Raw genomic sequence first — 69,742 nt, forward strand, 5'->3', positions numbered from 1 at the left:
GTCTCTCTGCAATTTCCCTCAAACATAGAACATAGTTCAAACATATCATCAGTGGTGACCCCTGGCCCTGTCAGTAATGGTGACCCCTGATCCTATTGATGATGGTGACTATGGTGTGTTATTGTAGAGGCCTAGTAACCAGAGGTTGGGAGTTCCAGTCCCACTGTGGTGTATTGTGAAACTTAATAAATTTGTTAGTTTGCCGCACCTGTGGCAAATCTGGTCACATGGCAGCCAACTGCAGCACGGTTGTTTGCAAGAACTGCAAGCAGGAAGGCCATCAGACCAAGGACTGTAAGCAGACTAAGTGTTGCAACTTGTGCGGTGCGGCAGGCCATCTCTACAAGACTTGTCCCAAACGTTGTCTCAGCTATGCTCAGGCGGCAAGGTCCAAGGATAGGCCGGGAGAAGGTTCGACGAAGGCGTCCGCTGTCCGAAAGGAGACCAGCAACCTTCTCCGCAGTGAGGAACTTCAACCTGAGAAGGAAGGGGAGGCAGCTGAAACCAACAACCCAGCACCTACCCAGCGCCCGGAAACACCTCCTCCACAGACAGAATCAATGGAGGAGGAGGCAGCAGATGGACAAACAGGTCAGTGGCAAGTGGTCCAGAGGAAAACCACAAAGAAAAAACATCCCAAAGCCACCACCCAAACCAGTGGCAAGAGGAGGGTCTCTTCTGAATCAGACTGCAACAACTCCTCTTCACTGGACGGGGAAATGCTGGAACGACAGCCCCTTCAAAAGAGGCGGCAGAACTCCGAGATGGATGATAAAGCATCCCAGCCCCCGGGCACTGGAAGCTGTGATGGGCCCGGCGTGCCCCAACCCCAATGCCCCACACGTAACGACGTGGCCAACGCATCTCAGCTCCGGGACACCGGGAGCAAAGACACGTCTGGCGCACCTGAGCTCCGGGAGACCGGGAGCTGTGATGTTTTCGAGGAGGAACAGATGGAAGCAGCTGAGGACAACCCAATCCTCTCTGCCTACAAGACCCCCCCGATATCACCCGAGCGGCACAAACCCTGCATGAAAAATCAGGAGGGGTTTCTGAGCCCAACCAACGTGAAACTGCTTGCGCATACGATGGGTATGCAGGAACATCCCGAAGGGGAAGGACTGGGACTAGCGAGGACAAATGGTATGGGAAGCAACAACTAATTTTTAGTAAAAAATGGGTGTAAGAATTGCTTCCATTAATGTGCGTAGCATTAAATCGACTACGCGATGTGTTTCAACCTTGGATTACCTTGACAAGGTCAAAGCTGACCTACTGTTCCTGCAGGAGCGTGGAATACCACACCTCAGCACCTACAGGCAGTGGTCGCGATGGTGGTCCCACGGGCCATCGATCTGGTCGGGGGGTAATGACTGCCGTTCCTCCGGCCTGGGTATTCTGCTGCGGGGAGGTAACTTCACCATCTCCGAAGTTAAGGAGGTGGTGGGCGGCCGCCTCCTCGTAGCAGACGTGATGTACAACAACGCTCCGCTCCGGTTGATCAACGTGTACGCCCTGGTACAACGCAGCGAGCGGCTGACCGTCTTCCAGCAGCTCCCACTGCTGCTGGCGATGTCCAGGCCGGTCATCCTAGGCGGTGACTTCAACTGCATCATCGATGCGGCTGGACGATCCGGCAGTGACGACAGCAAACTGGACGCTACGTCCAGATTCCTGATAGAAACAGTTAAAGATGCCAAACTGCACGACGTCTTCAGCAAACCTGCAGACGGAGCGCAGCGCAGATACACATGGTCAAGATCGGACGGGTCTGCCCGTTCCAGGATTGACTTCCTGTTTGTGTCCCGTGTTGTCACGGTCGGATCCACCGACGTCAAGCCGGTGTTCTTCTCCGACCACTGCCTCTTACTGGCCGACTGTCACTTACAGGACGACCAGCGGGTTGGCAGAGGGACGTGGAAGCTCAATGCGACACTGCTGACCCCAGAGAACGTTGAGGAACTCAAAAGGGATTACAAAGGTTGGAGGACCGTGAAACCCCTCTTTGAGTCTCCAGTTCACTGGTGGGAAGCGATAAAGGAGAACATCAAGAGGTTCTTCATCCACAAAGGTGTTCAGAAGGCGAGAGAGAGACAGAGGGAACTGTCCCGACTCCAGAAAAGTATGCAAAATCTACTCCGGTTGCAGTCAATGGGGGTCGAGGTCAAGGAGGACCTCCAAGAGGCGAAGAGCCAGCAGGCCTCGTTCTTTGCCACGGAGGCCTCCAAGATCATCTTCCGGTCCAGAGTCCGCTCAATTGAGCAGGATGAGACGTGCTCGCGTTACTTCTTCCAAAAGGTACACAGAGAGAGAGCTCTGTTATCAGCAGCCTGAAGGAAGAAGATGGCTCGGTAACGTCTTCGCAGTCCGACATACTAAGGATCAGCAAATCCTTTTATGCTGGGCTGTATGACGCGAAGCCCACAGACAGCAGAGCCTCCCAGTCCTTCCTGTCATCTATCACAGAGGTCTTAGATGACAGCAGGAGGGAGGGACTGGACAAGCCGCTAATTCTGGACGAGCTGACAAAGGCCGTCGAGTCTTTCGAGACGAGTAAAACCCCCGGGAGCGACGGCTTACCGGTCGAGTTGTACTCGGCCCTGTGGGACTGGGTCGGCCCGGACCTGCTGGAAGTATACGAGAGTATGCTCCTGGCCGGCAGCATGGCAGAATCCATGAGGAAAGGCATCATCACCCTCATCTACAAGCGGAAGGGGGAGAGGGAGCAAATCAGAAATTGGCGGCCCATCTCACTGCTTAATGTTGACTACAAGATTCTGTCAAAAGTCATCGCCAGTCGAGTCAAGTCTGCTCTGGAGCTGGTGATTCACCCCGATCAGGCCTGTACTGTACCCGGCAGGAAGATCTCTGATAGTCTCGCGCTACTCAGGGATACGATCGCCGACGTACGGGACAGGAGGGTGGACACCTGCCTCATCAGCCTGGACCAGGAGAAGGCTTTTGACAGGATATCGCACACCTACATGATGGACGTGCTTTCCAAAATGGGGTTTGGGGAGGGAATCTGCAATTGGATCCAACTGCTCTACACAAACATCAGTAGCGCAGTCTCAATCAACGGGTGGGAATCTGAAAGTTTCCCGATCAAATCTGGAGTCAGACAGGGCTGTCCTCTGTCCCCGGTCTTGTTTGTTTGCTGTATTGAACCCTTTGCTGAGTCTATTAGGAAGGATGCGAGCATAAGAGGGGTGACAATCCCAGGCAGCGGAGGCACTCAGGTTAAAACCTCCCTGTACATGGATGACGTCGCCGTTTTCTGCTCGGATCCGCTGTCCGTGCGCAGACTGATGAGCATCTGGGACCAGTTCGAACTGGCCTCGGGAGCCAAAGTTAACCACGGCAAGAGTGAGGCCATGTTCTTTGGCAACTGGGCTGACCGATCCTTTGTCCCCTTCACCGTCAGGTCAGATTACCTGAAGGTGCTGGGGATATGGTTCGGAAGGGCCGGGGCGTGCACCAAAACATGGGAGGAGCGAGTAGCCAAGGTACGACAAAAGTTGGGCATGTGGGGGCAGCGATCTCTCTCCATTGTGGGTAAGAACCTGGTCATCAGGTGCGAGGCGCTCACGTTGTTGCTCTACGTGGCGCAGGTCTGGCCCATACCCCACTCCTGCGCCGTGGCAGTCACCCGAGCCATTTTCCGCTTCGTCTGGGGATCTAAAATGGACCGGGTCCGGAGGGACACGATGTTCAAATCTCTGGACATGGGCGGGAAAAATGTACCCAACGTGGCCCTCATCCTGATGACCACCTTCGTGTGCGGCTGCATCAAACTGTGTGTAGATCCCCAGTACGCAAACTCCAAGTGTCACTACGTGCTGAGGTTCGATCTGTCCCCGGTGTTGCGAAGGATGGGCCTGGTCACATTGCCGCGGAACGCTCCGTGCAGTTGGGACGTGCCGTACCACCTATCCTTCGTGGAGCAGTTTCTGCGGATAAACACCTTTGACCACCGGTCCATCAGGCAGTGGTCTGCACGGAATGTCCTCAAGGCCCTACAGGAAAAGGAAACGGTGGATCCTGTCGGATGGTTCCCCGAGCAGACCGTCAAAGTCATTTGGCGGAATGCCTCATCACCAGAACTTTCAAACAAGCACCAAGACGTAGCTTGGCTGGTGGTGAGAAGGGCCCTCCCCGTCAGATCCTTCATGCACACCCGAAGTCTCGCCCCCTCCGCCCAGTGCCCCCGCGTTGGCTGTGGTGGGGAAGAGACGGTCGCCCACCTCCTCCTGGAATGTGCCTTTGCAAAGCAGGTGTGGAAAGAGATGCAGTGGTTTTTGTCGAGGTTCATCCCAAACAGCTCTGTAACACAGGAGTCTGTGCTCTGTGGGCTGTTCCCAGGGACGCACACCAAGACAAACATCAACTGCTGCTGGAGGACTATCAATTCGGTGAAAGACGCCCTTTGGTCTGCCCGAAACTTGCTGGTCTTCCAGCGCAAAGAGTTGTCCACGACCGAATGTTGCAGACTGGCACATTCCAAGGTCCAGGACTACGTGCTGAGGGACGCACTAAAGCTTGGGGCAGCCGCAGCAAAGGCTCAATGGGGAAAGACCACAGTGTAAGGTTCCCCCACTAAGCTGGACTGAGGGGCTGGAACCATGGGAAGCCCCTCGAACTGTATCGTTAATATTCTCAATTGCTGTAAATGTAAAACTGTAATTGACATGACAATTGTGAAACGGAAGGGTTGGGAAGAAACTCATGATAGTATTGAAGGAAACTGATCTCCCTTGCAATGTTTGTATTTTTTGGGGCTGTTTGGAAACTGTTTGGCAATGTAATTTTTACAGATGTTTATGAATAAAGTATATTTTGGAAATAAAAAAAAAGTTTGAGAATTTGGTTTGTTAAATCTCTCATGGACCTTGGTCTGACCAGACCATGTTGTGACACAACTGTCAACCACTGACCAGAGTCACAGTACCGTGACCCCTTGACCCTGTCACTGCTATAAATACATTCCACAGTTCCACATCCCGAGACAAATTCTAGCAGCAACTGGAGATGTGACCAGACACGAAACTTCAGTTTAGAAATAAAGGGAGCTGGTGGATTGTATATTGAGTCAGGCTGTGGGTGAGGTTGAGGTCAGGATGACGTATATAGTGGTAGACAGAGTCAGGAAGGCAGAGTCACAGTTCCTGCAGTCAGTAAACCACACCCACTGCCGAAGGGAATGTCAAACACTGAGACTCAACACTGAGAATGACACCGAGCACTGATAGTTAAAGCAGGGCTTCACTAGAGGAATGTGAAAGAAGGAGTGGGAGTGGGGGATGGGGAATAGGGGTGTGTGTGGGGAATGGGGGAGTGTGTGAGGAATGGGGAATAGGGGTGTGTGTGGGGAATAGGGGTGTGTGTGGGGAATGGGGGAGTGTGTGCGGAATGGGGAATAGGGGTGTGTGTGGGGAATGGGGGAGTGTGTGGGGAATAGGGGTGTGTGTGGGGAATGGGGGTGTGTGTGGGGAATAGGGGTGTGTGTGGGGAATGGGGAATGGGGTGTGTGTGGGGAATGGGGGTGTGTGTGGGCAATGGAGAATGGGGTGTGTGTGGGGAATGGGGGTGTGTGTGGGGAATGGGGTGTGTGTGGGGAATGGGGGTGTGTGTGGGGAATGGGGGTGTGTGTGGGGAATGGGGGTGTGTGTGGGGAACAGAGGTGTGTGTGGGGAATGGGGGTGTGTGTGGGGAATAGAGGTGTGTGTGGGGAATGGGTGTGTGTGTGGGGAATGGGGGTGTGTGTGGGGAATAGAGGTGTGTGTGGGGAATGGGGGTGTGTGTGGGGAATGGGGGTGTGTGTGGGGAATAGAGGTGTGTGTGGGGAATGGGGGTGTGTGTGGGGAATGGGGGTGTGTGTGGGGAATAGAGGTGTGTGTGGGGAATGGGGGTGTGTGTGGGGAATGGGGGTGTGTGTGGGGAATAAAGGTGTGTGTGGGGAATAGAGGTGTGTGTGGGGAATGGGGGTGTGTGTGGGGAATAGAGGTGTGTGTGGGGAATGGGGGTGTGTGTGGGGAATGGGGGTGTGTGTGGGGAATGGGGGTGTGTGTGTGGAATAGAGGTGTGTGTGGGGAATGGGGGTGTGTGTGGGGAATAGTGGTGTGTGTGGGGAATGGGGGTGTGTGTGGGGAATGGGTGTGTGTGTGGGGAATAGAGGTGTGTGTGGGGAATGGGGGAGTGTGTGGGGTATAGAGGTGTGTGTGGGGAATGGGGGTGTGTGTGGGGAATGGGGGTGTGTGTGGGGAATAGAGGTGTGTGTGGGGAATGGGGGTGTGTGTGGGGAATAGAGGTGTGTGTGGGGAATGGGGGTGTGTGTGGGGAATGGGGGTGTGTGTGGGGAATAGAGGTGTGTGTGGGGAATGGGGGTGTGTGTGGGGAATAGAGGTGTGTGTGGGGTATAGAGGTTTGTGTGGGGAATGGGGGTGTGTGTGGGGAATAGAGGTGTGTCTGGGGTATAGAGGTTTGTGTGGGGAATGGGGGTGTGTGTGGGGAATGGGGGTGTGTGTGGGGAATGGAGGTGTGTGTGGGGAATGGGGGTGTGTGTAGGGAATAGAGGTGTGTGTGGGGAATGGGGGTGTGTGTGGGGAATGGGGGTGTGTGTGGGGAATAGAGGTGTGTGTGGGGAATGGGGGTGTGTGTGGGGAATGGGGGTGTGTGTGGGGAATGGGGGTGTGTGTGGGGAATAGAGGTGTGTGTGGGGAATGGGGGTGTGTGTGGGGAATGGGTGTGTGTGTGGGGAATAGAGGTGTGTGTGGGGAATGGGGGTGTGTGTGGGGAATAGAGGTGTGTGTGGGGAATGGGGGTGTGTGGGGGGAATAGAGGTGTGTGTGGGGTATAGAGGTTTGTGTGGGGAATGGAGGTGTGTGGGGAATAGAGGTGTGTGTGGGGAATGGGGGTGTGTGTGGGGAATAGAGGTGTGTGTGGGGTATGGAGGTGTGTGTGGGGAATGGGGGTGTGTGTGGGGAATAGAGGTGTGTGTGGGGAATAGAGATGTGTGGGGGGAATGGGGGTGTGTGTGGGGAATAGAGGTGTGTGTGGGGAATGGGGGTGTGTGTGGGGAATGGGGGTGTGTGTGGGGAATGGGGGTGTGTGTGGGGAATAGAGGTGTGTGTGGGGAATGGGGGTGTGTGTGGGGAATAGAGGTGTGTGTGGGGTATAGAGGTTTGTGTGGGGAATGGGGGTGTGTGTGGGGAATAGAGGTGTGTGTGGGGAATGGGGGTGTGTGTGGGGTATAGAGTTGTGTGTGGGGAATGGGGGTGTGTGTGGGGAATAGAGGGGTGTGTGAGGAATGGGGGTGTGTGTGGGGAATGGGGGTGTGTGTGGGGAATGGGGGTGTGTGTGGGGAATGGGGGTGTGTGTGGGGAATAGAGGTGTGTGTGGGGAATGGGGGTGTGTGTGGGGAATAGAGGTGTGTGTGGGGTATAGAGGTTTGTGTGGGGAATGGGGGTGTGTGTGGGGAATAGAGGTGTGTGTGGGGAATGGGGGTGTGTGTGGGGTATAGAGTTGTGTGTGGGGAATGGGGGTGTGTGTGGGGAATAGAGGGGTGTGTGAGGAATGGGGGTGTGTGTGGGGAATGGGGGTGTGTGTGGGGAATGGGGGTGTGTGTGGGGAATAGAGGTGTGTGTGGGGTATAGAGGTTTGTGTGGGCAATGGGGGTGTGTGTGGGGAATAGAGGTGTGTGTGGGGAATGGGGGTGTGTGTGGGGAATAGAGGTGTGTGTGGGGTATAGGGGTTTGTGTGGGGAATGGGGGTGTGTGTGTGGAATGGGGGTGTGTGTGGGGAATAGAGGTGTGTGTGGGGAATGGGGGTGTGTGTGGGGAATGGGGGTGTGTGTGGGGAATGGGGGTGTGTGTGGGGAATGGGGGTGTGTGTGGGGAACAGAGGTGTGTGTGGGGAATGGGGGTGTGTGTGGGGAATAGAGGTGTGTGTGGGGAATGGGGGTGTGTGTGGGGAATGGGGGTGTGTGTGGGGAATAGAGGTGTGTGTGGGGTATAGAGGTTTGTGTGGGCAATGGGGGTGTTTGTGGGGAATGGGGGTGTGTGTGGGGAATAGAGGTGTGTGTGGGGAATGGGGGTGTGTGTGGGGAATAGAGGTGTATGTGGGGAATGGGGGTGTGTGTGGGGAATAGAGCTGTGTGTGGGGGAATGGGGGTGTGTGTGGGGAATGGGGGTGTGTGTGGGGAATAGAGGTGTGTGTGGGGAATGGGGGTGTGTGTGGGGAATGGGGGTGTGTGTGGGGAATAGAGGTGTGTGTGGGGGAATGGGGGTGTGTGTGGGGAATGGGTGTGTGTGTGGGGAATAGAGGTGTGTGTGGGGTATAGAGGTTTGTGCGGGGAATGGGTGTGTGTGTGGGGAATGGGGGTTTGTGTGGGGAATGGGGGTGTGTGTGGGGAATGGGGGTGTGTGTGGGGAATGGGGGTTTGTGCGGGGAATGGGGGTGTGTGTGGGGAATGGGGGTGTGTGTGGGGAATGGGGGTTTGTGCGGGGAATGGGTGTGTGTGCGGTGAATGGGGGTGTGTGCGGGGAATGGGGGTGTGTGTGGGGAATGGGGGTGTGTGTGGGGAATGGGGGTTTGTGCGGGGAATGGGTGTGTGTGTGGGGAATGGGGGTGTGTGCGGGGAATGGGGGTGTGTGTGGGGAATGGGGGTGTGTGTGGGGAATGGGGGTTTGTGTGGGGAATAGAGGTGTGTGTGGGGAATGGGGGTGTGTGTGGGGAATGGGGGTGTGTGTGGGGAATGGGGGTGTGTGTGGGGAATGGGGGTGTGTGTGGGGAATGGGGGTTTGTGCGGGGAATAGAGGTGTGTGTGGGGAATGGGGGTGTGTGTGGGGAATGGGGGTGTGTGTGGGGAATGGGGGTGTGTGTGGGGAATGGGGGTTTGTGCGGGGAATGGGTGTGTGTGCGGTGAATGGGGGTGTGTGCGGGGAATGGGGGTGTGTGTGGGGAATAGAGGTGTGTGTGGGGAATAGAGGTGTGTGGGGGGAATGGGGGTGTGTGTGGGGAATAGAGGTGTGTGTGGGGTATAGAGGTTTGTGTGGGGAATGGGGGTGTGTGTGGGGAATAGAGGTGTGTGTGGGGAATGGGGGTGTGTGTGGGGAATGGGGGTGTGTGTGGGGAATGGGGGTGTGTGTGGGGAATAGAGGTGTGTGTGGGGAATGGGGGTGTGTGTGGGGAATAGAGGTGTGTGTGGGGTATAGAGGTTTGTGTGGGGAATGGGGGTGTGTGTGGGGAATAGAGGTGTGTGTGGGGAATGGGGGTGTGTGTGGGGAATAGAGGGGTGTGTGAGGAATGGGGGTGTGTGTGGGGAATGGGGGTGTGTGTGGGGAATGGGGGTGTGTGTGGGGAATAGAGGTGTGTGTGGGGAATGGGGGTGTGTGTGGGGAATGGGGGTGTGTGTGGGGAATGGAGGTCTGTGTGGGGAATGGGGGTGTGTGTGGGGAATAGAGGTGTGTGTGGGGAATGGGGGTGTGTGTGGGGAATGGGGGTGTGTGTGGGGAATGGGTGTGTGTGTGGGGAATGGGGGTGTGTGTGGGGAATGGGGGTGTGTGTGGGGAATGGAGGTCTGTGTGGGGAATGGGGGTGTGTGTGGGGAATAGAGGTGTGTGTGGGGAATGGGGGTGTGTGTGGGGAATGGAGGTCTGTGTGGGGAATGGGGGTGTGTGTGGGGAATAGAGGTGTGTGTGGGGAATGGGGGTGTGTGTGGGGAATGGGGGTGTGTGTGGGGAATGGGGGTGTGTGTGGGGAATGGAGGTCTGTGTGGAGAATGGGGGTGTGTGTGGGGAATAGAGGTGTGTGTGGGGAATGGGGGTGTGTGTGGGGAATGGGGGTGTGTGTGGGGAATAGAGGTGTGTGTGGGGTATAGAGGTTTGTGTGGGCAATGGGGGTGTGTGTGGGGAATGGGTGTGTGTGTGGGGAATAGAGGTGTGTGTGGGGAATGGGGGTGTGTGTGGGGAATAGAGGTGTGTGTGGGGTATAGAGGTTTGTGTGGGCAATGGGGGTGTGTGTGGGGAATGGGTGTGTGTGTGGGGAATAGAGGTGTGTGTGGGGAATGGGGGTGTGTGTGGGGAATGGAGGTGTGTGTGGGGTATAGGGGTTTGTGTGGGGAATGGGGGTGTGTGTGTGGAATGGGGGTGTGTGTGGGGAATAGAGGTTTGTGTGGGCAATGGGGGTGTGTGTGGGGAATGGGTGTGTGTGTGGTGAATAGAGGTGTGTGTGGGGAATGGGGGTGTGTGTGGGGAATAGAGGTGTGTGTGGGGAATGGGGGTGTGTGTGGGGAATAGAGGTGTGTGTGGGGGAATGGGGGTGTGTGTGGGGAATGGGGGTGTGTGTGGGGAATAGAGGTGTGTGTGGGGAATGGGGGTGTGTGTGGGGAATAGAGGTGTGTGTGGGGAATGGGGGTGTGTGTGGGGAATAGAGGTGTGTGTGGGGAATAGAGGTGTGTGTGGGGTATAGAGGTGTGTGTGGGGAATGGGGGTGTGTGTGGGGAATAGAGGTGTGTGTGGGGAATGGGGGTGTGTGTGGGGAATAGAGGTGTGTGTGGGGGAATGGGGGTGTGTGTGGGGAATGGGTGTGTGTGTGGGGAATAGAGGTGTGTGTGGGGTATAGAGGTTTGTGCGGGGAATGGGTGTGTGTGTGGGGAATGGGGGTTTGTACGGGGAATGGGTGTGTGTGTGGGGAATGGGGGTGTGTGTGGGGAATGGGGGTGTGTGTGGGGAATGGGGGTTTGTGCGGGGAATGGGTGTGTGTGCGGGGAATGGGGGTGTGTGCGGGGAATGGGGGTGTGTGCGGGGAATGGGTGGGTGTGCGGGGAATGGGTGTGTGTGTGGGGAAGGGGGTGTGTGTGGGGAATGGGTGTGTGTGTGGGGAATGGGTGTGTGTGTGGGGAATGGGGGTGTGTGTGGGGAATGGGTGTGTGTGTGGGGAATGGGGGTGTGTGTGGGGAATGGGGGTGTGTGTGGGGAATAGAGGTGTGTGTGGGGAATGGGGGTGTGTGTGGGGATTGGGGGTGTGTGTGGGGAATGGGGGTGTGTGTGGGGAATAGAGGTGTGTGTGGGGAATGGGGGTGTGTGTGGGGAATAGAGGTGTGTCTGGGGTATAGAGGTTTGTGTGGGGAATGGGTGTGTGTGTGGGGAATGGGGGTGTGTGTGGGGAATGGGGGTGTGTGTGGGGAATGGGGGTGTGTGTGGGGAATAGAGGTGTGTGTGGGGAATGGGGGTGTGTGTGGGGGATGGGGGTGTGTGTGGGGAATGGGGGTGTGTGTGGGGAATGGGGGTGTGTGTGGGGAATAGAGGTGTGTGTGGGGAATGGGGGTGTGTGTGGGGAATGGGGGTGTGTGTGGGGAATGGGGGTGTGTGTGGGGAATAGAGGTGTGTGTGGGGAATGGGGGTGTGTGTGGGGAATAGAGGTGTGTGTGGGGAATGGGGGTGTGTGTGGGGAATAGAGGTGTGTCTGGGGTATAGAGGTTTGTGTGGGGAATGGGTGTGTGTGTGGGGAATGGGGGTGTGTGTGGGGAATGGGGGTGTGTGTGGGGAATGGGGGTGTGTGTGGGGAATAGAGGTGTGTGTGGGGAATGGGGGTGTGTGTGGGGGATGGGGGTGTGTGTGGGAAATGGGGGTGTGTGTGGGGAATGGGTGTGTGTGTGGGGAATAGAGGTGTGTGTGGGGAATGGGGGTGTGTGTGGGGAATGGGGGTGTGTGTGGGGAATGGGGGTGTGTGTGGGGAATAGAGGTGTGTGTGGGGAATGGGGGTCTGTGTGGGGAATGGGGGTGTGTGTGGGGGATGGGGGTGTGTGTGGGGAATGGGGGTGTGTGTGGGGAATGGGGGTGTGTGTGAGGAATAGAGGTGTGTGTGGGGAATGGGGGTGTGTGTGGGGAATGGGGGTGTGTGTGGGGAATGGGGGTGTGTGTGGGGAATGGGTGTTGATTGAATTGATCATATCTCTGAGATTGGAAAGTTTTTTTTCATTTTTGAGTTGTGGGTGTTGCTGGCAAGACCAGCATTTATTTCCCATCCCTAATTGCCCTTGACAACTGAACGGCTTGCTAGGCCTTTGCAGAGGGCAGTAAGGGTTAACCACATTGCTGTGGGTCTGGAGCCACATGTAGGCCAGACCAGGTAAGAACAGCAGATTTCCTTCCCGAAAGGACATTAGTGAACCAGATGGGTTGTTACAGCTTCATGGTCACAATTACTGAGACTACTTTTTTGACTTCAGATTTATTTACTTATTTGCATTTAAATTCCCCAACTGCCATGGTGGGATTCAAATCCATGTCTCTGGGTCATTAGCCCTGCCCTCTGATTTACTAGACCAGTAACATTACCACTCTACTACAGTATGAATATGATGAAGCTCAATCCACTTTGCAGGATCTGAAGAGAGAATATACCAGACTGGCAGCATGGGATTGAAACAAACTAACACACGGGGTTAGATACAGAGTAAAGCTCCCTCTACACTGTCCCATCAAACACTCCCAGGACAGGTACAGTACGGGGTTAGATACAGAGTAAAGCTCCCTCTACACTGTCCCCCATCAAACACTCCCAGGACAGGTACAGCATGGGATTGGCTGCTCTCTGATTTGGGAGCCTGAGTGTTGAGAGCCTCAACGAGGTGCAGCTGAGAGTGCTGGTGGCAGTTGGAGGTTGCAGAGGTGGAGAGAGGAGCTGCACTGTGCAAGGGAGAGCAGCTACCAACAAGCAGAGGAAAACTCCAACAACAGTCTCCATTAAAGAGAAGAAAGGGACATTTTGTGGAAACAAGGCTTTGTCTGGAGGTGGGTGCTGAACACCAGTAATTTACTTTGGACTGTTGGGGGAGGAACAAGTGGCTGGAACAACAAGGGGTGGGGCTGCCAATTCAACAGGAGTCTGTGCTGCTGCAAAAGCACACAGGGAAGCTCCCTCCCCACCCCAATTGCCAAACCTGGGTCAGCTGAAGCTGCCCAGCTAAACAGACGGAAGGGGATAGATAGTGCCTGGGCAGCTTCAGCTGACCCAGGTGAAGACGACTCCCCCAACCAGAAGACCGGAAGACCAACTTCAAAGACTGTTTGTTTTAAGTGTACTGTGAGCACCACCTCCAGAAAGCAAGTCATCCCTTCCAGCCTGCCTTTGCCTCTCCTCTCTTACCTCAGCCTCTCCACTAACCTGTTGTTTGTTTGTTTGTCTTTTCAAATTTTTCTGTGAATCTGTTATTTAGTGTGCAAGTCCACAATTTGGGGTGGGTTTAGCTCTTGGACCCATGGCAAGCCCTTCATCACCGGTGGCGGGGCCCTCTACTACCTACGCAGCTGCAGCTTCTGTGGCTGCCCACGTGGCCCCGTCACCCTTTAAATTATTGACATGCAGCCATGGGGTGAAGAGCTATCCCCACCCCAACATGTCTATTGAGGCCTGCGTTAAGGCAATGGCCGTGGTTGTCGGCCCCTCGGCCATTGTTGCGGCCTCAAAAATGTATGGGAAGGCTGTGTTCTTTTTGAAGACCGAGCGGGCGGTGTCCCTGGCCCTGAGTAAAGGGCTCACTGTGGGGGGGACCTTCCTGCCAGTGGACCCTCTGGGGGCCACTGCGCATCGGATAATGTTGTCCAACGTCCCACCCTTCATTCCCAGTGAGCTCCTCCTCCCCCACCTACACCATCTGGGGGAGGTGAGGTCGGGGATCACCCCAGTCCGGCTTGGTCTTCGGGAGCACAGCCTCCAACATGTCTACTCCTTCCGCCGCCAGTTATTTATGCAGCTGGCGCGGGAGGAGGACACGGAGGGCCAATTTAATGTGGAGTTCCAGGGGACGGCCTACCGCGTCTTTTGGACCTCGGACGGGGCGCGGTGCCACGTCTGCAAGGGGGTGGGGCATGTTCGGAAGAACTGCCCCAACCTCCCGGCCGCCAGCTCCACCTCGGCGGCCCAGAGTGGTTCCACAGCACCTCCTCCCACTCCCCCCGCACATCCAACAGACACCGCTCAGTCGGTTCCGGAGGCTGTGGTTTTCACAGCCTCTGGCGGGGAGGGGAGCGTCCGTCCGAGCGGAAGGAAGACGCGGGGAAAAAAGAAACATCGTGAGGCGCGTCCCCTGGACACTTTGACTCAACCCGAGCCTGAGCTCAGCCCAAAGCCCATTCCCATGGAATCCACCTGTCCCAGGGCTGGGCTCAGGCCCAGGGTGACTAAAAAAGGAAAAAAGGGTGCGGAGGCGGAGGCCTCTGATGACATGGAGGTCTCTGAGTCTCCGCGCCCAAGTGCGAAAAAGAGGAGAAGGCACCCCTCCACAGAAATAACACAGGGCCCTGAGGTGCAGGGCCCATCTGTTGGAGGGGAGCTGCCTCCTGTTTCTGGTCCTCAGGTGCCCCCTACCGCCACCACCAAGGCTGCAAAGTCCGGGCAGGTGCTCCCTATTCCTCAGGATGGAGGGGAGGGGATGGCCCCGGTACGTGAGGCCCCTCCTGAAGGAGTAAGTGGGGCCCTGCTTGTGGTGGGGGAGCCTGGGGAAACCGCCCATTCCGCCACTGCTACTGGGTCGGGTGTCCTGAATGAAGGGGAGGGCGAGGCCCCAGAGGGTCGGGCCTCCCAGCCGGAGTCCACCACCAACCAGGAGACACCCGACCCAGTTATAACTGAGAATGCTGCCCCATCTGCTGGGCCTGTGGGTGCTGGCGGAGCGGGAGATGGCCTCCTCTCGCCGCCTCCAGTCTCGGCTCCGGCTGGTTTCCCGGAGTCCGGAACTTCTGTCTCCCCTGGACCACTCATTGGCCTGGGGATGGAGGTGGAGGGGGGTCCTGAACCGCTGGTGCCTACAGGCTCCAGTTTCACAATAGAACCCAGAGAGGACTCCTCCGCCATCGATCCTGGGGGTGGGATCGTGACGGAGGCGGGACCAGCTGGCGCGGCCGGGACGTCCGCCCCACAGTGTGTGGTGGATGTGTCGGCCGCTGGCGGTGACGACCCGGAGGAGGATGGGGATTCGGTGCGGGGCACGGAGGATGATCTTGATTCCATCGCCAGTGAGGTGGTGGAGTCCCTCGTGCCTCCCACCGAATCTCCTCTCATCCCCACGGCGGAACTCCGGGATTTCCTCGCGGCTTGCAGAGGTTGCCGCAATAAAGTTCAGCTGGCCCTCGACCGTTGGTCGAATCTGGCGCTGATCATCCAGTCCGTCCGTGCCGCCCTTAAGATAGCGGGCAAGCGCGCGGACGTGAAACTGGTTGAGAGGCGCCGTTTTAATGTGTTCCTCAATGGGTTGCTGGGGGAGTGGAGGGCCAGGTGCACTTCCACTCCCTCCTCACAGTGAGCTGTTGGTGACGGGTTTTACGTACCTTTGACATGAAGATAACCATAGCCAGCCTCAACATCAACGGCAGCAGAGGGGCTCACCGCAGATTTCACAATCTCTCAGTCCTTAGGGAAGGGAGATACGCGGTGAGCTTTCTGCAGGAAACCCACACCGTTCCGGGAGACGAAGCCACCTGGCTCCTGGAGTGGCAGGGTGGGGTCTACATGAGTCACCTCACCCCTATTTCTAGTGGGGTGGCTATCTTGTTGGCCCCGACTTTTCAGCCGGAGATCTTGGGGGTCAAGGAGCTAGTGCCGGGCCGCTTGCTCCACCTCGCCGTTCGCCTGGGTAGCGTGCCGCTCCACTTTGTGAACGTGTACGCGCCCAGGCCCGGCGCTTTGCAAGCGCGCTTCTTTGAAGAAGTGTCCGCTCTCTTGAGCTCCATCGACAGCGGCGAGTGCATCATCCTCGGGGGGGATTTTAACTGCACCCTCGAGGTGGGGGATCGCTCCGGTCCCCAGCGCGGCCAAGCGTCGGTGGAGAAGTTGAGGGGACTGATCAGCTCCCTTAACTTGGTGGACGTCTGGCGGAATCTCCATCCCGACTCCAGCGCCTTCACGTGGAGGTCTGGAGGAGGGGGGTCGCGAATCGACCGCCTCTACATTTCGCAGGCGTACGTCTCCCGCGTTTCGGCGGCCTCCATGCGGCTGGTGCCGTGCTCGGACCACCGCCTGGTGTGGGCGGAGTTCACTCCGCTCCGCACGCGGGCGGGGTCCGCGTACTGGCACTTTAACAACCGGCTGCTGGAGGACGTGCGATTTCGGGACTCGTTCTGTCGATTCTGGGCCGACTGGAGAAGGAAGCAGGGGGGCTTCCCCTCCTTGAGGCTATGGTGGGATGTGGGCAAGACTCACATCCGCGTCTTCTGTCAGGAGTACGCGAAGGGGTCGACCAAGAGGCGGGAAGCCGAGGTCGGGCGCCTTGAGAGGGAGGTGCTCGACTTGGAATCCCGCCTCGGTCATGCCGTCGCGGACCCGGCCCTGTGGCAGGCGTACAAAGAGAAGAAGGGCGCGCTGAGGAACCTGCAGCTCATAGGGTCCCGAGGCGCGTACGTGAGGTCGCGGATCCAGATCCTGGAAGATTTGGACCGCGCCTCACCCTTCTTCTACTCGCTGGAAAAATGGCGGGGGGTCCGTAAGCAGCTTGTCGAGCTGCTGGCCGACGACGGATCCTCCATCACGGATCCGGAGGGAATGGGCCTCCTGGTCCGGACGTATTACAGTGCGTTGTTCTCTCCGGATCCGTCCAGCGAGGATGCGCGCAGAGTTTTGTGGGAGGACCTGCCGCAGGTCAGCCCGGAGGGCGCCGAAGGATTGGAGGCTCCGCTCACGTTGGCGGAGCTGACTGGCGCCCTCCACCAGCTCTCGAGGGGCAAATCCCCAGGGCTGGATGGGTTGACCGTGGAGTTCCTCAGGGCGTTCTGGGACGTCCTGGGGGACGATTACGCGCGGGTCCTGGGGGAAAGCCTGGCGACCGGGGAGATGCCCCTCTCGTGGCGCAGGGCGGTCATCGTCCTGCTGCCGAAGAGGGGCGATCTCCGCCTGCTTAAAAACTGGCGTCCGGTCTCCCTCCTCAGCACGGATTATAAGATCTTTGCCCGGGCTATGTCTACCCGCCTGGGCTCCGTGCTGGCCCACATGATCCACCCCGACCAGTCCTACACGGTCCCGGGCCGGTCCATCCAGGACAACATCCACCTGGTCCGGGACCTGATCCATCTTTCCCAGAGGACTGGTCAGTCGGTCGCCTTTCTCTCCCTCGATCAGGAGAAGGCGTTCGACAGGGTGGATCACGATTACCTTTTCGGGACTCTGTGCGCTTTCGGACTCGGGCCGCATTTCGTGGCCCGGGTCCGACTTTTATACGCCGCCGCAGAGTGTCTAGTCAAAGTTAACGGGTCCTTGACGGCGCCCCTTCGATTTGGGAGAGGAGTGCGTCAGGGGTGCCCCATGTCCGGCCAATTGTATACCATCTGCGTGGAGCCCTTCCTGTGCCTGCTTCGCAGGAGGTTGACGGGATTGGCTCTGCGCGAGCCGGCCATGCGGGTCGTCCTCTCGGCTTACGCCGACGACGTGCTCCTCGCAATCACAGATCCCGTTGACTCGCGGAGGATGCGCGACTGCCAGCAGACCTTTTCTGCCGCGTCCTCCGCGAGGATCAATTGGGAGAAATGTTCCGGACTCCTGGTTGGTCAGTGGCGGGTGGATTCCCTGCCGGAGGAGATGACACCTTTTGCGTGGAGCACCACGCACCTCCTCTATCTGGGAGTCCACCTTAGCCCCGCTGAGGAAGCCTGGCCGGCAAACTGGCAGGAGTTGGAGGCGAAAGTCACCGCTCGGCTGGGGCGCTGGACAGGACTGCTCCGAGTGCTTTCCTACAGGGGCCGAGCGTTGGTCATAAACCAACTGGTGGCCTCCATGCTGTGGTACCGGTTGGTCACTTTGGCCCCGCCCCCTGTATTTGCCACCAAGGTCCAGAAGAAACTCGTCGATTTCTTCTGGGGCAAGAGGAAACACTGGGTCTCTGCCGCGGTCCTGAGTCTCCCGATCGAGGAGGGCGGTCAGTCGCTGGTGTGCGTCCGCACCCAGGCTGCGACTCTCCGCCTTCGGACCCTGCAGAGATACCTGTACGTCGAGCGTCCTCCCAGATGGTGTGCGCTGGCGACGTATTTTTTCCGCCAGTGTCACTGCCTTCAAGACGACACGCAGCTCCCGGTGGAGTCCGTTAGCCGCGCCTCTCTGAGGGAGTTGCCTGTCTTTTACCGGGATCTTTTCCGAGTCTGGAACATGGTCGCCTCCAGTCAGGGCGCTCCCCCGCCGGCGGAGGAGAGCGCCTCGGCTGTCCGGGCGGCCGACTCCGGGGACGGTCCGGCGGGCGGAGGAGTAGCTGAAACCCCCGGGACGCCCCTCACTGTGGGTGGCGAGGGGGCTCGGGAGTGCGGAGCGATCCCGGCCGAGCTGACCCCCGCTGGGCCGGAACTGCTCATCGGACCCAGGCCCCGAAACCCTCCTCGGGAGCCGGTCCCGCACAACCCGAGCCGCCTCTCGGGAATGCCCTCCGTGCCATTCCAATCGGCGCGGAGGGGTTTCCTGTACGGGCTGCTCCTGCACACTTTCCACTTCCTCGCCCTCGTCAGCCGGCCGGACACGCCCTGGCGGTCCGCGTTGCCATCTGGCGGCGAGGGGAAACCCCGATGGAGGTCTCTCTACGCGGGAGTCTTCCCCCTTTACATCGGGGACCTGGGGTGGAGGGTGCTGCACAGAGCAGTCCCGTGCAATAGGCTTTTAAGTAGGTTCACGGACTCCCAGGCCACCTGTACTTTCTGCGGCCTGGACGAGTCCGTGTTCCACATTTATACGGAGTGTGCGAGGTTGCAGCCCCTATTTGAGTATCTGAAGGGGCTGCTCCTCAAATTCTGGCTGCACTTCAGTCCCACGCTCCTGATCTTTGGGCACCCGGTGCGGAGGGGCTTGGGCCGGGAGGAGGATCTCCTCGTCGGTCTGCTCCTGGGCCTGGCCAAGGTGGCAATTCACAGGTCCAGGTTGCGGGCCGTCGGGGGTTCCGTCCTCCCTGATTGCCTGCCCCTCTTCCGCGGTTACGTTCGCGCCCGGGTGTCCCTGGAAAAGGAGCATGCGGTGTCCGCCGGTACGCTTGAGGCCTTCCGCGACCGGTGGGCACCGCAGGGACTGGAGTGCATCGTCGACGCCGAGAATGGCATTTTAATTTGAGTTTTTTGTTTATTTATCTGTTTTAATAAAGTTATTTTAAAACTGTAAATATGTACATAAAGGGGGCCTGAGGGATAAAGGCCCCCTCGATGTGAAAAATATAAAAGGGGCCTGGGGTATAAAGGTCACCTTGTTTAAAAAAAAAAAACGGGGGTTAGATACAGAGTAAAGAAAAAAAAAAAAAAAAAAAAAAAAAAAAAAAAAAACGGGGGTTAGATACAGAGTAAAGCTCCCTCTGCACTGTCCCATCAAACACTCCCTGGACAGGTACAGTATGGGGGTTAGATACAGAGTAAAGCTCCCTCTCCATTGCCCCATCAAACACTCCCAGGACAGGTACAGTATGGGGGTTAGATACAGAGTAAAGCTCCCTCTCCATTGCCCCATCAAACACTCCCAGGACAGGTACAGTACGGGGTTAGATACAGAGTAAAGCTCCCTCTACACTGTCCCCCATCAAACACTCCCAGGACAGGTACAGTACGGGGTTAGATACAGAGTAAAGCTCCCTCTGCACTGTCCCATCAAACACTCCCTGGACAGGTACAGTATGGGGGTTAGATACAGAGTAAAGCTCCCTCTCCATTGCCCCATCAAACACTCCCAGGACAGGTACAGTATGGGGGTTAGATACAGAGTAAAGCTCCCTCTCCATTGCCCCATCAAACACTCCCAGGACAGGTACAGTACGGGGTTAGATACAGAGTAAAGCTCCCTCTGCACTGTCCCATCAAACACTCCCTGGACAGGTACAGTATGGGGGTTAGATACAGAGTAAAGCTCCCTCTCCATTGCCCCATCAAACACTCCCAGGACAGGTACAGTACTGGGATTGGCTGCTCTCTGATTTGGGAGCCTGAGTGCATCAACGAGGTGCAGCTGACTGTGGCTGTGTGCAGAGGTTGGAGGCTGGAGGCTGGAGGCTGGAGGCTGCAGGCTGTGTGACTGCTGCAAGAGGGAGACTCAAACTGAAACAAAAGCTTTTTCCAAATTTCAACAAAGGAAGGAAGGTAGAGAACTGGAAGCTCTTTTTGTGCGTTTGCTTGGTACTGAAAGTCTTTTTCATTGATTGTTGGGGGTGGGGAAAGAAGAGACCTGAAGACCTTGGGTGGGGCTGCATTGTTCAATAGGGAGCTCCTGTGTTTAACATCTTTGGATAGGGAGCTCCCTCCCCACCCCAACTACTAAGCCTGGGACAGCTGGAGCTGCCCAGGTGAAGAGACTTATTATCTGAACATCAAAGGAGGCGTGTGCCTGGGCAGCTTACAGCTGACCCAGGTGAAGACATCACCCCACCCTCCCAACTGGAAGACCAGCTACAAGACTTGTGCAATACTAACAAAGACTGATTCCTCTTGGCCTTCCTCTCCCTCAGCCTCTTCCCCTGTGCTACATCCTTTAAGTGTTACATTTTTGATTTATTGTATTTGCTCTTTTCTTTTTTTGCTCTCAACAAAGTGCTTGTAACTCTTCTACCCCATGACTTCTCAGTCCTCTCCGGTGGCGGGGCCCTCCTATGCTGCAGCAGCTGCGACAGCTGCTCCTGTGGCCCCGTCACCATTTAAAATCTTAACATCAAAGCATGGGGTGAAGAGTTACACCCATCCTAATATGACTATTGAGGCTTGTGTTAAGGCAATGGCCGTGGTTGTCGGCCCCTCGGCCATTGTTGCAGCCTCAAAGATGTATGGGAAGGCTGTGTTCTTCCTGAAGACCGAGCGGGCTGTGTCCCTCGCCCTAAGTACGGGGCTCACAGTGGGTGGGATTTTCCTGCCAGTGGACCCTCTGGGGGCCACTGCACATCGGGTAACCTTGTCGAACGTCCCACCCTTCATTCCTGATGAGCTCCTCCTCCCCCACCTACACCATCTGGGGGAGGTGAGGTCAGGGATCACCCCAGTCCCGCTCGGTCTTCGGGAGCACAGCCTCCGACATGTCTACTCCTTCTGCCGCCAGCTATTCATGCAGCTGGCGCGGGAGGAGGTCTTGGAGGGCCACTTCGGTATAGAGTTTCAGGGGACGGCCGACCGCGTCCTCTGGACCTCGGATGGAGCGCGGTGCCACGTCTGCAAGGGTGTGGGGCATGTTCGTAAGAACTGCCCCAACCTCCCGGCCGCCAGCTCCACCTCGGCGGCCCAGAGTGGTTCCACAGCACCTCCTCCCACTCCCCCCGCAGATCCAACAGACACCGCTCAGTCGGTTCCGGAGGCTGTGGTTTTCACAGCCTCTGGCAGGGAGGGGAGCGTCCGTCCGAGCGGAAGGAAGACGCGGGGAAAAAAGAAACATCATGAGGCGCGTCCCCTGGACACTTTGACTCAACCCGAGCCTGAGCTCAGCCCAAAGCCCATTCCCATGGAATCCACCTGTCCCAGGGCTGGGCTCAGGCCCAGGGTGACTAAAAAGGGAAAAAAGGGTGCGGAGGTGGAGGCCTCTGATGACATGGAGGTCTCTGAGTCTCCGCGCCCAAGTGCGAAAAAGAGGAGAAGGCACCCCTCCACAGAAATAACACAGGGCCCTGAGGTGCAGGGCCCATCTGTTGGAGGGGAGCTGCCTCCTGTTTCTGGTCCTCAGGTTCCCCCTACCGCCACCACCAAGGCTGCAAAGTCCAGGCAGGAGCACTCTATTCCTCAGGATGGAGGGGAGGGGATGGCCCCGGTACTTGAGGTCCCTCCTGAAGGAGTAAGTGGGGCCCTGCTTGTGGTGGGGGAGCCTGGGGAAACCGCCCATTCCGCCACTGCTACTGGGTCGGGTGCCCTGAATGAAGGGGAGGGCGAGGCCCCAGAGGGTCGGGCCTCCCAGCCGGAGTCCACCACCAACCAGGAGACACCCGACCCAGTTATAACTGAGAATGCTGCCCCATCTGCTGGGCCTGTGGGTGCTGGCGGAGCGGGAGATGGCCTCCTCTTGCCGCCTCCAGTCTCGGCTCCGGCTGGTTTCCCGGAGTCGGGAACTTCTGTCTCCCCTGGACCACTCATTGCCCTGGGGACGGAGGTGGAGGGGGGTCCTGAACCGCTGGTGCCTACAGGCTCCAGTTTCACAATAGAACCCAGAGAGGACTCCTCCGCATTCGATCCTGGGGGTGGGATCGTGACGGAGGCTAGACCAGCTGGGGCGGACGTCCCGGAGGAGGATGGGGATTCGGTGCGGGGCACGGAGGATGATCTTGATTCCATTGCCAGTGAGGTGGTGGAGTCCCTCGTGCCTCCCACCGAATCTCCTCTCATCCCCACGGCGGAACTCCGGGATTTCCTCGCGGCTTGCAGAGGTTGCCGCAATAAAGTTCAGCTGGCCCTCGACCGTTGGTCGAATCTGGCGCTGATCATCCAGTCCGTCCGTGCCGCCCTTAAGATAGCGGGCAAGCGCGCGGACGTGAAACTGGTTGAGAGGCGCCGTTTTAATGTGTTCCTCAATGGGTTGCTGGGGGAGTGGAGGGCCAGGTGCACTTCCACTCCCTCCTCACAGTGAGGTGTTTGTGACGGGTTTTTAATTACCTTTGACATGAAGATAACCATAGCCAGCCTCAACATCAATGGCAGCAGAGGGGCTCACCGCAGATTTCACAATCTCTCAGTCCTTAGGGAAGGGAGATACGCGGTGAGCTTTCTGCAGGAAACCCACACCGTTCCGGGAGATGAAGCCACCTGGCTCCTGGAGTGGCAGGGTGGGGTCTACATGAGTCACCTCACCCCTATTTCTAGTGGGGTGGCTATCTTGTTGGCCCCGACTTTTCAGCCGGAGATCTTGGGGGTCAAGGAGCTAGTGCCGGGCCGCTTGCTCCACCTCGCCGTTCGCCTGGGTAGCGTGCCGCTCCACTTTGTGAACGTGTACGCGCCCAGGCCCGGCGCGTTGCAAGCGCGCTTCTTTGAAGAAGTGTCCGCTCTCTTGAGCTCCATCGATAGTGGCGAGTGCATCATCCTCGGGGGGGATTTTAACTGCACCCTCGAGGTGGGGGATCGCTCTGGTCCCCAGCGCGGCCAAGCGTCGGTGGAGAAGTTGAGGGGACTGATCAGCTCCCTTAACTTGGTGGACGTCTGGCGGAATCTCCATCCCGACTCCAGCGCCTTCACGTGGAGGTCTGGAGGAGGGGGGTCGCGAATCGACCGCCTCTACATTTCGCAGGCGTACGTCTCCCGCGTATCGGCGGCCTCCATGCGGCTGGTGCCGTGCTCGGACCACCACCTGGTGTGGGTGGAGTTCACTCCGCTCCGCACGCGGGCGGGGTCCGCGGACTGGCACTTTAACAACCGGCTGCTGGAGGACGTGCGATTTCGGGACTCGTTCTGTCGATTCTGGGCCGACTGGAGAAGGAAGCAGGGGGGCTTCCCCTCCTTGAGGCTATGGTGGGATGTGGGCAAGACTCACATCCGCGTCTTCTGTCAAGAGTACGCGAAGGGGTCGACCAAGAGGCGGGAAGCCGAGATCGGGCGCCTTGAGAGGGAGGTGCTCGACTTGGAATCCCGCCTCGGTCATGCCGTCGCGGACCCGGCCCTGTGGCAGGCGTACAAAGAGAAGAAGGACGCGCTGAGGGACCTGCAGCTCATAGGGTCCCGAGGCGCGTACGTGAGGTCGCGGATCCAGATCCTGGAAGATTTGGACCGCGCCTCACCCTTCTTCTACTCGCTGGAAAAATGGCAGGGGGTCCGAAAGCAGCTCGTTGAGCTGCTGGCCGACGACGGATCCTCCATCACGGATCCGGAGGGAATGGGCCTCCTGGTCCGGACGTATTACAGTGCGTTGTTCTCTCCGGATCCGTCCAGCGAGGATGCGCGCAGAGTTTTGTGGGAGGACCTGCCGCAAGTCAGCCCGGAGGGCGCCGAAGGATTGCAGTCTCCGCTCACGTTGGCGGAGCTGACTGGCGCCCTCCACCAGCTCTCGAGGGGCAAATCCCCAGGGCTGGATGGGTTGACCGTGGAGTTCCTCAGGGCGTTCTGGGACGTCCTGGGGGACGATTACGCGCGGGTCCTGGGGGAAAGCCTGGCGACCGGGGAGATGCCCCTCTCGTGGCGCAGGGCGGTCATCGTCCTGCTGCCGAAGAGGGGCGATCTCCGCCTGCTTAAAAACTGGCGTCCGGTCTCCCTCCTCAGCACGGATTATAAGATCTTTGCCCGGGCTATGTCTACCCGCCTGGGCTCCGTGCTGGCCCACATGATCCACCCCGACCAGTCCTACACGATCCCGGGCCGGTCCATCCAGGACAACATCCACCTGGTCCGGGACCTGATCCATCTTTCCCAGAGGACTGGTCAGTCGGTCGCCTTTCTCTCCCTCGATCAGAAGGCGTTCGACAGGGTGGATCACGATTACCTTTTCGGGACTCTGCGTGCTTTCGGACACGGGCCGCATTTTGTGGCCCGGGTCCGACTTTTATACGCTGCCGCAGAGTGTCTAGTCAAAGTTAACGGGTCCTTGACGGCGCCCCTTCGATTTGGGAGAGGAGTGCGTCAGGGGTGCCCCATGTCCGGCCAATTGTATACCATCTGCGTGGAGCCCTTCCTGTGCCTGCTTCGCAGGAGGTTGACGGGATTGGCTCTGCGCGAGCCGGCCATGCGGGTCGTCCTCTCGGCTTACGCCGACGACGTGCTCCTCGCAATCACAGATCCTGTTGACTTGCGGAGGATGCGCGACTGCCAGCAGACCTTTTCTGCCGCGTCCTCCGCGAGGATCAATTGGGAGAAATGTTCCGGACTCCTGGTTGGTCAGTGGCGGGTGGACTCCCTGCCGGAGGAGATGACACCTTTTGCGTGGAGCACCACGCACCTCCTCTATCTGGGAGTCCACCTTAGCCCCGCTGAGGAAGCCTGGCCGGCAAACTGGCAGGAGTTGGAGGCGAAAGTCACCGCTCGGCTGGGGCGCTGGACAGGACTGCTCCGAGTGCTTTCCTACAGGGGCCGAGCGTTGGTCATAAACCAACTGGTGGCCTCCATGCTGTGGTACCGGTTGGTCACTTTGGCCCCGCCCCCTGTAATTGCCACCAAGTTCCAGAAGAAACTCGTCGATTTCTTCTGGGGCAAGAGGAAACACTGGGTCTCTGCCGCGGTCCTGAGTCTCCCGATCGAGGAGGGTGGTCAGTCGCTGGTGTGCGTCCGCACCCAGGCTGCGACTCTCCGCCTTCGGACCCTGCAGAGATACCTGTACGCCGAGCGTCCTCCCAGATGGTGTGCGCTGGCGACGTATTTTTTCCGCCAGTGTCACTGCCTTCAAGACGACACGCAGCTCCCGGTGGAGTCCGTTAGCCGCGCCTCTCTGAGGGAGTTGCCTGTCTTTTACCGGGATCTTTTCCGAGTCTGGAACATGGTCGCCTCCAGTCAGGGCGCTCCCCCGCCGGCGGAGGAGAGCGCCTCGGCTGTCCGGGTGGCCGACTCCGGGGACGGTCCGGCGGGCAGAGGAGTAGCCGAAACCCCCGGGACGTCCCTCACTGCGGGTGGCGAGGGGGCTCGGGAGTGCGGAGCGATCCCGGCCGAGCTGACCCCCGCTCGGCCGGAACTGCTCATCGGACCCAGGCCCCGAAACCCTCCTCGGGAGCCGGTCCCGCACAACCCGAGCCGCCTCTCGGAAATGCCCTCCGTGCCATTCCAATTGGCGCGGAGGGGTTTCCTGTACGGGCTGCTCCTGCACACTCTCCACTTCCTCGCCCTCGTCAGCCGGCCGGACACGCCCTGGCGGTCCGCGTTGCCATCTGGCGGCGAGGGGAAACCCCGATGGAGGTATCTCTACGCGGGAGTCTTCCCCCTTTACATCGGGGACCTGGGGTGGAGGGTGCTGCACAGAGCAGTCCCGTGCAATAGGCTTTTAAGTAGGTTCACGGACTCCCAGGCCGCCTGTACTTTCTGCGGCCTGGACGAGTCCGTGTTCCACATTTATACGGAGTGTGCGAGGTTGCAGCCCCTCTTTGAGTATCTGAAGGGGCTGCTCCTCAAATTCTGGCTGCACTTCAGTCCCACGCTCCTGATCTTTGGGCACCCGGTGCGGAGGGGCTTGGGCCGGGAGGAGGATCTCCTCGTCGGTCTGCTCCTGGGCCTGGCCAAGGTGGCAATTCACAGGTCCAGGTTGCGGGCCGTCGGGGGGGTCTGTCCTCCCCGATTGCCTGCCCCTCTTCCGCGGTTACGTTCGCGCCCGGGTGTCCCTGGAAAAGGAGCATGCGGTGTCCGCCGGTACGCTTGAGGCCTTCCGCGACCGGTGGGCACCGCAGGGACTGGAGTGCATTGTCGACGCCGAGAATGGCATTTTAATTTGAGTTTTTTGTTTATTTATCTGGTTTTAATAAAGTTATTTTAAAAATATAAGTGTGTATATAAAGGGGGCCTGAGGAATAAAGGCCCCCTCGACAAAAAAAAATATATAAAAGGGGCCTGGGGTATAAAGGTCACCTTAAAAAAAAAAGGAAAAAAAAAAACGGGGTTAGATACAGAGTAAAGCTCCCTCTACACTGTCCCATCAAACACTCCCAGGACAGGTACAGATTAACATTTCTTGTAAACTGCCTCAATTTTAATTTTGCTTTATCCCTACTCCAGTATCTTTTGTACTGTCTCTGAATGAAGTTTCCAATTTCATCCCAAATCAGAAGCAATAAAATAAGAAAAAAAAACAGGGTTAGATAGAGACTGATCTGTCAAACTGACTTCCTTGTTTTGTTATGAAAGCCCAGTTAGCGAAGGGTTAATCATTGCCAAAGCTGCTGCTGTTGTTTTGTAGCGTGGGCTGCAGAGTGTATGTTGAGAGCAGAGCACGAACTGTTGTGTGGTTTGATGCTGCGATACTAACGGCTCAGCTGCCTGTTTTCTGAGGCTTGTGGGTTGCCCATACAAGGCTATCAGACACATCGCCCCCCTCGCAGCCAGTAGTGGTTTCACCTGTGGGGGGGCATGAGACTGCATGCTGGTTTGCTGCACTTTATTGGCTCTGTTTGCTGCAGACACAGCAGCGCCTGTGTCAGCGAGGCCTGAGGGCAGGCGTCAGCGAGGCATGAGGGCCCGTGTCAGCGAGGCCCGAGGGGTCGTGTCAGTGAGATCTGAGGGCAGGTGTGAGTGAGGCCTGAGGGCAGGTGTGAGCGAGGCCCGAGGGGTCGTGTCAGTGAGGTCTGAGGGCCCGTGTCAGCGAGGTCTGAGGGGTCGTCTCAGTGAGGCCTGAGGGCAGGTGTGAGCGAGGCCCGAGGGGTCGTGTCAGTGAGGTCTGAGGGGTCGTCTCAGTGAGGCCTGAGGGCAGGTGTGAGCGAGGCCTGAGGGCAAGTGTGAGCAAGGCCCGAGGGGTCGTCTCAGTGAGGCCTGAGGGCAGGTGTGAGTGAGGCCTGAGGGCAGGTGTGAGCGAGGCCCGAGGGGTCGTGTCAGTGAGGTCTGAGGGGTCGTCTCAGTGAGGCCTGAGGGCAGGTGTGAGCGAGGCCTGAGGGCAGGTGTGAGCGAGGCCCGAGGGGTCGTGTCAGTGAGGTCTGAGGGCCCGTGTCAGCGAGGTCTGAGGGGTCGTCTCAGTGAGGTCTGAGGGCAGGTGTGAGCGAGGCCTGAGGGCAGGTGTGAGCGAGGTCTGAGGGCAGGTGTGAGCGAGGCCTGAGGGCCCCAACAGCTCTCACCTTACCTACCTCAGTGAGGGCAGAATCTTCCCAGCCCCGTGCTGGTGGATTGGAGGTGGGTCCAGGAGCAAACTCTGAAAGGTATGTATTGGGTGGGCTCCCCGATGTGTTCCCACCTTGACAGGGTCAATGTGATAGCAGCAAATAGCCAATTAAGTCAATGAAGGGAGTGATTGGCAGTTAGTTGCTGATGTCACCAGGATCTTCTTGCAATTATATCAATAATGGGGACGGCAAAATCAAGAGGAGGTGGCACTTAAACACCTGCTCAAATATCTGCTCAATTCTTTCAACAATCAAAACAATTTGTTTTGTGCCTTTATTTAAGCTATAAAATATTATCCACACAGGAGGGCAGTTTGCAGCCCCAGCAACTCCCACTGATAATCAAAACAGCAAAAGCATATTCAAACGTACAGACTTTGAGAAAGAGTACAAAGAAACACATTTAAATAAGGGTTCTGCATGAGGACACCTTAAAGACATGAGCACAATAACTGAAGGTCTGTGTGAAAATGAGAGATTCAGATTGATGAATCGTCCAGTGAAAGCCTCTCTGGGAAAGGAGCCCAATTACTCTCGGGCTGAAGTCTCTGCATTCTTTCTGCAATGTAGGTGTTAACAAAAAGCATATTGGATTCTTAACTCATTAAAAAGGGCGTAGAGTACAATGGCAAGGAAGTTATGATAAACCTTTATAAAACACTGTTTAGGCCCCAGCTGGAGGATTGTATCCCAATTCTGGGCACCACATTTTAGGGAGGATGTCGAGGCCTTGGAGGGGATGCACAGGAGATTCACCAGAATGGTCCCAGGGATGAGGGACTTCGGTTAATGTGGAGAGACTGGAGAAGCTGCGATTGTTCTCCTGGGAGCAGAGAAGTTTAGGGGAGATTTAATCAAGGTGTTTAAAATCAGGCGGGTTCTGATCTCTGCCCAGTAATTTGTGCCTGCCAACTGTGGGCATGTACAGGCATTAGTGATGCCCCCCATGGTTGAGTGGCTTACTGATAGTCAGGAGTGAAAGGTTGGAATTCTCAGTGAGGCACTGGAGGGCAGTGGTACCAGAAAAACATGGCCAAATAATCAGCCCCTTCAGAGAGAAAGAGGAATTTAGGAGATGTATTTGTGATGTGAGGTCTGATTACATTGTTGGGTGTTTGTGGAGATTCATTTCTTGTTATCTTCTCATTCACACCTTTCGTTGCAATTTGTCATAAACGGCTCGCTGTCCACTTTTGATTGGCTGAAAAATATAAAAGTCAGAACAGGAAAGGGAATCAATTTAATGAAAAAGATTTCAATTAAACAACAGAGCAGAGTAGATCAGAGCGCAGAGTGGAGACAGAGGAAGGAGGGACCTGTTAACTGTTGTAATGTAGGAAATATCCCGGCAAATCTAGCACAGCAAGATTCCACAAATAGCAATGACATAATGACCAGATAATCTATTTGATAATGTGGATCGAATGATAAATACTGGCCCAAAACACCAGAGAGAACCACACTGCGCTTCTTCCAATAGTGACTGTGGGATCATTTACATCCAGCTGGGAGGCAGACAGGGTCTTGGTTTAAACTCTCTCCCAAAGAGAGCACCTCTGACAGTGCAGCGCTCCCACAGTACTGACCCTCCGACAGTGCAGCACTCCCTCAGTACTGACCCTCTGACAGTGCAGCACTCCCTCAGTACTGACCCTCCGACAGTGCAGCACTCCCTCGGTACTGACCCTCCGACAATGCAGCACTCCCTCAGTACTGACCCTCTGACAGTGCAGCACTCCCTCAGTACTGACCCTCTGACAGTGCAGCACTCCCTCAGTACTGACCCTCCGACAGTGCAGCACTCCCTCAGTACTGACCCTCCGACAGTGCAGCACTCCCTCGGTACTGACCCTCCGACAGTGCAGCACTCCCTCGGTACTGACCCTCCGACAATGCAGCACTCCCTCAGTACTGACCCTCTGACAGTGCAGCACTCCCTCAGTACTGACCCTCTGACAGTGCAGCACTCCCTCAGTACTGACCCTCCAACAGTGCAGCACTCCCTCGGTACTGACCCTCCGACAGTGCAGCACTCCCTCGGTACTGACCCTCCGACAATGCAGCACTCCCTCAGTACTGATCCTCTGACAGTGCAGCACTCCCTCAGTACTGACCCTCTGACAGTGCAGCACTTCCTCAATACTGACCCTCTGACAGTGCAGCACTCCCTCAGTACTGACCCTCCGACAGTGCAGCACTCCCTCAGTACTGACCCTCCGACAGTGCAGCACTCCCTCAGTACTGACCCTCTGACAGTGCAGCACTCCCTCAGTACTGACCCTCCGACAGTGCAGCACTCCCTCAGTACTGACCCTCCGACAGTGCAGCACTCCCTCAATACTGACCCTCCGACAGTGCAGCACTCCCTCAGTACTGACCCTCTGACAGTGCAGCACTCCCTCAGTACTGACCCACTGACAGTGCAGCACTCCCTCAGTACTGACCCTCCGACAGTGCAGCACTCCCTCAGTACTGACCATCCGACAGTGCAGCACTCCCTCAGTACTGACCCGCTGACAGTGCAGCACTCCCTCAGTACTGACCCTCCGACAGTGCAGCACTCCCTCAGTACTGACCCTCTGACAGTGCAGCGCTCCCTCAGTACTGACCCTCCGACAGTGCAGCACTCCCTCAGTACTGACCCTCCGACAGTGCAGCACTCCCACAGTACTGACCCTCTGACAGTGCAGCACTCCCTCAGTACTGACCCTCCGACAGTGCAGCACTCCCTCAGTACTGACCCTCCAACAGTGCAGCACTCCCTCAGTACTGACCCTCTGACAGTGCAGCACTCCCTCAGTCCTGACCCTCCGACAGTGCAGCACTCCCTCAGTACTGACCCTCCGACAGTGCAGCACTCCCTCAGTACTGACCCCTCCGACAGTGCAGCACTCCCTCAGTACTGACCCTCCGACAGTGCAGCACTCCCTCAGTACTGACCCTCTGACAGTGCAGCACTCCCTCAGTACTGACCCTCCGACAGTGCAGCACTCCCTCAGTACTGACCCTCCGACAGTGCAGCACTCCCTCAGTACTGACCCGCTGACAGTGCAGCACTCCCTCAGTACTGACCCTCCGACAGTGCAGCACTCCCTCAGTACTGACCCTCTGACAGTGCAGCACTCCCTCAGTACTGACCCTCTGACAGTGCAGCGCTCCCTCAGTACTGACCTCTCCGACAGTGCAGCGCTCCCTCAGTACTGACCCTCCGACAGTGCAGCACTCCCTCAGTACTGACCCGCTGACAGTGCAGCACTCCCTCAGTACTGACCCCTCCGACAGTGCAGCACTCCCTCAGTACTGACCCTCTGACAGTGCAGCACTCCCTCAGTACTGACCCTCTGACAGTGCAGCGCTCCCTCAGTACTGACCCCTCCGACAGTGCAGCACTCCCTCAGTACTGACCCTCTAACAGTGCAGCACTCCCTCAGTACTGACCCTCCGACAGTGCAGCACTCCCTCAATACTGACCCTCCGACAGTGCAGCACTCCCTCAATACTGACCCTGTGACAGTGCAGCGCTCCCTCAGTACTGACCCTCCGACAGTGCAGCACTCCCTCAGTACTGACCCTCCGACAGTGCAGCACTCCCTCAGTACTGACCCTCTGACAGTGCAGCACTCCCTCAGTACTGACCCTCTGACAGTGCAGCACTCCCGCAGTACTGACCCTCTGACAGTGCAGCGCTCCCTCAGTACTGACCCTCTAACAGTGCAGCACTCCCTCAGTACTGACCCTCCGACAGTGCAGCACTCCCTCAGTACTGACCCTCTGACAGTGCAGCACTCCCGCAGTACTGACCCTCTGACAGTGCAGCGCTCCCGCAGTACTGACCCTCTGACAGTGCAGCGCTCCCTCAGTACTGACCCTCTAACAGTGTAGCACTCCCTCAATACTGACCCTCCGACAGTGCAGCACTCCCTCAGTACTGACCCTCTAACAGTGCAGCACTCCCTCAGTACTGACCCTCCGACAGTGCAGCACTCCCTCAATACTGACCCTCCGACAGTGCAGCACTCCCTTAATACTGACCCTGTGACAGTGCAGCGCTCCCTCAGTACTGACCCTCCGACAGTGTAGCACTCCCTCAATACTGACCCTCCGACAGTGCAGCACTCCCTCAATACTGACCCTCCGACAGTGCAGCACTCCCTCAGTACTGACCCTCTGACAGTGCAGCGCTCCCTCAGTACTGACCCTCCGACAGTGCAGCACTCCCTCAGTACTGACCCTCTGACAGTGCAGCACTCCCTCAGTACTGACCCTCTGATAGTGCAGCACTCCCTCAGTACTGCCCCTCTGACAGTGCAGCACTCCCTCAGTACTGACCCTCTGACAGTGCAGCGCTCCCTCAGTACTGACCCCTCCAACAGTGCAGCACTCCCTCAGTACTGACCCTCCGACAGTGCAGCACTCCCTCAGTACTGACCCTCTGACAGTGCAGCACTCCCTCAGTACTGACCCTCTGACAGTGCAGCGCTCCCTCAGTACTGACCCTCTGACAGTGCAGCACTCCCTCAGTACTGACTCTCTGACAGTGCAGCGCTCCCTCAGTACTGACCCTCTGACAGTGCAGCACTCCCTCAGTACTGACCCTCCGACAGTACAGCACTCCCTCAAGTCATGCAATGAAATGTCAGAGTGTATTTTGTGCTTCAGCCTCTGGAGTGGAGCTTGAAACAATGAAGCTGAGGTGAGAGAGCTTTCACTGGGACAGGGCTCACACCGAGCACTGCTAAAGAAATTGACTCTCACAGGTGAATTTCTGGGAAAGAATGTGATAGGGTGGAGGTGTTGGATGGTGTTCCAATGCTGGTGGATGGTGGAGGAAAGGCGTTGGGGAACAAGCCGGGCAAGTATGGGCGCAATTCGAACATACGAATTAGGAGCAGGAGTAGGTCATTCGGCCCCTCTCGCCTGCTTCGCCATTCAATAAGATAATGGCTGTTCTGTGGTTTGAATTCCACACTCCCATCTCCCCCTGATAACCTTTGATTCCTTGCCAAACAGGAATCTATCTACCTCCGCCTTAAATTTATTCAATGACCCCGCCTCCACAACTTTCTGAGGCAGAGAGTTCCAAAGTCACACAACCCTCAGAGAAATCATTTCTCCTCACCACTGTCCTCAAAGGACGACCCCTAATTTTAAAACAGTGTCCCCTAGTTCTGGACTCATCCACAAGAGGAAACATCCTCTCCAAATCCACCCTGTCAAGACCATTCAGGATCTTATAAACTTCAATCTAGTCTCCCCTCACTCTTCTAAACTCCAGTGAAAACAAGCCCAGTCTGTCCAACCTTTCCTCAAGACAACCTGCTCATTCCAGGTATCAATCTAGTAAGGGGGTGAGGGAGCGCCGCACTGTCGGAGGGTCAGTGGCGCAGTGGTTAGCACTGCAGCCTCACAGCTCCAGCAACCCGGGTTCAGTTCTGGGTACTGCCTGTGTGGAGTTTGCAAGTTCTCCCTGTGACCGCGTGGGTTTCCGCCGGGTGCTCCGGTTTCCTCCCACATGCCAAAGACTTGCAGGTTGATAGGTAAATTGGCCATTGTAAATTGCCCCTAGTGTAGGTAGGTGGTAGGAGAATGGTGGGGATGTGGTAGAAAATATGGGGGTAGTGTCGGATCAGTATAAATGGGTCATTGTTGGTTAGCACAGACTCGGTGGGCCGAAGGGCCTGTTTCAGTGCTGTATCTCTAAAAAAAAACCTCCTCTGAACCGCCTCCAACGCCTTTACATTCTTCCTTAAATAAGGAGACCAAAACTACACACAGTATTCAAGATGTGGTCTCACCAGTGCCCTGTATAACTGAAGCATAACATCCTTACTTTTATTTTCAATTCCTCTCGTAATAAAGGATATAATTCTATTAGCCTTCTTTATTACTTGCTGTACCTGCAAACTAACTTTTTGTGACTCCTACACTAGAACACCTAGATCCATCTGCACCTTGGGATTTTGCAGTCGTTCTCCGTTTAGGTAATACTCTGCGACTTGTTAATAAAATAAGCAGATGCTGCAATGATGGCCTCAGCTGTGAAAAGCAAACATTTCAAAGGTTTTACCGCATAGTCAGATTGTTGATGTGCTGATGTCATGTTTGATCCACGACTTGATGGAATACCATCTGGTTCGAACTTCTGGTGACGGAAATCTGAAAGAGAAAATATTATAAATTGCAAAAGCAAAAAACTGCAGATGCTAGAAACCTGAAAGAAAAACAGAAATGCTGGAAATACTCAGCAGGACAAGCAGCATCTGTGGACAGAGAGGCAGAATTAGAATTAGAATTAGAATTAGAATATTACAGCGCAGTACAGGCCCTTCGGCCCTCGATGTTGCGCCGATCATCTGACCTACACTATTCCATTTACATCCATATGTCTATCCAATGACCACTTAAATGCCCTTAAAGTTGGCGAGTCTACTACTGTTGCAGGCAGGGCGTTCCACGCCCCTACTACTCTCTGAGTAAAGAAACTACCTCTGACATCTGTCCTATATCTTTCACCCCTCAACTTAAAGCTATGTCCCCTCGTGTTTGCCATCCTCATCCGAGGAAAAAGACTCTCACTATCCACCCTATCTAACCCTCTGATTATCTTGTATGTCTCTATTAAGTCACCTCTCCTCCTCCTTCTCTCTAACGAAAACAACCCCAAGTCCCTCAGCCTTTCCTCGTAAGACCTTCCTTCCATACCAGGCAACATCCTAGTAAATCTCCTCTGCACCCTTTCCAAAGCTTCCACATCCTTCCTATAATGCGGTGACCAGAACTGCACGCAATACTCCAGGTGCGGTCTCACCAGAGTTTTGTACAGCTGCATCATGACCCCGTGGCTCCGAAACTCGATCCCCCTACTAATAAAGGCTAACACACCATATGCCTTCTTAACAGCCCTATTAACCTGGGTAGCAACTTTCAGGGATTTATGTACCTGGATACCAAGATCTCTCTGCTCATCTACACTACCAAGAATCTTCCCATTAGCCCAGTACTCTGCATTGCTGTTAGTCCTTCCAAAGTGAATCACCTCACACTTCTCCGCATTAAACTCCATTTGCCATCTCTCAGCCCAGCTCTGCAGCCTATCTATGTCCCTCTGTACCCTACAACACCCTTCGACACTATCCACAACTCCACCGACCTTCGTGTCATCCGCAAATTTACTAACCCACCCTTCTACACCCTCATCCAGGTCGTTTATAAAAATGACAAACAGCAGTGGCCCCAAAACAGAACCTTGCGGTACACCACTAGTAACTAAACTCCAGGATGAACATTTGCCATCAACCACCACCCTCTGTCTTCTTTCAGCTAGCCAATTTCTGATCCAAAGAGTTAACGTTTCAGGTCTGTGATTCAGGAATGTATATATTATACATTATAAAGTGCAGGACAGGTGGGAAACTGTCCCCATGAAGGCAGCACCTGTCATGGCAAACACAACAGAGTGATTATCATCAACACTGTCCGCATCAAACACTCCCCAGGACAGGTACAGCACGGGGGTTTTAATTTGAGTTTTTTTGTTTATTTATCTGGTTTTAATAAAGTTATTTTAAAAATATAAGTGTGTATATAAAGGGGGGCTGAGGAATAAAGGCCCCCTCGACATAAAAAAAAAACGGGGGTTGGCTGCTTCCTAATTGGGACTCCAGAGTGCATCAACGAGGTGCAGCTGAGAGTGCTGGTGGCAGTTGGAGGTTGCAGAGGTGGAGAGAGGAGCTGCACTGAGCAAGGGAGAGCAGCTACAACTAAGCAGAGGAAAACTCCAACAACAGTCTCCATTAAAGAGAAGAAAGAGACATTTTTTGGAAACAAGGCTTTGTCTGGAGGTGGGTGCTGAACACCAGTAATTTACTTTGGACTGTTGGGGGAGGAACAAGTGGCTGGAACAACAAGGGGTGGGGCTGCCAATTCAACAGGAGTCTGTGCTGCTGCAAAAGCACACAGGGAAGCTCCCTCCCCACCCCAATTGCCAAGCCTGGGTCAGCTGAAGCTGCCCAGCTAAACAGACGGAAGGGGATAGATAGTGCCTGGGCAGCTTCAGCTGACCCAGGTGAAGACTCTCCCCCAACCAGAAGACCGGAAGACCAACTTCAAAGACTGTTTGCTTTAAGTGTACTGTGAGCACCACCTCCAGAAAGCAATTCATCCCTTACAGCCTGTCTTTACCTCTCCTCTCTTACCTCAGCCTCTCCACTAACCTGTTGTTTGTTTGTTTGTCTTTTCAAATTTTTCTGTGAGTCGCTGTTATTTAGTGTGCAAGTCCACAATTTGGGGTGGGTTTAGCTCTTAGACCCATGGCAAGCCCTTCATCACCGGTGGCAGGGCCCTCTACTACCTACGCAGCTGCAGCTTCTGTGGCTGCCCACGTGGCCCCGTCACCCTTTAAATTATTGACATGCAGCCATGGGGTGAACAGCTATCCCCATCCCAACATGTCTATTGAGGCCTGCGTTAAGGCAATGGCCGTGGTTGTCGGCCCCTCGGCCATTGTTGCGGCCTCAAAGATGTATGGGAAGGCTGTGTTCTTTTTGAAGACCGAGCGGGCGGTGTCCCTGGCCCTGAGTAAAGGGCTCACTGTGGGGGGGACCTTCCTGCCAGTGAACCCTCTGGGGGCCACTGCGCATCGGATAATGTTGTCCAACGTCCCACCCTTCATTCCCAGTGAGCTCCTCCTCCCCCACCTGCACCATCTGGGGGAGGTGAGGTCGGGGATCACCCCAGTCCGGCTTGGTCTTCGGGAGCACAGCCTCCAACATGTCTACTCCTTCCGCCGCCAGTTATTTATGCAGCTGGCGTGGGAGGAGGACACGGAGGGCCAATTTTATGTGGAGTTCCAGGGGACGGCCTACCGCGTCTTCTGGACCTCGGATGGGGCGCGGTGCCATGTCTGCAAGGGGGTGGGGCATGTTCGTAAGAACTGCCCCAACCTCCCGGCCGCCAGCTCCACCTCGGCGGCCCAGAGTGGTTCCACAGCACATCCTCCCACTCCCCCCGCAGATCCAACAGACACCGCTCAGTCAGTTCCGGAGGCTGTGGTTTTCACAGCCTCTGGCGGGGAGGGGAGCGTCTGTCCGAGCGGAAGGAAGACGCGGGGAAAAAAGAAACATCGTGAGGCGCGTCCCCTGGACACTTTGACTCAACCCGAGCCTGAGCTCAGCCCAAAGCCCATTCCCATGGAATCCACCTGTCCCAGGGCTGGGCTCAGGCCCAGGGTGACTAAAAAGGGTGCGGAGGCGGAGGCCTCTGATGACATGGAGGTCTCTGAGTCTCCGCGCCCAAGTGCGAAAAAGAGGAGAAGGCACCCCTCCACAGAAATAACACAGGGCCCTGAGGTGCAGGGCCCATCTGTTGGAGGGGAGCTGCCTCCTGTTTCTGGTCCTCAGGTTCCCCCTACCGCCACCACCAAGGCTGCAAAGTCCGGGCAGGAGCACTCTATTCCTCAGGATGGAGGGGAGGGGATGGCCCCGGTACTTGAGGTCCCTCCTGAAGGAGTAAGTGGGGCCCTGCTTGTGGTGGGGGAGCCTGGGGAAACCGCCCATTCCGCCACTGCTACTGGGTCGGGTGCCCTGAATGAAGGGGAGGGCGAGGCCCCAGAGGGTCGGGCCTCCCAGCCGGAGTCCACCACCAACCAGGAGACACCCGACCCAGTTATAACTGAGAATGCTGCCCCATCTGCTGGGCCTGTGGGTGCTGGCGGAGCGGGAGATGGCCTCCTCTTGCCGCCTCCAGTCTCGGCTCCGGCTGGTTTCCCGGAGTCCGGAACTTCTGTCTCCCCTGGACCACTCATTGGCCTGGGGACGGAGGTGGAGGGGGGTTCCTGAACCGCTGGTGCCTACAGGCTCCAGTTTCACAATAGAACCCAGAGAGGACTCCTCCGCCATCGATCCTGGGGGTGGGATCGTGACGGAGGCGGGACCAGCTGGCGCGGCCGGGACGTCCGCCCCACAGTGTGTGGTAGATGTGTCGGCCGCTGGCGGTGACGACCCGGAGGAGGATGGGGATTCGGTGCGGGGCACGGAGGATGATCTTGATTCCATCGCCAGTGAGGTGGTGGAGTCCCTCGTGCCTCCCACCGAATCTCCTCTCATCCCCACGGCGGAACTCCGGGATTTCCTCGCGGCTTGCAGAGGTTGCTGCAATAAAGTTCAGCTGGCCCTCGACCGTTGGTCGAATCTGGCGCTGATCATCCAGTCCGTCCGTGCCGCCCTTAAGATAGCGGGCAAGCGCGCGGACGTGAAACTGGTTGAGAGGCGCCGTTTTAATGTGTTCCTCAATGGGTTGCTGGGGGAGTGGAAGGCCAGGTGCACTTCCACTCCCTCCTCACAGTGAGGTGTTTGTGATGGGTTTTAATTACCTTTGACATGAAGATAACCATAGCCAGCCTCAACATCAACGGCAGCAGAGGGGCTCACCGCAGATTTCACAATCTCTCAGTCCTTAGGGAAGGGAGATACGCGGTGGGCTTTCTGCAGGAAACCCACACCGTTCCGGGAGACAAAGCCACCTGGCTCCTGGAGTGGCAGGGTGGGGTCTACATGAGTCACCTCACCCCTATTTCTAGTGGGGTGGCTATCTTGTTGGCCCCGACTTTTCAGCCGGAGATCTTGGGGGTCAAGGAGCTAGTGCCGGGCCGCTTGCTCCACCTCGCCGTTCGCCTGGGTAGCGTGCCGCTCCACTTTGTGAACGTGTACGCGCCCAGGCCCGGCGCGTTGCAAGCGCGCTTCTTTGAAGAAGTGTCCGCTCTCTTGAGCTCCATCGATAGCGGCGAGTGCATCATCCTCGGGGGGGATTTTAACTGCACCCTCGAGGTGGGGGATCGCTCCGGTCCCCAGCGCGGCCAAGCGTCGGTGGAGAAGTTGAGGGGACTGATCAGCTCCCTTAACTTGGTGGACGTCTGGCGGAATCTCCATCCCGACTCCAGCGCCTTCACGTGGAGGTCTGGAGGAGGGGGGTCGCGAATCGACCGCCTCTACATTTCGCAGGCGTACGTCTCCTGCGTTTCGGCGGCCTCCATGCAGCTGGTGCCGTGCTCGGACCACCGCCTGGTGTGGGCGGAGTTTACTCTGCTCCGCACGCGGGCGGGGTCCACGTACTGGCACTTTAACAACCGGCTGCTGGAGGACGTGCGATTTCGGGACTCGTTCTGTCGATTCTGGGCCGACTGGAGAAGGAAGCAGGGGGGCTTCCCCTCCTTGAGGCTATGGTGGGATGTGGGCAAGACTCACATCCGCGTCTTCTGTCAGGAGTACGCGAAGGGGTCGACCAAGAGGCGGGAAGCCGAGATCGGGCGCCTTGAGAGGGAGGTGCTCGACTTGGAGTCCCGCCTCGGTCATGCCGTCGCGGACCCGGCCCTGTGGCAGGCGTACAAAGAGAAGAAGGACGCGCTGAGGGACCTGCAGCTCATAGGGTCCCGAGGCGCGTACGTGAGGTCGCGGATCCAGATACTGGAAGATTTGGACCGCGCCTCACCCTTCTTCTACTCGCTGGAAAAATGGCGGGGGGTCCGTAAGCAGCTCGTCGAGCTGCTGGCCGACGACGGATCCTCCATCACGGATCCGGAGGGAATGGGCCTCCTGGTCCGGACTTATTACAGTGCGTTGTTCTCTCCGGATCCGTCCAGCGAGGATGCGCGCAGAGTTTTGTGGGAGGACCTGCCGCAGGTCAGCCCGGAGGGCGCCGAAGGATTGGAGGCTCCGCTCACGTTGGCGGAGCTGACTGGCGCCCTCCACCAGCTCTCGAGGGGCAAATCCCCAGGGCTGGATGGGTTGACCGTGGAGTTCCTCAGGGCGTTCTGGGACGTCCTGGGGGACGATTACGCGCGGGTCCTGGGGGAAAGCCTGGCGACCGGGGAGATGCCCCTCTCGTGGCGCAGGGCGGTCATCGTCCTGCTGCCGAAGAGGGGCGATCTCCGCCTGCTTAAAAGCTGGCGTCCGGTCTCCCTCCTCAGCACGGATTATAAGATCTTTGCCCGGGCTATGTCTACCCGCCTGGGCTCCGTGCTGGCCCACATGATCCACCCCGACCAGTCCTACACGGTCCCGGGCCGGTCCATCCAGGACAACATCCACCTGGTCCGGGACCTGATCCATCTTTCCCAGAGGACTGGTCAGTCGGTCGCCTTTCTCTCCCTCGATCAGGAGAAGGCGTTCGACAGGGTGGATCACGATTACCTTTTCGGGACTCTGCTTTCGGACTCGGGCCGCATTTCGTGGCCCGGGTCCGACTTTTATACGCCGCCGCAGAGTGTCTCGTCAAAGTTAACGGGTCCTTGACGGCACCCCTTCGATTTGGGAGAGGAGTGAGTCAGGGGTGCCCCATGTCCGGCCAATTGTATACCATCTGCGTGGAGCCCTTCCTGTGCCTGCTTCGCAGGAGGTTGACTGGATTGACTCTGCGCGAGCCGGCCATGCGGGTCGTCCTCTCGGCTTACGCCGACGACGTGCTCCTCGCAATCACAGATCCCGTTGACTTGCGGAGGATGCGCGACTGCCAGCAGACCTTTTCTGCCGCGTCCTCCGCGAGGATCAATTGGGAGAAATGTTCCGGACTCCTGGTTGGTCAGTGGCGGGTGGACTCCCTGCCGGAGGAGATGACACCTTTTGCGTGGAGCACCACGCACCTCCTCTATCTGGGAGTCCACCTTAGCCCCGCTGAGGAAGCCTGGCCGGCAAACTGGCAGGAGTTGGAGGCGAAAGTCACCGCTCGGCTGGGGCGCTGGACAGGACTGCTCCGAGTGCTTTCCTACAGGGGCCGAGCGTTGGTCATAAACCAACTGGTGGCCTCCATGCTGTGGTACCGGTTGGTCACTTTGGCCCCGCCCCCTGTATTTGCCACCAAGATCCAGAAGAAACTCGTCGATTTCTTCTGGGGCAAGAGGAAACACTGGGTCTCTGCCGCGGTCCTGAGTCTCCCGATTGAGGAGGGCGGTCAGTCGCTGGTGTGCGTCCGCACCCAGGCTGCGACTCTCCGCCTTCGGACCCTGCAGAGATACCTGTACGTCGAGCGTCCTCCCAGATGGTGTGCGCTGGCGACGTATTTTTTCCGCCAGTGTCACTGCCTTCAAGACGACACGCAGCTCCCGGTGGAGTCCGTTAGCCGCGCCTCTCTGAGGGAGTTGCCTGTCTTTTACCGGGATCTTTTCCGAGTCTGGAACATGGTCGCCTCCAGTCAGGGCGCTCCCCCGCCGGCGGAGGAGAGCGCCTCGGCTGTCCGGGCGGCCGACTCCGGGGACGGTCCGGCGGGCGGAGGAGTAGCCGAAACCCCCGGGACGCCCCTCACTGCGGGTGGCGAGGGGGCTCGGGAGTGCTCATCGGACCCAGGCCCCGAAACCCTCCTCGGGAGCCGGTCCCGCACAACCCGAGCCGCCTCTCGGAAATGCCCTCCGTGCCATTCCAATCGGCGCGGAGGGGTTTCCTGTACGGGCTGCTCCTGCACACTCTCCACTTCCTCGCCCTCGTCAGCCGGCCGGACACGCCCTGGCGGTCCGCGTTGCCATCTGGCGGCGAGGGGAAACCCCGATGGAGGTCTCTCTACGCGGGAGTCTTCCCCCTTTACATCGGGGACCTGGGGTGGAGGGTGCTGCACAGAGCAGTCCCGTGCAATAGGCTTTTAAGTAGGTTCACGGACTCCCAGGTCGCCTGTACTTTCTGTGGCCTGGACGAGTCGTGTTCCACATTTATATGGAGTGTGCGAGGTTGCAGCCCCTGTTTGAGTATTTGAAGCGGCTGCTCCTCAAATTCTGGCTGCACTTCAGTCCCACGCTCCTGATCTTTGGGCACCCGGTGCGGAGGGGCTTGGGCCGGGAGGAGGATCTCCTCGTCGGTCTGCTCCTGGGCCTGGCCAAGGTGGCAATTCACAGGTCCAGGTTGCGGGCCGTCGGGGGGTCCGTCCTCCCCGATTGCCTGCCCCTCTTCCGCGGTTACGTTCGCGCCCGGGTGTCCCTGGAAAAGGAGCATGCGGTGTCCGCCGGTACGCTTGAGGCCTTCCGCGACCGGTGGGCACCGCAGGGACTGGAGTGCATCGTCGACGCCGAGAATGGCATTTTAATTTGAGTTTTTTTTGTTTATTAATCTGGTTTTAATAAAGTTATTTTAAAAATATAAGTGTGTATATAAAGGGGGCCTGAGGAATAAAGGCCCCCTTGACATAAAAAATGTATAAAGGGGGCCTGAGGAATAAAGGCCCCCTCGACTAAAAAAATATTTAAAAAAACAGGTTCGATACAGAAAAAAAGAAAAAAAAAAAAACGGGGGTTAGATACAGAGTAAAGCTCCCTCTACACTGTCCCCGTCAAACACTCCCCAGGACAGGTAAAGCACGGGGTTAGATACAGAGTAAAGCTCCCTCTACACTGTCCCCGTCAAACACTCCCCAGGACAGGTAAAGCACGGGGTTAGATACAGAGTAAAGCTCCCTCTACACTGTCCCCATCAAACACTCCCAGGACAGGTACAGTACGGGGTTAGATACAGAGTAAAGCTCCCTCTACACTGTCCACATCAAACACTCCCCAGGACAGGTACAGTACGGGGGTTAGATACAGAGTAAAGCTCCCTCTACACTGTCCCCATCAAACACTCCCTAGGACAGGTACAGTCCGGGGGTTAGATACAGAGTAAAGCTCCCTCTACACTGTCCACATCAAACACTCCCCAGGACAGGTACAGTACGGGGTTAGATACAGAGTAAAGCTCCCTCTACACTGTCCACATCAAACACTCCCCAGGACAGGTAAAGCACGGGGTTAGATACAGAGTAAAGCTCCCTCTACACTGTCCACATCAAACACTCCCCAGGACAGGTACAGTACGGGGGTTAGATACAGAGTAAAGCTCCCTCTACACTGTCCATATCAAACACTCCCCAGGACAGGTACAGTATGGGGGTTAGATACAGAGTAAAACTCCCTAGCTGCCCTGAGAAAGGCTGATATAACCAAATGACTTGCTCAGCCACTTCACATGGCAGTTATGAATCAACCACGTTGCCGTGGGTCTGGAATCACTAGGCCAGACTGGGTACGGATCATTTCCCCGTCTAAAGGACATTAATGAACCATTTTGGTTTGTGCAGCAAACTGACAGCTTCATGGTCACTTTCATTGAGACCAGGTTTTTTTTCAAATTCTCAAACTGCTGTAGCACGTTTTGAATCTCTGTTTTCTACATTAATGTACAAGTAATAAAACCACGCCTAGATTGACAATATATTAAAACAAAATCCAACCTTTGGAGGCTGCTCCTCGTCTCTTGGCAAATCCATACACTGAGCCAGCCACCAAGATGGTCACCAACAGATCGCCACAGATGATGCCAATCATTGTCTCTGTGTTCAGATCAATACAGCCTTCACAAACTGGGGGAGAGGGAGACACAATTTAACAATCAGATTGTACAAACTTCACAATAACACAATTCAACTGCTACAATGTCATAGAATATTCCAGCACAGAAACAGGCCATTTGGTCCATTGTGTCTATTCTGGTGTTTCTGCTCCTTCATACAGAGTTTCCACTCCCAGTCAGTTATTCCAGGCCGAACTTTTCTCAATACCTTCACTTGGCAGAATTTAAAATACATAGGAACATAGGAAATAGGAGTAGGAGGAGAAGGAGGAGGAGGAGGAGGAGGCCATTCAGCCCCTCAAGCCTGCTCCACCAATCAACTAGATCATGGCTGATCTTTTACTTCAACGTCATTTTCCCGCACTATCCCTATATCGCTTGATATCTTTAATATCAGGAAATCTATTGATCTCTGTCAAACATTCTCAATGACTGAGCCTCCACAGTCCTCTGGGGTAGAGAATTCCATAGATTCACCACCCTCTGAGTGAAGAAATTCCTCTTCATCTCAATCTTAAATGACCTACCTCTTATTCTGAGACTGTGTCCCCTGGTTCTGGACCCCACAGCCAGGGGAAACATCCTGCCTGCATCGACCCTGTCGAGCCCTGTAAAAGTTTTGTATGCTTCAACAAGATCACCTCTCATTAAACTCTAGAGAATGTAGGCCCAGTCTCTTCAATCTCTCCTCATAGGACAATTCCACCATCCCAGGAATCAATCTGCTGAGCCTTCGTTGCACTCCCTCTTTGGGAAGTATATCCTTCCTTAGGTAAGGAAACCAAAACTACACAATACCCCAGCTATGGTCTCTCCTGAGTTCTATACAATTGCAGCAAGACTGCTTTGCTCCTGTACTCTCATCCTTTTGTAATAAAGGCCACATACCATTTGCCTTCCTAATTGCTTGCTGCACCTGCATGTTAACTTTGAGTGACTTATGAACAAGGACACCCGGGTTCCTTTAGACATCAACACTTCCCAATCTCTCACCATTTAAGAAATACTCTGCATTTCTGTTTTTCCTACCAAAGGTAGATAACTTCACATTTTTCCACATTATATTCCATCTGCCATATTCTTGCCCATTCACTTAGCTTGTCTAAATCCCCATGAAGCCTCTTTGCATCCTCCCCACAACTTGCATTCCCACCTAGTTTTGTGTCATCAAACTTGAAAATATTACATTTGGTCCCCTCATCCAAATCATTGATGTAGATTGTGAATAGCTGGGGCCCAAGTATTGATCTTTGCGGTACCCCACTAGTACAGCCTGCCAACCTAAGAATGACCAGTTTATTCCTACTCCCTGTTTTCTGTCTGTTAAGCAATTCTCAGTCCATGCCTGTATATTACCCCCAATCCCATGTGTTCTCATTTTGTTTACTAACCTCCTGTGTGGGACCTTCTAAAATCCAAATACACCAGGATAAAAAAAGGAGGCTTATGGCAGATTCAGAGTGCTGAAAACAACGGAGGCCCGAGAAGAGTATAGAAAGTGTAGGGGGGTACTTCAAAATGTAATTAGGAGAACGACGAGGGGACATGAAAAAACACTGGCGGCAAGATAAAGGAAAATCCTAAGGCATTTTATAAGTACATTAAGGGTAAGAGGGTAACCAGGGAAAGAGTAGGACCCATTAGGGACCAAAGTGGCAATCTGTGTGTGGAGCCGGAGGATATAGGTGAGGTTTTAAATGATTACTTTTCATCTGTGTTCACTATGGAGAAGGATGATGTAGGTGTAGAGATCAGGGAGGGGGATTGTGATATACTTGAACATATTAGCATTGAAAGGGAGGAAGTATTAGCTGTTTTAGTGGGCTTAAAAGTGGATAAATCCCCAGGCCCAGATGAGATGTATCCCAGGCTGTTATGTGAGGCAAGGGAGGAGATAGCAGGGGCTTTGAGACAAATTTTCAAATCCTCTCTGGCCACAGGAGAGGTACCAGAGGATTGGAGGACAGCGAATGTGGTACCATGATTCAAGAAGGGTAGCAGGGATAAACCAGGTAATTACAGGCCAGTGAGACTAACATCAGTGGTAGGGAAACTATTGGAAAAAATTCTGAGGGACAGGATTAATCTCCACTTGGAGAGAGAGGCAGGGAAGAATCAGGGATAGTCAGCATGGCTTTGTCAGGGGGAGATCGTGTCTAACTAACTTGATTGAATTTTTCAAGGCAGTGATGCAATGTGTAGATGAGGGTAAAGCAGAAGATGTAGTTACATGGACTTCAGTAAGGCTTTTGATAAGGTCTCGCATGGGAGATTGGTCAAGAAAGTAAGAGCCCATGGGATCCAGGGCAATTTGGCAAATTGGATCCAAAATTGGCTTAGTGGCAGGAGGCAGAGGGTGATGGTCGAGGGTTGTTTTTGCGAGTGGAAGCCTGTGACCAGTGGTGTACCGCAGGGATCGGTGCTGGGACCCTTGCTGTTTGTAGTGTACATTAATGATTTAGACATGAATATAGGAGGTATGATCAGTAAGTGTGCAACTGACATGAAAATTAGTGATGTCGTAAATAGTGAGGAGGAAATCCTTAGATTACAGGACGATATAGATGGGCTGGTAAGATGGGCGGAGCAGTGGCAAATGGAATTTAATCCTGAGAAGTCTGAGGTGATGCATTTTGGGAGGACTAACAAGGCAAGGGAATATACAATGGAGGTTAGGACCCTAGGAAGTACAGAGGATCAGAGGGACCTTGGTGTACTTGTCTATTGATCACTGAAGGCAGTAGCACAGGTAGATAATGTGGTTAGGAAGACATATGGGATACTTGCCTTTATTAGCCGAGGCATAGAATATAAGAGCAGGGAGGTTATTGTGGAGCTGTATAAAATGCTAGTTAGGCCACAGCTGGAGAACTGTGTACAGTTCTGGTCACCACACTATAGGAAGGATGTGATTGCACTGGAGAGGGTGTAGAGGAGATTCACCAGGATGTTGCCTGGGCTGGAGCATTTCAGCTATGAAGAGAGACTGGATAGGCTAGGGTTGTTTTCCTTAGAGCAGAGAAGGCTGAGGGGGGACATGATTGAGGTATATAAAATTATGAGGGGCATTGATAGGTTAGATAGGAAGAAACTTTTCCCCTTAGCGGAGGGGTCAATAACCAGGGGGCATGGATTTAAGGTAAGAGGCAGGAGGTTTAGAGGGGATTTGGGGAAAAAAAATTTCACCCAGAGGGTGGTTGGAATCTGGAACACACTGCCTGAAGAGGTGGTAGAGGCAGGAACCCTCACTACATGTAAAATGTATTTAGATGAGCACCTGAAATGCCATAGCATACAAGGCTATGGGCCAAGTGCTGGAAAATGGGATGAGAATAGTTAGGTGCTTGATGGCCGGCACAGACACGATGGGCCAAAGGGCCTGTTTCTATGCTGTATAACTCTATGACTCGATGACCACATCCACTGATTCCGCCTTATCTATTCTGCTGGTTACATTCCCAAAAACGTCCAACAGGTTTGTCAAACAAGATTTCCCTTTCATAAATCCATGTCGACTCTGCCCAATCATATTATTTTCTAAGTGTTCAGTGATACACAAAATAAAAGGATTGCAGAGAGCGTTTAGAATTAACTGAGAGGTGAAACAACTCAAGAATTCTGAGCAGATAATTCAGAAAGATAAAGAGGAAATGTAGCAGAGGCTAAATCTGATTAAACACTAAACATGCTTTTTCCAATAAGTCTGTTAAACTGCCACATTTCCTGCAATTTATTTTGATTTCTAGACTTGTCCGTTAATCAGCCTTAATTAATTACTGTTAATTACTTTTTATTCGGAGATAAAACCAGTGACTGCCTGCTTTTTGTTTACATTCATATTTGCCGTCATTGGATTCTGTGTAATCAGTTATGTTGAAGGTTTTACTGCCGGGCGGCGCGTCCAATTGTTTGCCTTCATGATGCCAGCTATCGACTCCAGAACCATCAGCTCCAGCAGGGCAGATTAACTTGACTGTGGTCCCATCAACCTGCACATGTTCTATGAAAATAAGCAAAGTCTGAATCAGCCGCCTTGTAATATTTTCTCATTATTAAACAATTGCAGAATCTATTTGAATCAGGACAGGAAATTGTAAAGTTTACTCACGCTCTGCATTCACTGTGACTCCTGTAACAATGGAATGAAACATGATTAAAAAGAGGAGAGGCAAAGAAATTCATCGATATTTATCTATTTCAATAACATGTAAATCTTAGCAATTTAAAAGCTATTCCTTCACATGAATTTCCAATCCTGTTTTTCAGACAAAGATGCTGTAGGAATTTGCCTCACTGCCTCTGCATTGGGGAGAGGGCATTCACGTGGACTAACCAACCATCAGTCTGATCTCTCCTGGGCAGCAGGCTGACTTGGACATTGAGTTAAGACGGGAGCAGGACTCTCCCCACCTTCACAGAGTAGCTGAATAATCAGGAAGAAGTGGGAGAGAGGAACATCACCAAAAACAAAATATTTCAATAAAATATCCCGACTGATTGAAATGTCATAAAACAACTTGTTCAAATCATTAAAATATTTTGTATTTTAAATATCTTCAGAAAAATCCCAGTAATGTTTAAATATATTTCCGGATTTAAATTAAAAGTGAATAACAACTTTCATCCTCAACCCTTCATCGATGAAACAATGGCTTGTTTCTGCACATTCTTTGTACCAACAGAAAATTACAGAGTGTTAATTATATCTTTCATCTGAAGTTAGATTAAATATTTCCCAGCAAATGTATATTAATTTTGGGACATTAATTTAAGTTAAAGACCAAAATCTAACAGTAAGAAGTAATCCCTTATGTTTGTATCAAATCTCAGAATTGTCACAAGTAGCCCCATCAGTCTGGAACAAATTAGCAGCTGTTTCGTAAAGAGAAATGATCCCACAATCACCGAGTGTTCAGTTAATGAGTTTTTAAGAATCATAGACTTTGCGGCACAGAAAGAGGCTATTCAGCCCATCAGTCCTGTGTCAGTGCTAGCTTTTTAACAAACTCTAATCCCAATTTCCCTGCTTTCTTCCCAGTTTTTTTATAGCCTTGCCTTTTGATACATTTTGACCTGAAATGTTAACTTTTTTTTTCTCCACATATACTCCCGGGTCTTTGAAATAATGCCATGAAACATTTACATCCAAAAAGACAGCCCCTCGACAGTGCGGCACTCCTTCAGTACCGACCCTCCGACAGTGCGGCACTCCCTCAGTACTAACCCTCTGACAGTGCAGCACTCCCTCAGTGCTGACCGTCTGACAGTGCGGCACTCCTTCAGTACCGACCCTCCGACAGTGCGGCACTCCCTCAGTACTAACCCTCTGACAGTGCAGCACTCCCTCAGTGCTGACCGTCTGACAGTGCGGCACTCCCTCAGTACTGACCCTCCAACAGTACAGCACTCCCTCAGTACTAACCCTCTGACAGTGCAGCACTCCCTCAGTACTGACCCTCCGACAGTGCAGCACTCCCTCAGTACTGACCCTCCGACAGTACAGCACACCCTCAGTACTGACCCTCTGACAGTACAGCATTCCCTCAGTACAGACCCTCCGACAGTACAGCACTCCCTCAGTACTGACCCTCCGACAGTACAGCACTCCCTCAGTACTGACCCTCCGACAGTACAGCACACCCTCAGTACTGACCCTCTGACAGTACAGCACTCCCTCAGTACTGACCCTCCGACAGTACAGCACTCCCTCAGTACTGACCCTCTGACAGTACAGCATTCCCTCAGTACTGACCCTCCGACAGTACAGCACTCCCTCAGTACTGACCCTCTGACAGTACAGCACTCCCTCAGTACTGACCCTCCGAAAGTACAGCACTCCCTCAGTACTGACCCTCTGACAGTACAGCATTCCCTCAGTACTGACCCTCCGACAGTACAGCACTCCCTCAGTACTGACCCTCTGACAGTACAGCATTCCCTCAGTACAGACCCTCCGACAGTACAGCACTCCCTCAGTACTGACCCTCCGACAGTACAGCACTCCCTCAGTACAGACCCTCCGACAGTACAGCACTCCCTCAGTACTGACCCTCCGACAGTACAGCACTCCCTCAGTACTGACCCTCCGACAGTACAGCACTCCCTCAGTACCGACCCTCCGACAGTACAGCACACCCTCAGTACTGACCCTCTGACAGTGCAGCACTCCCTCAGGACTGCACTGGGAGTGTAAGCCTGGATTCTGGGCCGCTAGTCGGATGACACTAATTTCAAAGCAATGAAAAATATTCAACAAAATTAAATCCATGAAGTTACACAAAATGTCTTCAATACTTTCACTGGCCAGAAGCTGAACTCACCCAAAAGCAGGAAGATTACAACTAATACAATTCCAGAGTCTGTCCCCTTCATCTCTGCTGCCAAATATACAGGTGTCAACTCACTCGTTCCTCCTCACGTGGCAATTTTGTTTTAAGCGTCCAGAAAGTGGAACATACACATCGAAGAGAGATCTGGTTGATATGGAGAGTTGGAGCTGATTGCACCTCAGTCTATAGCAACCTATAACGTACCTCTCTTGCTCACTAGAGTTTGTGATATTCTTGCAGGTTGAAAGCTGCTCTGAGCATCAAACAGGAAACAAGAGATGCAGCAAAGAGACTGACTTCAGACCACACACTCGTCACCCGCTTCTCAACTTAGGCACAGAAACCTGCAAACAGACGCCTTCCACAACACAGAGTTTCCATCTCAACTTTCGAATCAAACGCTGCTTTCTGACTGTTCAAATCATGTAAACAAATCTAAAATAACAGATACCTGGGAGTGAGTTACAGGCTGGAATCTAATCGAGAGGGCTCAGCTGATGGTAACATAGTGGTTATGCTACTGGGCTATTAATCTGGAGCCATGAATTGAAATGCCACCATGGCAGCTGGGGAATTAAATTTAATTAATTAAATAAATCTCAAATAAAAAGCTACTTCAGCAATGGTGACCATGAAATTACTGGATTTTTATAAAAAGCTATTCTGGTTCAGCCAGCGACCCACTGGGAGGACAGGCCTCCATCTTAGATGGCACCAATTCAGCCTTACACAAAGTGTCAAAGACACCTCAAAATGGCCACCAATTTCCCACTGGTGCAGCAGGGCCACAGCAGGGGGCGCCAGGGCACTGTATTAAACAGATATACAGACAAGATCGCCGCCTGCAGGCAGCTACTACAAAAACAACAACAACCACAACAACAACAAAGAAAACAATAACTACAACAACAACTACTATAAAAACAACAACTACAACAACTACTACAAAAACAACAACTACAACAACTACTATAACAAAAAGAACAACTACCACAACAACACAAAACAACAACTACAACAAATACTACAAAAACAACTACAACTACAACAACTGCCACAAAAACAACGACAATTACTACAACAACAACAACAACAACAACACACAAAACAACGACTGAAACAACTACAAGACCAACAACAACTACTACTACAACAACGACAACAACCGCTACAAAACAACTACTACAACAGCAACATCAACTGCTTCATGAACAACAACCACGAGAACAACTACTACAACAACAAATGCTACTACTACAACAACACCCAAAACAACAACCACAACAACTACAACAACAACACACAAAACAACAACTAAAACAACAACCATAACAAGTAAAAATACAGCAACAACCAAAACAACAATGAAAACATCAACAACTAAAACAAGTAAAACAACAACCACAAAAACTAAATCAACAAACACAATTAAAACAACAACAACCAAAACAAAAACAACAACTACAACCTCCTCCCCCTCTCTTTGGACTCCTTGTCTCGAGAGACAATGGGGAAGCGCCTGGAGGTGGTCAGTGGTTAGTGAAGGAACGCCTGGAGGGGCAAGAAAGGCCAATTCTAGAGTGACAGACTGTTCTACAGGGTAAAGGAGGTGAAAGGGCAGGTATTACAGTGAGGAGGTGAAGGGGGATATATTACAGTGAGGCGCTGAAGGGGCAGGTATTACAGTGAGGAGATGAAGGGGCAGGTATAATAGTGAGGAGGTGAAGGGGCAGGGATTACATTGAGGTGGTGGAGGGGCAGGTATTACATTGAGGAGGTGGAGGGGCAGGTATGAAATTGAGGAGGTGGAGGGGCAGGTATTACATTGAGGAGGTGGAGGGGCAGGTATTACATTGAGGAGGTGGAGGGGCAGGTATCACATTGAGGAGGTGGAGGGGCAGGTATTACATTGATGAAGTGCAGGGGCAGGTATGACATTGAGGAGGTGGAGGGGCAGGTATTACAGTGAGGAAGTGGAGGGGCAGTGATGACATTGAGGAGGTGGAGGGGCAGGTATTACAGTGAGGAAGTGGAGGGGCAGTGATGACATTGAGGACGTGGAGGGGCAGGTATTACATTGAGGAGGTGGAGGGGCAGGTATCACATTGAGCAGGTGGAGGGGCAGATATTACATTGAGGAGGTGGAGGGGCAGGTATGACATTTAGGAGGTGGAGGGGCAGGTATGACATTGACGAGGTGGAGGGGCAGGTATTACATTGAGGAGGTGTAGGGGCAGGTATCAGATTGAGGAGGTAGAGGGGCAGGTATTACAGTGAGGAAGTGGAGGGGCTGGTATTACAGTGAGGAAGTGGAGGGGCAGGTATAACATTGAGGAGGTAGAGGGGCAGGTATTACATTGAGGAAGTGGAGGGGCAGGTATAACATTGAGGAGGTAGAGGGGCAGGTATTACAGTGAGGAAGTGGAGGGGCAGGTATTACAGTGAAGAGGTGAAGGAGCAGGTATTACATTGAGGAAGTGGAGGGGCAGGTATAACATTGAGGAGGTAGAGGGGCAGGTATTACATTGAGGAAGTGGAGGGGCAGGTATAACATTGAGGAGGTAGAGGGGCAGGTATTACAGTGAGGAAGTGGAGGGGCAGGTATTACAGTGAAGAGGTGAAGGAGCAGGTATTACATTGAGGAAGTGGAGGGGCAGGTATAACATTGAGGAGGTAGAGGGGCAGGTATTACAGTGAGGAGGTGAAGGGGCAGGTATTACAGTGAGGAAGTGATGGGGCAGGTATTACAGTGAGGAAGTGAAGGGGCTGGTATTACAGTGAGGAGGTGGAGGGGCAGGTATTACAGTGAGGAAGTGGAGGGGCAGGTATTACAGTGAGGAAGTGGAGGGGCAGGTATTACAGTGAGGAGGTGAAGGGGCAGGTATTACAGTGAGGAAGTGGAGGGGCAGGTATTACATTGAGGAGGTGGAGGTGCAGGTATTACAGTGAGGAAGTGGAGGGGCAGGTATTACAGTGAGGAAGTGGAGGGGCAGGTATTACAGTGAGGGGGTGAAAGGGCAGGTATTACATTGAGGAGGTGGAGGTGCAGGTATTACAGTGAGGAAGTGGAGGGGCAGGTATTACAGTGAGGAAGTGGAGGGGCAGGTATTACAGTGAGGAGGTGAAAGGGCAGGTATTACATTGAGGAGGTGAAGGGGCAGGTATTACAGTGAGGGGGTGAAGGGGCAGGTATTACAGTGAGGAGGTAGAGGGGCAGGTATTACAGTGAGGAAGTGGGGGGGCAGGTATTACATTGAGGGGGTGAAGGGGCAGGTATTACAGTGAGGAAGTGAAGGGGCAGGTATTACATTGAGGGGGTGAAGGGGCAGGTATTACATTGAGGCGGTGGAGGTGCAGGTATTACAGTGAGGAAGTGGAGGGGCAGGTATTACAGTGAGGAAGTGGAGGGGCAGGTATTACAGTGAGGAGGTGAAAGGGCAGGTATTACATTGAGGAGGTGAAGGGGCAGGTATTACAGTGAGGGGGTGAAGGGGCAGGTATTACAGTGAGGAGGTAGAGGGGCAGGTATTACAGTGAGGAAGTGGAGGGGCAGGTATTACATTGAGGGGGTGAAGGGGCAGGTATTACAGTGAGGAAGTGAAGGGGCAGGTATTACATTGAGGGGGTGAAGGGGCAGGTATTACAGTGAGGAAGTGGAGGTGCAGATATTACATTGAGGAGGTGAAGGGGCAGGTAGTACAGTGAGGAAGTGAAGGGGCAGGTATTAGATTGAGGGGGTGAAGGGGCAGGTAGTACAGTGAGGAAGTGGAGGGGCAGGTATCATATTGAGGAAGTGGAGGGGGAGGTATTATATTGAAGAGGTGGAGGGGCAGGTAGTACAGTGAGGAAGTGGAGGGGCAGGTATTATATTGAAGAGGTGGAGGGGCAGGTATGACATTGAGGAGGTATAGGGGCAGGTATTACAGTGAGGAGGTGAAAGGGCAGGTATTACATTGAGGAGGTGAAGGGGCAGGTATTACAGTGAGGGGGTGAAGGGGCAGGTATTACAGTGAGGAGGTAGAGGGGCAGGTATTACAGTGAGGAAGTGGGGGGGCAGGTATTACATTGAGGGGGTGAAGGGGCAGGTATTACAGTGAGGAAGTGAAGGGGCAGGTATTACATTGAGGGGGTGAAGGGGCAGGTATTACATTGAGGCGGTGGAGGTGCAGGTATTACAGTGAGGAAGTGGAGGGGCAGGTATTACAGTGAGGAAGTGGAGGGGCAGGTATTACAGTGAGGAGGTGAAAGGGCAGGTATTACATTGAGGAGGTGAAGGGGCAGGTATTACAGTGAGGGGGTGAAGGGGCAGGTATTACAGTGAGGAGGTAGAGGGGCAGGTATTACAGTGAGGAAGTGGAGGGGCAGGTATTACATTGAGGGGGTGAAGGGGCAGGTATTACAGTGAGGAAGTGAAGGGGCAGGTATTACATTGAGGGGGTGAAGGGGCAGGTATTACAGTGAGGAAGTGGAGGTGCAGATATTACATTGAGGAGGTGAAGGGGCAGGTAGTACAGTGAGGAAGTGGAGGGGCAGGTATTAGATTGAGGGGGTGAAGGGGCAGGTAGTACAGTGAGGAAGTGGAGGGGCAGGTATCATATTGAGGAAGTGGAGGGGGAGGTATTATATTGAAGAGGTGGAGGGGCAGGTAGTACAGTGAGGAAGTGGAGGGGCAGGTATTATATTGAAGAGGTGGAGGGGCAGGTATGACATTGAGGAGGTAGAGGGGCAGGTATTACATTGAGGAGGTGGAGGGGCATGTATTGGAGTGAGGAGGTGAAGGGGCAGGTATTACAGTGAGGAAGTGGAGGGGCAGGTATTACAGTGAGGAACTTGAGGGGCATCTACTACAGTGAGGAGGTAGAGGGGCAGGTATTACATTGAGGAGGTGGAGGGGCATGTATTAGAGTGAGGAGGTGAAGGGGCAGCTATTACAGTGAGGAAGTGGAGGGGCAGGTTTTACAGTGAGGAAGTGAAGGGGCAGGTATTATATTGAGGAGGTGGAGGGGCAGGTATTACATTGAGGAGGTGGAGGTGCAGGTATTACAGAGGAGGTGAAGGGGCAGGTATTACATTGAGGAAGTGGAGAGGCAGGTATTACATTGTGGAGGTGGAGGGGCAGGTATTACAGTGAGGAAGTGGAGGGGCAGGTATTACAGTGAGGAAATGGAGGGGCAGGTATGACAGTGAGGAAGTGGAGGGGCAGGCATTACATTGATGAGGTGGAGGTGCAGGTATTACAGTGAGGAGGTGAAGGGGCAGGTATTACAGTGAAGAGGTGAAGGAGCAGGTATTACATTGAGGAGGTGGAGGGGCAGGTATTACATTGAGGAGGTAGAGGGGCAGGTATTACATTGTGGAGGTGGAGCAGCAGGTATTACATTGAGGAAGTGGAGGGGCAGGTATTACAGTGAGGAAGTGGAGGGGCAGGTATTACATTGAGGAGGTGGAGGGGCAGGTATTACATTGTGGAGGTGGAGCAGCAGGTATTACATTGAGGAAGTGGAGGGGCAGGTATTACATTGAGGAGGTGGAGGGGCAGGTATTACATTGAGGAGGTGGAGGGGCAGGTATTACATTGAGGTGCTGGAGGGGCTGGTATTACAGTGAGGAAGTGGAGGGGCAGGCATTACATTGATGAGGTGGAGGTGCAGGTATTACAGTGAAGAGGTGAAGGAGCAGGTATTACTTTGAGGAAGTGGAGGGGCAGGTATTACATTGAGGAGGTGGAGGGGCAGGTATTACATTGAGGAGGTGGAGGGGCAGGTATTACATTGAGGAAGTGGAGGGGTAGGTATTACATTCAGGAGGTGGAGGGGCAGGTATTACATTGAGGAGGTGGATGGGCAGGTATTACAGTGAGGAAGTGAAGGGGCAGGTATTTCATTGAGGAAGTGGAGGGGCAGGTATTACATTGAGGAGTTGAAGGGGCAGGTATTAAAGTGAGGAAATGGAGGGGCAGGTATTACATTGAGGAGGTGGAGGGGCAGGTATTACATTGAGGAAGTGCAGGGGCAGGTATTACAGTGAGGAAATGGAGGGGCAGGTATAACAGTGAAGAGGTGAAGGAGCAGGTATTACATTGAGGAGGTGGAGGGGCAGGTATTACATTGAGGAAGTGGAGGGGCAGGTATTACAGTGAGGAAATGGAGGGGCAGGTATTACAGTGAAGAGGTGAAGGAGCAGGTATTACATTGAGGAGGTAGAGGGGCAGGTATTAGAGTGAGGATATGGAGGGGCAGGTATTACAGTGAAGAGGTGAAGGAGCAGGTATTACATTGAGGAGGTGGAGGGGCAGGTATTACATTGAGGAGGTGGAGGGGCAGGTATTAGAGTGAGGATATGGAGGGGCAGGTATTACAGTGAGGAAGTGAAGGGGCAGGTATTACAGTGAGGAAGTGGAGGGGCAGGTATTACATTGATGAGATGGAGGTGCAGGTATTACACTGAGGGGGTGAAGGGGCAGGTATTACATTGACGGGGTGAAGGGGCAGGTATTACAGTGAGGAAGTGGAGGGGGAGGTATTATATTGAGGAGGTGGAGGGGCAGGTATTACATTGAGGAAGTGGAGGGGCAGGTATTACAGTGAAGAGGTGGAGGGGCAGGTATTACATTGAGGAGGTGGAGGGGCAGGTATTACATTGAGGAAGTGGAGGGGCTGGTATTACAGTGAGGAGGTGGAGGGGCAGGTATTACATTGAGGAAGTGGAGGGGGAGGTATTATATTGAGGAGGTGGAGGGGCAGGTATTACATTGAGGAAGTGGAGGGGCAGGTATTACAGTGAAGAGGTGGAGGGGCAGGTATTACATTGAGGAGGTAGAGGGGCAAGTATTACAGTGAGGAAATGGAGGGGCAGGTATTACATTGAGGAGATGAAGGGGCAGGTATTACATTGAGGAAGTGGAGGGGCAGGTATTACATTGAGGAGGTGGAGGGGCAGGTATTTCATTGAGGAGGTGGAGGTGCAGGTATTACAGTGACGAAGTGAAGGGGCAGGTATTACACTGAGGGGGTGAAGGGGCAGGTATTACATTGACGGGGTGAAGGGGCAGATATTACAGTGAGGAAGTGGAGGGGCAGGTATTACAGTGAGGAGGTGGAGGGGCTGGTATTACAGTGAAGAGGTGGAGGGGCAGGTATTACAGTGAGGAAATGGAGGGGCAGGTATTACATTGAGGAGATGAAGGGGCAGGTATTACATTGAGGAAGTGGAGGGGCAGGTATTACATTGAGGAGGTGGAGGGGCAGGTATTTCATTGAGGAGGTGGAGGTGCAGGTATTACAGTGACGAAGTGAAGGGGCAGGTATTACACTGAGGGGGTGAAGGGGCAGATATTACAGTGAGGAAGTGGAGGGGCAGGTATTACAGTGAAAAGGTGGAGGGGCAGGTATTACATTGAGGAGGTAGAGGGGCAAGTATTACAGTGAGGAAATGGAGGGGCAGGTATTACATTGAGGAGATGAAGGGGCAGGTATTACATTGAGGAAGTGGAGGGGCAGGTATTTCATTGAGGAAGTGGAGGGGCAGGTATTACAGTGAAAAGGTGGAGGGGCAGGTATTACATTGAGGAGGTAGAGGGGCAAGTATTACAGTGAGGAAATGGAGGGGCAGGTATTACATTGAGGAGATGAAGGGGCAGGTATTACATTGAGGAAGTGGAGGGGCAGGTATTACATTGAGGAGGTGGAGGGGCAGGTATTTCATTGAGGAAGTGGAGGGGCAGGTATTACAGTGAAGAGGTGGAGGGGCAGGTATTACATTGAGGAGGTAGAGGGGCAAGTATTACAGTGAGGAAGTGGAGGGGCAGGTATTACAGTGAGGAAGTGGAGGGGCAGGTATTACAGTGAGGAAGTGAAGGGGCAGGTATTACATTGAGGAGGTGGAGGGGCAGGTATTACATTGAGGAAGTGGAGGGGCAGGTATTACATTGAGGAGATGAAGGGGCAGGTATTACATTGAGGAAGTGGAGGGGCAGGTATTACATTGAGGAGGTGAAGCGGCAGGTATTACAGTGAGGAAGTGGAGGGGCAGGTATTACAGTGAGGAAGTGGAGGGGCAGGTATTACAGTGAGGAAGTGGAGGGGCAGGTATTACAGTGAGGAAGTGGAGGGGCAAGTATTACATTGAGGAGGTGAAGCGGCAGGTATTACAGTGAGGAAGTGGAGGGGCAGGTATTACAGTGAGGAAGTGGAGGGGCAGGTATTACAGTGAGGAAGTGAAGGGGCAGGTATTACATTGAGGAGGTGGAGGTGCAGGTATTACATTGAGGAGGTGGAGGGGCAGGTATTACACTGAGGGGGTGAAGGGGCAGGTATTAGATTGACGGGGTGAAGGGGCAGGTATTACAGTGAGGGGGTGAAGGGTCAGGCATTACAGTGAGGGCGTGAAGGGGCAGATATTACAGTGAGGAAGTGGAGGGGCAGGTATCACATTGAGGAGGTGGAGGGGCAGGTATTACAGTGAGGAAGTGGAGGGGCAGGTATTACAGTGAGGAAGTGGAGGGGCAGGTATGACATTGAGGAGTTGTAGGGGCAGGTATTACATTGAGGAGGTGGAGGGGCAGGTATTACATTGAGGAGGTGGAGGGGCATGTATTAGAGTGAGGAGGTGAAGGGGCAGCTATTACAGTGAGGAAGTGGAGGGGCAGGTTTTACAGTGAGGAAGTGAAGGGGCAGGTATTACATTGAGGGGGTGGAGGTGCAGGTATTACAGTGAGGAAGTAGAGGGGCAGGTTTTACTTTGTGGAGGTGAAGGAGCAGGTATTACAGTGAGGAAGTGGAGGGGCAGGCATTACATTGATGAGGTGGAGGTGCAGGTATTACATTGAGGAGGTGGAGGGGCAGGTATTACATTGAGGAGGTGGAGGGGCAGATATTACATTGTGGAGGTGGAGGGGCAGGTATTACAGTGAGGAAGTGGAGGGGCAGGTATTACAGTGAGGAAATGGAGGGGCAGGTATGACAGTGAGGAAGTGGAGGGGCAGGCATTACATTGATGAGGTGGAGGTGCAGGTATTACAGTGAGGAGTTGAAGGGGCAGGTATTACATTGAGGAAGTGGAGGGGCAGGTATTACATTGAGGAGGTGGAGGCCCAGGTATTACTTTGAGGAGGTGGAGGCCCAGGTATTACTTTGAGGAAGTGGAGGGGCAGGTATTTCATTCAGGAGGTGGAGGGGCAGGTATTACATTGAGGTGGTGGAGGGGCAGGTATTACAGTGAGGAAGTGAAGGGGCAGGTATTACATTGAGGAAGTGGAGGGGCAGGTATTACATTGAGGTGGAGGGGCCGGTATTACATTGAGGAAGTGGAGGGGCAGGTATTACAGTGAGGAAATGGAGGGGCAGGTATTACAGTGAAGAGGTGAAGGAGCAGGTATTACATTGAGGAGGTAGAGGGGCAGGTATTACAGTGAGGAGGTGAAGGGGCAGGTATTACAGTGAAGAGATGAAGGAGCAGGTATTACATTGAGGAGGTGGAGGGGCAGGTATTACATTGTGGAGGTGGAGGGGCAGGTATTACAGTGAGGAAGTGGAGGGGCAGGTATTACAGTGAGGAAGAGGAGGGGCAGGCATTACATTGAGGAGGTGGAGGGGCAGGTATTACATTGTGGAGGTGGAGGGGCAGGTATTACATTGATGAGGTTGAGGGGCAGGTATTACAGTGAGGAAGTGGAGGGGCAGGTATTAGAGTGAGGAGGTGAAGGGGCAGGTATTACAGTGAGGAAGTGGAGGGGCAGGTATTACATTGATGAGGTTGAGGGGCAGGTATTACAGTGAGGAAGTGGAGGGGCAGCTATTACAGTGAGGGGGTGAAGGGGCAGTTATTACAGTGAGGGGGTGAAGGGGCAGGTATTACATTGAGGAAGTGGAGGCGCAGGTATTACAGTGAGGAAGTGGAGGGGCAGGTATTACAGTGAGGAAGTGGAGGGGCAGGTATTACAGTGAGGGGGTGAAGGGGCTGGTATTACAGTGAGGAAGTGGAGGGGCAGTCATTAGAGTGAGGAGGTGAAGGGGCAGGTATTACAGTGAGGAAGTGGAGGGTCAGGTATTACAGTGAGGGGGTGAAGGGGCTGGTATTACAGTGAGGAAGTGGAGGGGCAGGTATTACAGTGAGGAAGTGGAGGGGCAGGTATTACAGTGAGGGGGTGAAGGGGCTGGTATTACAGTGAGGAAGTGAAGGGGCAGGTATTACAGTGAGGATGTGGAGGGGCAGGTATTACAGTGAGGAGGTGAAGGGGCTGGTATTACAGTGAGGAAGTGGAGGGGCAGGTATTACAGTGAGGGGGTGAAGGGGCTGGTATTACAGTGAGGAAGTGAAGGGGCAGGTATTACAGTGAGGATGTGGAGGGGCAGGTATTACAGTGAGGAGGTGAAGGGGCTGGTATTACAGTGAGGAAGTGGAGGGGCAGGTATTACAGTGAGGGGGTGAAGGGGCAGGTATTACATTGAGGAAGTGGAGGGGCAGTTATTACAGTGAGGAAGTGGAGGGGCAGGCATTAGAGTGAGGCGGTGAAGGGGCAGGTATTGCAGTGAGGAAGTGGAGGGGCAGGTATTAGAGTGAGGAGGTGAAGGGGCAGGTATTACAGTGAGGAAGTGGAGGGGCAGGCATTAGAGTGAGGAGGAGAAGGGGCAGGTATTGCAGTGAGGAAGTGAAGGGGCAGGTATTACAGTGAGGGGGTGAAGGGGCAGTTATTACATTGAGGAAGTGGAGGGGCAGGTATTACAGTGAAGATGTGGAGGGGCAGGTATTACATTGAGGAGGTTGAGGGTCAGGTATAACAGTGAGGAGGTGAAGGGGCAGGTATTGCAGTGAGGAAGTGGAGGGGCAGGTATTACAGTGAGGAAGTGGAGGGGCAGGTAATACAGTGAGGAGGTGTGTTGCAGGTATTACAGTGAGGAAGTGGAGGGGCAGGTATTACATTGAGGAGGTTGAGGGGCAGGTATTACAGTGAGGAGGTGAAGGGGCAGGTATTACAGTGAGGAAGTGGAGGGGCAGGTATTACAGTGAGGATGTGATGGGGCAGGTATTACAGTGAGTAAGTGGAGGGGCAGGTATTACAGTGAGGAAGTGGAGGGGCAGGTATTACAGTGAGGAGGTGTGGTGCAGGTATTACAGTGAGGAAGTGGAGGGGCAGGTATTGCAGTGAGGCGGTTAAGGGGCAGGTATGACAGTGAGGAAGTGGGTCGGAGTGAGTGGGGAGTGATTGGGTAGGAGTGAGTGGGGAGGGAGTGGGTAGGAGTGATTGGGGAGGGGGAGGGTTAGGATTGAATGGGAGGGGGAGGATTGAGTGGGGAGGGGCGTTAGCAGTGAGTGTGGAGGGGGGTAGGTGTGAGTGGGGAGTGAGTTGGTAGGTTTGAGTGGGGAGGGGGGTAGGAGAAAGTTGCGAGGGGGTTGGTAGGAGTGAGTGGCAGGGAGTGGGTAGGAGTAAGTGGGGAGGGAGTGGGTAGGAGTGAGTGGGGAGTGATTGGTTAGGAGTGAGTGGGGAGGCAGTGTGTTGGAATGAGTGGGGAGAGGGAGGGTAGGAGTGAGTGGGAGGTAGTGGGTAGGAGTAAGTGGGGAGGGAGTGGGTAGGAGTGAGTGGGGAAGGAGGGTAGGAGTGAGTGGGGAGAGATTGGTTAGGAGTGAGCGGGGACGGAGTGGGTTGGAGTGAGTGGGGAGAGGGAGGGTAGGAGTGAGTGGGAGGTAGTGGGTAGGAGTGAGTGGGGAGGGAGTGGGTAGGAGTGAGTGGGGAGGGGAGAGTGAGGGTAGGAGTGAGAGGGGAGGGGAGGGTGAGGGAGGAGTGAGTGGGGAGGAGGAGGAGTTAGTGTGGAGGGAGGGTTTGGGCGAGGGGATTTGTAAGTGGGGAGGGGTAGGTTACGAATGAGTGAGGAAGGGAAGAAGGTAGGAATGATTGGCGAGGTGGAGAGTAGGAATAATTGGAGAAGGGGAGGGTAGGAGTGAGTGGGGAGGGGGAGGGGGTAGGAGTGAGTGGGGACGGGGAGGGGTAGGAGTGAGTGGGGAGGGGTAGGGTTAGGAATGAGTGGGGAGGGGGAGAGGGTAGGAATGGGTGGGGAGTTGGAGGAGTAGGAATGAGTGGCGAGGGGGTGCGTAGGAGTGAGTGGGGAGGGGGAGGGGTAGGATTGAGTGGGAAGGGGGAGGGGGAGGAGTGAATGAGGAGGGTATAGCAGTGAGTGGGGAGGGGGCGGATAGGAGTGAGTGTGGAGGGAGGTGGGAGTGAGTGGGGAGGGGAGGGTGTAGGAGTGAGTGGGGAGGTAGTGGGTAGGAGTGAGTGGGAGGCAGTGGGTAGGAGTGCGTGGGTGGGGGAGGGTTAGGAGTGAGTGGGGAGGGAGGTAGGCATTAGTGGAGAGGGGTTGGGATAGGAGTGAGTGGGGTGGGAGGGTAGGATTGAGTGGTGAGGGGAGGGTAGGAGTGAGTGGGGAGGGGGCGTAGGAGTGAGTGGGGAGGGAGGGTATGAGTGAGTGGGGAGGGAGGTAGGAGTGAGTGGGGAGGGAGGGTATGAGTGAGTGGGGAGGGAGGGTATGAGTGAGTGGGGAAGGAGGTAGGAGTGAGTGGGGAGGGAGGGTATGAGTGAGTGGGGAGGGAGGTAGGCATTAGTGGAGAGGGGTTGGGATAGGAGTGAGTGGGGAGGGAGGTAGGAGTGAGTGGGGAGGGAGGGTATGAGTGAGTGGGGAAGGAGGTAGGAGTGAGTGGGGAGGGAGGGTATGAGTGAGTGGGGAGGGAGGTAGGAGTGAGTGGGGAGGGAGGTAGGAGTGAGTGGGGAGGGAGGGTATGAGTGAGTGGGGAGGGAGTGGGTAGGAGTGCGTGGGGAGGAGTTTAGGAGTGAGTGGTGAGGGGAAGGGGTAGGTGTGAGTGGGGAGGGGGTAGGAGTGAGTGGGGAGGGGGAGGGATAGGAGTGAGAGGGGAGGGGGAGGGGTAGGATTGAGTTGGGAGGGGGGTTTGCAGTGAGTGGGGAGGGGGGGTAGGAGTGAGTGGGGAGTAGGTAGCAATGAGTGGGGAGGAAGTGGGTAGGAGTGATTGCGGAGGGGGGTAGGAGTGAGTGGGGAGGGGGCGGGTATCGTGAGTGGGAGGGAGTGGGTAGGAGTGAGTGGGGAGGGGGTGGGTAGGAGTGAGTGGGAGGGAGTGGGTAGGAGTGAGTGGGAAGGGAGTGGGTAGGAGTGAGTGGGGAGGGATTGGGTAGGAGTGAGTGGGGAGGAAGGGTAGGAGTGAGTAGGGAGGGGGAGGGATAGGAGTGAGTGGGGAGGGGGAGTGGGAGGAGTGTGTGGGGAGGGGGGCTAGCAGTGAGTGGGGAGGGGTGTAGGAGTGAGTCGGGAGGGGGTGGGTAGGAGTGAGTTGGAGGGAGTGGGTTGGAGTGAGTGGGGAGGGAGGTAGGAGTGAGTGGGGAGGGGAGGGGGTAGGAGTGAGTGGGGAGGTTGTGGGTAGGTGTGAGTGGGAGGCAGCGGGTAGGAGTGAGTGGGGAGGGAGTGAGTCAGAGTTTGTGGAGTGCTCAGAGGACGTGTCCCCAAGAATCAGGCTCTTTCTGAGAAATTCTTTTTAATGATCTTTTTAGTGAGTTTTTTTCCAATGATTTCGAAATAAAAGAAACTCATTTTGGAAAGTTATGAAAAATCAAACCTCCCCCAAATGCAGCGGGACGGATGGGATTGTCAATGTGTTTTCAATCTCCTCTGATACCTTTATTCAATTGGCTGGTCTTTACATGTCAGCCTAGTGCATGAGTGTTGATGAGCTGTTCGACTCTGGGGGGCCTCACGTGTTGTCATTGGTTATCGATACGGTGCTGAATTCTACACAGAGAATGCATTAAAGGAACAAATAAAAATCTTTTCTTAGATTCAAAATTGTCATTTCCTAATAATTATATTTTTTGTAATGCAAAATGTTTTTAAAAAATCAAAGTAGACTTGGGTAATCTTACATTGGGCATCAAAACAAAAATAAAGTTCAGCTATTAAAGAGCAAAACCTTTTGGGAACTTTTTTCAGCTGAAGTTATGCATTGGCCTTTTAAGAATGTAGCCCCACCTCCTGGCTCAGTGCCTGAGAGCTGGACTCACGGAGCAGTCTGCCTGCCTGCACTGTTCTCAATCTCACCTGCTGCCTCCACATTGACATCCAGATTAAACCCAGGAAAAGCAGTGGAAGTGGAACTGGATCAGAGGCTCCATGAGCCCCCATATCGCACACTGGGTGCTGTCACTGGCAGTGACACTCACAGGTTAGTGAGGGGGGAAAGTACATCACAGCACAGGATCAGGCGCTGAGACTGTGATCCAGTTTGGGATCTGGCTACAAGAAATCAAGAAGGGGATTGTCTTCCTCTGAACCCCTGTAAATCCAGGGAAAAATACAGAGTTTCTTTAAAACATGATCCTGGAGGTTGTAGAACAGGTTTGGGTTCATTGGCTGTTGGGGTGTGAGAGAGTTATTTTTAAAGCTTCGGTTATTGATGATTCTGTTGCTCAGTGTCCGAATCAGTTCCCAGTCTGGCCTCCCTTCTGTTAAACAAAGTGTTAAAGGAGCTCGAACCCTCCACCGAACGAACTCTGTAGCTGGTAGAAACTCTCAGTAAAGCTGCTGTTCTACATCCATGTTAAGACATGTTGGAGCCGGCAGCAAACAAAGAATTCTTGAAAAACAAGTCTGTAACATTCCAGAGTGTGAAATCATCTCCAGATGGTTGGATTATTATATTTTAAGAATTAGGGAACAAGGCAGATGCAGCAGTTAAGATACAGATCAGCCAAGATCTCAGTGAATTTGATTTTAAATGGAATTTAATTGATTTTGGGTTACAGTAGCAGAGTGGTTATGTTACTGTACTGCACATCCAGAGCTGGACAAATGATCCACAGACAGAAGTTCAAATCCCACCAAGAATGGTGGGGAATTTAAATTCAACGAATTAAATAAATCTGGAATTAAACGTTAGTCTCAGTAATGGTGATCCTGAAACTATCAGATTGTTGTAAAAACTCATCTGGTTCACTAATGTCCTTTCGGAAAGGAAATCTGCTGTCCTTACCTGTTCTGGCCTACATGTAACTCCAGACCCCCAGAAATGTGGTTGACTCTTAAATGCCCTCTGACATGACCTAGCAAGACACTCCACTGTATCAACCTCTACGAAGTTGAATGGACTGCAGCAGTTCAATAAGGCAGCTCACCACCACCTTCTCAAGATGGGCAATAAATGCTGGTCTGGCCAGTGACACACACATCCCATGAATGAATAAAAAACAGTCCCAGGATAGGCCCAAGGGGCTGAAGGCAGATATCAGTGAGTGAGGGCACTGCCGAGTGAGTGAGTGAGGACACTGCCCAGTGAGTGAGTGAGGACACTGCCGAGTGAGTGAGTGAGGACACTGCCCAGTGAGTGAGTGAGGACACTGCCCAGTGAGTGAGTGAGGACACTGCGTGGTGAGTGAGTGAGGACACTGCCCAGTGAGTGAGTGAGGACACTGCCCAGTGAGTGAGTGAGGACACTGCGTGGTGAGTGAGTGAGGACACTGCCCAGTGAGTGAGTGAGGACACTGCCCAGTGAGTGAGTGAGGACACTGCGCGGTGAGTGAGTGAGGACACTGCCCGGTGAGTGAGTGAGGACACTGCGTGGTGAGTGAGTGAGGACACTGCGCGGTGAGTGAGTGAGGACACTGCCCAGTGAGTGAGTGAGGACACTGCGCGGTGAGTGAGTGAGGACACTGCCCAGTGAGTGAGTGAGGACACTGCGCGATGAGTGAGTGAGGCCACTGCCCAATGAGTGAGTGAGGACACTGCCCAGTGAGTGAGTGAGGACACTGTGCGGTGAGTGAGTGAGGACACTGCCCAGTGAATGAGTGAGGACACTGTGCGATGAGTGAGTGAGGCCACTGCCCAGTGAGTGAGTGAGGACACTGCCCAGTGAGTGAGTGAGGACACTGCCCAGTGAGTGAGTGAGGACACTGCGTGGTGAGTGAGTGAGGACACTGCCCAGTGAGTGAGTGAGGACACTGCCCAGTGAGTGAGTGAGGACACTGCGCGGTGCGTGAGTGAGGACACTGCCCGGTGAGTGAGTGAGGACACTGCGTGGTGAGTGAGTGAGGACACTGCGCGGTGCGTGAGTGAGGACACTGCCCAGTGAGTGAGTGAGGACACTGCGCGGTGAGTGAGTGATCACACTGCCCAGTGAGTGAGTGAGGACACTGTGCGGTGAGTGAGTGAGGACACTGCCCAGTGAGTGAGTGAGGACACTGCGTGGTGAGTGAGTGAGGACACTGCCCAGTGAGTGAGTGAGGACACTGCCCAGTGAGTGAGTGAGGACACTGCGCGGTGAGTGAGTGAGGACACTGCGCGGTGAGTGAGTGATCACACTGCCCAGTGAGTGAGTGGGGACACTGTGCGGTGAGTGAGTGAGGACACTGCCCAGTGAGTGAGTGAGGACACTGCCCAGTGAGTGAGTGAGGACACTGCGTGGTGAGTGAGTGAGGACACTGCCCAGTGAGTGAGTGAGGACACTGCCCAGTGAGTGAGTGAGGACACTGTGCGGTGAGTGAGTGAGGACACTGCCCAGTGAGTGAGTGAGGACACTGCGCGGTGAGTGAATGAGGACACTGCCCAGTGAGTGAGTGAGGACACTGCCCAGTGAGTGAGTGAGGACACTGCATGGTGAGTGAGTGAGGACACTGCCCGGTGAGTGAGTGAGGACACTGCGCGGTGAGTGAGTGAGGACACTGCCCAGTGAGTGAGTGAGGACACTGCGTGGTGAGTGAGTGAGGACACTGCCCGGTGAGTGAGTGAGGACACTGCGCGGTGAGTGAGTGAGGACACTGCCCAGTGAGTGAGTGAGGACACTGCCCAGTGAGTGAGTGAGGACACTGCGTGGTAGTGAGTGAGGACACTGCCCATTGAGTGAGTGTGGACACTGCCCAGTGAGTGAGTGAGGACACTGCCCAGTGAGTGAGTGAGGACACTGCGTGGTAGTGAGTGAGGACACTGCCCATTGAGTGAGTGTGGACACTGCCCAGTGACTGAGTGAGGGCACTGCCGTGTGAGTGAGTGAGGACACTGCGCGGTGAGTGAGTGAGGACACTGCGTGGTGAGTGAGTGAGGACACTACCCAGTGAGTGAGTGAGGACACTGCGCGGTGAGTGAGTGAGGACACTGCCCAGTGAGTGACTGAGTGTGGACACTGCCCGGTGAGTGAGGACACTGCCCAGTGAGTGAGTGAGGGCACTGCCCAGTGAGTGTGGACACTGCCCGGTGAGTGTTGACACTGCCTGGTGAGTGTGGAGACTGCCCGGTGAGCGTGGACACTGCCCGGTGATTGAGGGCACTGCCCAGTTAGTGTGGACACTGCCTGGTGATTGAGGGCACTGCCCAGTTAGTGTGGACACTGCCCGGTGATTGAGGCAACTGCCCAGTTAGTGTGGACACTGCCCGGTGATTGAGGACACTGCCCGGTGATTGAGGACACTGCCAGTTGAGTGTGGACACTGCCCGGTGATTGAGGACACTGCCCGGTGATTGAGGACACTGCCAGTTGAGTGTGGACACTGCCCAATGAGTGTGGTCACTGCCTGGTGATTGAGGACACTGCCCGGTGATTGAGGACACTGCCAGTTGAGTGTGGACACTGCCCAATGAGTGTGGTCACTGCCCGGTGATTGAGGACACTGCCCGGTGATTGAGGACACTGCCTGGTGAGTGTGGACACTGCCCAATGAGTGTGGTCACTGCCCGGTGATTGAGGACACTGCCCGGTGATTGAGGACACTGCCCAGTGAGTGTGGACACTGCCCGATGATTGAGGACACTGCCCGGTGAGTGTGGACACTGCCCGATGATTGTGGTCACTGCCTGGTGATTGAGGACACTGCCAGTTGAGTGTGGACACTGCCCGGTGATTGAGGACACTGCCCGGTGAGTGTGGACACTGCCCGATGATTGAGGACACTGCCCAGTGAGTGTGGATACTGCCCAGTGAGTGTGGATACTGCCCGGTGATTGCGGACACTGCCCGGTGAGTGTGGACACTGCCCAATGAGTGTGGTCACTGCCCGGTGATTGAGAACACTGCCCGGTGATTGAGGACACTGCCAGTTGAGTGTGGACACTGCCCAATGAGTGTGGTCACTGCCCGGTGATTGAGAACACTGCCCGGTGATTGAGTACACTGCCCGGTGAGTGTGGACACTGCCCGGTGATTGAGGACACTGCCCAGTGAGTGTGGACACTGCCCGGTGATTGAGGACACTGCCCGGTGATTGAGGACACTGCCTAGTGAGTGTGGACACTGCCCGGTGAGTGTGGTCACTGCCCAGTGAAGTACTGACGTCTGGTGAGCAGAAAACAGCAGGTTCAGACCTGGTCTGCAGTTCACTGATCTCCACTGAGGCCCCTGACCCACTGGACCGTGAACCAGAGGACATGAATTTAAGATGATTGGAAAAAGAAGCAACAGTGACATGAGGAAAAACATTGTTACTGGGCAGCAAGTGTATCGGATCAGGAATGCACTGACTCAGGGTGTGATGGAGGCAGATTCAATCATGGCTTTCAGAAGGGAATTGGATAATTACCTGAAAAGAAAACATTTGCAGGACAACGGGGAAACTGGAGGGGAGTGGGACTAGCTGAGTTACTCTTACAGAGAGCTGGCATGCACATGATGGGCTGAATGGCCTCCTTCTGTGCTGTAACCATTGTATTGATCTGGGAATGGATGCAAGGTGTGTGCTCCTGGTCAGTAACTGCAGCGGAGAAATGTTTGCATGGATTCAGGATAAAGGCAGGGCTGGGTTTCAGTCAGATTGGAATAGTTTTCTGCCAATCACTAGCCAGTGTATTCCATCCATTAACCCACAGCAACCGAGGAGAAGACTTGCATTTATATAGCACCTTTCATGACCACCAGACGTCTCAAAGCATTTTACCGCCAATGAAATACTTTTTGAAGTGTCTTCACTGTGGGAATGCAGAAACCACAGCAGCCAAATTACACACAGCAAGATCCCACAAACAGCAATGTGATAATGAGCAGATCGTATGTTTTTGTGATTTTGATTGCAGGATAAATATTGTCCCATGCACTGGGGAGAACTCCCCTGCTCTTATTCAAAATAGTGCCATAGAATCTTTTACATACAACTGACAGGCAGAAAGACAGCACATGCGACAGTACAGCACTCCCTCAGTACTGCCCCTCCAACAGGGCAGTGCTCCCTCAGTACTGCCCCTCCAACAGGGCAGTGCTCCCTCAGTACTGCCCCTCCAACAGGGCAGTGCTCCCTCAGTACTGACCGTCCGACGGTGCAGCACTCCCTGAGTACGGACCTTCCAACAGTATGGAATTCCCTGAGTACTGCCCCTCTGTCAGTGCAGAATTCCCTCAGTACTGCCCCTCCGACAGTGCGGAATTTCCTCAGTACTGACCCTCCGACAGTGCGGAATTCCCTGAGTACTGACCCTCCGACAGCACGGAATTCCCGGAGTACGGACCCTCCGACAGTGCGGAATTCCCGGAGTACTGACCCTCCGACATTGCGGAATTCCCTCAATACGGACCGTCCGACAGTGCGGAATTCCCTGAGTACGGACCCTCCGACAGTGCGGAATTCCCTGAGTACGGACCCTCCGACAGTGCGGAATTTCCTCAGTACTGACCCTCCGACAGTGCGGAATTCCCTGAGTACTGACCCTCCGACAGCACGGAATTCCCGGAGTACGGACCCTCCGACATTGCGGAATTCCCTCAGTACGGACCGTCCGACAGTGCGGAATTCCCTGAGTACGGACCCTCCGACAGTGCGGAATTCCCTGAGTACGGACCCTCCGACAGTGCGGAATTCCCTCAGTACGGTCCCCCTGACAGTGCGGATTTCCCTGAGTACTGACCCTCCGACAGTGCGAAATTCCCTGAGTACTGACCCTCCGACAGTGCGAAATTCCCTGAGTACTGACCCTCCGACAGTGCGAAATTCCCTCAGTACCTCACTGACTGTCAGCCCTGATGTTTGAGAGTGAGTCTTGAACCTGGAAGTTTGTCACTCAGTGGGTGGTTGCTGACACTGGAGCCACAACAGACACATTAGTCATCAGTGAGTAACAGATACTGACACTGGGTTTGTGTTCTAAATACTGATCCTCAGCATAGGCAGAGGGTCACTTACAGCACAGAAGGAGGCCATTCGGCCCATCAAGTCCACACTGGCTCTCCGTGGAGTGATGCAGTCAGTCCCACTCCCCAGCTCGATCCCTGTAACCCTGCAAGTCTATTTCTCTCAGGTGGCCATCCAGCTTCCTCTTGAAGTCATTGATCATCTCCGCTTCCGCCACCCTTGTGGGCAGCGAGTTCCAGGTCATTACCACCCACTGCGTAAAAAAGGTTTTCCTCATATT

The 69,742-nt window shown here is 54.3% G+C and overlaps 3 protein-coding genes across 4 annotated transcripts in view; 2 read left to right on the forward strand and 1 right to left on the reverse strand.

Annotated features, from left to right (window-relative positions):
* Positions 1-27,921: 27,921 nt before the first annotated feature.
* Positions 27,922-49,631, reverse strand: LOC137381501 (T-cell surface glycoprotein CD3 epsilon chain-like). Of its 2 annotated transcripts, none has more exons than XM_068054194.1 (6): positions 49,362-49,631; positions 47,150-47,170; positions 46,874-47,041; positions 42,923-43,051; positions 33,750-33,838; positions 27,922-28,883 (listed from the first exon to the last, which is right to left on the reverse strand). In XM_068054194.1, exons 1-6 carry the CDS (start codon positions 49,411-49,413, stop codon positions 28,830-28,832), a joined length of 513 nt encoding a protein of 170 aa, XP_067910295.1. In that variant the 5' UTR covers positions 49,414-49,631; the 3' UTR covers positions 27,922-28,829. The 2 variants fall into 2 exon arrangements, with proteins under 2 accessions (XP_067910295.1, XP_067910294.1); XM_068054193.1 differs by having other exon boundaries at positions 46,829-47,041; positions 49,362-49,628.
* A 361-nt stretch (positions 49,632-49,992) lies between these two features.
* Positions 49,993-50,688, forward strand: LOC137381581 (serum response factor homolog B-like). The gene is made up of 2 exons (XM_068054276.1): positions 49,993-50,065; positions 50,219-50,688. The coding sequence occupies exons 1-2, from the start codon at positions 49,993-49,995 to the stop codon at positions 50,686-50,688; spliced, it is 543 nt and encodes a 180-aa protein (XP_067910377.1).
* A 12,730-nt stretch (positions 50,689-63,418) lies between these two features.
* LOC137381665 (myelin protein zero-like protein 2) overlaps positions 63,419-69,742 on the forward strand; it is a 128,294-nt gene continuing 121,970 nt past the window's right edge. The window contains exon 1 of the mRNA XM_068054401.1: positions 63,419-63,584. Coding sequence (XP_067910502.1) covers positions 63,533-63,584 — 52 coding nt within the window. The 5' untranslated portion in view covers positions 63,419-63,532. The remainder of the gene's footprint in view (positions 63,585-69,742) is intronic.

The sequence above is a fragment of the Heterodontus francisci genome, chromosome 22, assembly GCF_036365525.1.
Source record: "Heterodontus francisci isolate sHetFra1 chromosome 22, sHetFra1.hap1, whole genome shotgun sequence".
Taxonomy (NCBI): domain Eukaryota; kingdom Metazoa; phylum Chordata; class Chondrichthyes; order Heterodontiformes; family Heterodontidae; genus Heterodontus; species Heterodontus francisci.

Excerpts from the sequence above, each read along its gene's own strand:
- LOC137381581 (XM_068054276.1), top strand. The coding sequence starts at position 49,993 with ATGGTGACCATGAAATTACTGGATTTTTATAAAAAGCTATTCTGGTTC. Across the intron at positions 50,066-50,218 it reads GCGACCCACTGGGAGGACAG|GCAGCTACTACAAAAACAAC; the intron begins GCCTCCATCTTA and ends CGCCGCCTGCAG.
- LOC137381501 (XM_068054193.1), bottom strand. The coding sequence starts at position 49,413 with ATGAAGGGGACAGACTCTGGAATTGTATTAGTTGTAATCTTCCTGCTT. Across the intron at positions 33,839-42,922 it reads ACGAGGAGCAGCCTCCAAAG|ATTTCCGTCACCAGAAGTTC; the intron begins GTTGGATTTTGT and ends TTTCTCTTTCAG. Across the intron at positions 28,884-33,749 it reads ATCAACAATCTGACTATGCG|CCAATCAAAAGTGGACAGCG; the intron begins GTAAAACCTTTG and ends TATATTTTTCAG.